Raw genomic sequence first — 72,089 nt, forward strand, 5'->3', positions numbered from 1 at the left:
GTGTCATGCAACAGCTCACACACAGTACCTGCAATTTCCCCATAAGGAGAAAGGTCAGCATCTGCCCGGTCTCCACCTCCTGCCTCCCACTCCTTAAATGAGTGGCTGAAGAGTTTACATCCAGCTGATTGTCTATTATTTGGCTTGAAGAACAAAACACAAACCAATCCACACCAGTGTTTACATGACCATCCTGGACATATGCAGTTCAATGATCGTATTCAGATGTGTCCAATGCTTCTTCGCCCAGCTGCAGACGTGAAATCAGCTGTGCTTTGAAACGTTGGGACCTGTCAGTGATGCTGTGTCTGACTGGCTCTCGCCTGGCACTGTGCTTCAGTGGCTGCTGAAAGTATCAGGATCTCTCTAGCAGTGTTGCCTTTTGGCAATATGGTATGAAACGTGATATGATTGATTGGATGTCTTTTCAGGGGATGGATTCCATATAGTTGAATGTGTTTTTGTTGCTTAGTTTCTTTTCACTTGCAAGCACATAGTTCTCTGTTCATTTCTAGCAGGTTCCCATGTTGTACTTATTAAGTGCTTTATATTTAGTTGGCCTTAGGCTATTGGATAATACAGTTTCTGCACACAATGCATGCCTAATTTCTCAACTGAAACCAAATATGCATCATCACATAGCTTTTCTTTTTTGTTTAATTTCTTTTGTGTCAATTTCTGCCTCTTCTGCTGTGAAATTTGAAACACTATCTATTGTTTAAGACATTCAATTCATTTCCTATAACTTTCAAAAAAAGATAGAAAATTGTGATCAGATACATTTCTATGAGCACTGCAAGACTGTGCATCCTGGGGTGAAAATAGAAATTGGAGAAGGTATCTCGAACATGAGTGTTTTGGCACCAGGATGATAGCATCTGGTGTGAGGCTTTTAGTTCCATCCTAACGCTCAGGCTAGAAGCTGTGAGCATTTTAAGTTTCTTCTTAGCAAGTTTTGCATTTTACAACATGTCTTAATAAGCCTACTCCCTCCCCCCATGGAGAAAAGTATAAACAGAGCTAGTACATGTCCAGGAATATACCCCATATCTTCTAAAAAAAGACCATTGACTTATTTGTGAAGAAAAATCAATCTTTCCATGTCAGCCAATTTTAACATTTTGTCCATCCAAACATTCACTTCTGGAGACAGCCTTGACTTCCATCCTCTTAATATCAATTGTTTAGCCACCGAGGCACCTCTAAATAGCCATTTTCGTTGTGAGGTGCTGAGATCATTCAGTAAACACCAAGAATGAATGTATCAAAATTGTAATCCAAGGTCTGTTCTAACGCATTGTTAAAAAGGATGCAAAGTCTTCTCCAGAAATCTCTCACTCTCACACACTCCTAGAGCATGTGTTCCACGGTGCCCACTCTGTGAACACAACCCCAACATTGACTCGTATCAGAGAGACCTCTCTTATGCAATCTCTCAGGCGTCCAATACTCCCTATTTAGGATCTTAATCTGGTGTGATCTTTCGGCCAGGTTTACAGTAGATAGGCAAACTTTCTTACAAACCATTTCTAATTTTTGCTGACCATTTACTTAACCTTTACATATCTAGTCCTCATCGCAGACTCATTGCTCTCTCAAGGTGACAGTGCCATAAAGTCACCCTGCTTCTTGTGCAAGTCTCCCCACAAAGATGGTTGTGTTGGCCTCACTGATTAATTTAAGTATCTGTAAATGCTGTACCCAAAGGCTCTCCCTACATAGAATTCCTTGTAATTCACCTTGTAAGTATTGAGTAGGATATGCATGCTGCCATATGTGGCCATGACTACTTCCTGTTTCTGAGACAGGGGCTGTAGTTGGCAGAACCAGATCTGACCTGTTTGTGAATGATATTTGTGATTCCAGGACTGAAGAAACTGTGGACTTTGAATGTGAGAGCCCCACAGTATCTGGTTGGCTAACACATCTTTGAACAGATACAGCTTTGTAATTGTGATCCTAGTTTCCTCTTAGTCCCCAAAGCTCCTATTTTCCCAATGGTATGCTTCCTTATCATGTCCATAACTCGTTCAGGCCTGGGGACAAGAACCAAAGCATAGAAGAAGATACCTGCCCAAAGAGTAATCCCAAGAAAGCTTAGTTTTTTTATTGTGCTCTTCCATGTACTGTTTGAATGGTGAAGCTCTTCCCAGTATCTGTAGACATCAGACTTCTACATCAAACAGAGGGACCCTTTGAACCAGTTTTCACTTGCCTAACTCAGTTGTCTAAGCAAAGTTGCAAGCTCTCAAGACTCCCATCCTCACGAGAAACGTTTGCTGTCTGGTCACTGCACCTTTATGATGTGTAATCATTGCATACTGTGTGGGCATGACATTTACAGAGCCACAAACCTACAGCTGCTAATAAAGATGAAGACCTTACAAAGAACAAGTAAAGAAAAGTAAAATAGTCAAAGTTAATGTTGGCCCTCTAAGGTGCCAATCACGTAAATTAACTGCCTCTTATGTGCATCTTCTGCCTCACTGGTACCGAAGGTCACCAAAGGTTTACTTCACAATTGCACCGTAGCTCTGGAAGTTCTGTGCCTCTTCAACACAACAGCATCACCAGTGGCCCCAGAGCAATCGTTCTTTATTGACGAACTTCCCGTTTGCTACAAGGGCCACTGCTGCACTACATAAGCATCAGGACTGTCACTGCTGACCTCTCGCCACGTGAGAACCCTACTGTTGTCTGTCATGGGTGGGAAACTGCCAATGAACTGCAGATTTCCCAGCTCTTGGATTGGCCTGGGAAAGCCCCCCAAGTGATTTCAAAATGAAGCTATGTAGGCCCACCTAGTGATCTTTCCAAAAAGCATTGCTGAACTGGATGACTTGCCTGCCAATTGGACCCAAGTTTGCCTATGATTTTCTGTATTCAAAGTGCCATACTTTCATACCATATATTCATGCTCAAATCTTAAGTATTGAACTTGACTCCTTGAACACTGCTACCTCTAATGGGCCTAGGAAAGCTTAAATTATCCTATATGTCAAGGATTAGGAAGGAGTCCCGCCCCTCACCCTGAGCACAGATGTGGATACATTTGCATTAACGCTTGGACGACTAGGTTCCAACACATTTCTGCTTCAGCAAATTGTTTTTGTGACTTACTTCACCATCTATACAAGAAACCACTAGTCCCAACAAATATGGAAAAGTTCTCAATCTGACAAACCTAAAAAATGTGCATTGAGGATTTGAAAGTTGAGAAAAGATTATTGTCAGCAGGATACACATGCTGAATGATTTTGGCAACAGAAATGTATCCAAGGTTACAAATGAAGGTTGATATTAAAGGACATGCACTCACTCTCATGTCATGACACATTCACACTAACACCCAGGCTGTGCAAGACAGAAGGTTGGAAAGATAATACTGAAAGGAGATGTGGAGTAAGCACATGGAAAGTCCTTCTGGTAACATGCACTTTCAGCAAACATCTCAACCGTAAATGCTGCTATGGTTACACATATAGGACATGTTGTGACAGGGTCAGTGTGCTGTCACCATAAATGGCATTATCTAAGGAATCAAAGACAAAACCATGAGAATGAGAATACATCCTGTGATGTCAGCAATGCTCACGGACCCTGCCAATCAAACAGGAACCCCACAAAGCTACAATAGCAGGTGCGGGTAACCTATAATATATACACATTGTCAACTAAGAGTAGGTCACAGTGCATTTATAAAACAGCAAGATTGCAAACAAAACAACAAACAACACGTAATAATCAACAGAGAAGAAGGGAGAACAATAAGTGAAGACCAGGATCAAACTATTACAGAGAGAGGGAGTCAAGGAACTGGCTCAGAGAAAGCATACGAGCAACAGCGTCCAAACTCCCAATCAGTAATTATAATGAAACTAAATATAGAAGTAGGAAGACCATCAAAATAAGAATGAGAAAGGAGAAAGGTACTCTACAAAAATCAGCAAAGTCAAATAGCAATAGAACAGAGTCAAACAGTACTACTGCTCCAAGGGACGCACTGGAAAAACGCAGACTCAAAAACAGAGGAACGGTTCACAGGGCCTCTAGGAATCCAGCAAAAGCAATTGAAATTCAGGAACTGTTGGAAAAGCTACTAGAAAAAAGCTGCCAGCCACAAACAAACAATGTACCATGAATGGCACGCTATGGACTGAAGTAACTGAGGCTTTTAAAGCTGAGTATTGTGATGAAATGTGTGTAGCTCCCAGACACAGGGCTTCTATTCTACCCATCCTTTGCCTGCAAGGGTATAGATAAAACACTGCTTGGGAAATCTAAAATGAAATACCCTGGAAAATAACCCTAAACAATTAATTAATGTAAAAGATTTGTCAAAAGGAATTGGCTGCCCTGAAAAGTGATAACAGGTCTCTCGTTAATCAAGGTGTCACTGTAAAATTAAAAGCTGTTTTAGAAATAAGTGGACAAGCTCTGCCTCTAGTAAATTTCATAATGGTAAAAATCATGAGTCATTTGAGGATAATGTTTTATTAAATGTTTCGGTATATTCAAATCCCTCGATGGATATTGAAGAGTGTGACAATTTACAGCTAGAGTCATAAATTACTTAAATATTGATTGCTGAGTTAAAAAAAGCAAGTCCTGGGGGGCGCTGTTGCGCTGAATGGAGATGGCAGCCTGAGTGCCGAGCTCTGGACTGAGATAATCCTCCTGATGAAAATAACCTTTTCTGCGCAGTGAATCCTCCTCCCCTCACTGTGGCCTTTGAAGGGACCCCCACGCTGTATTTCTGCTGATTTGAAAACCTAGAGATCCTGTGGCTGCGGAGATACGTCCACATCAAGGAGTAGCGTTGAACGCGCCTGACTCGCCCCAAGTGGCGGCTCCAGTTACTGCGGCCCGTCTGGCTGCTGTATTTTGCGGCGCTGTGGGCCTGCGAGGGGGAGGGGCTTCTCTGCCCTGTTCGCGTGCTCGGCAGCCATCTCATGGCCGGGCCCGCTCCATGGCCCCCTGAGCAGAGCTGGATTGGGGGCTGTGGGTTGCTGTGGGGATCGGCCCAGCGCTTCCTGGGGCCCCTTGCCGACCCAGAGCATGGCCCTGCCCATTGCAGGTTCCCCGCCTGGTGGAAGCTTCGAGGGACCGGTGTGCAGCGGGCGGATTGTTGCACCACTGCTGGCTGCGCTGGGGCCCGGTCTCCGAACTGTCTGACGCCTGCTGCCTGCGGCGTTACTCTTCGAGGGACAGAAGAACAGAAGACCTGGTAGGCGACCTGGTGAGATAACGGACCCTGACGGGGTGCGCCTACACCGTGGCGCCATCTACGCACCCCCTTGATTCCTCTCATGCGAAGGGATGTTGTTCTGCAAAATAGCTACTAAACAAAGCTGAAGACACCTTTTACTCCAGCACGCTACAGGGGGTGGCTCCTGCGCCTGTCGGGCCGTCCTTTCACTGAAACTAGAGGGATCTCCCCCCCTGACATCCACAGGTGCTAGTGGCCAGTCCCCCTGAGTGGCAAAATGCTGATCTCTCACCATAAGCTATGCACCCCTACCCTGGTACTCAGCAGGTGGCAGCTGCGGAGGTGCCCCATATGATGGTGCTGACCTACTAGACCTAGCATTTGCTCTGCGCGCGTTGACCCCAGGGGCCACTGCCGTAGACATATAACTCTGCTGCCAAATTCTCTCTGGGTGACCCTCCGCTACCACTACCGCAGGCATCGATTGATAGAACTTGGAGCACCAGCAACTGGAACGTGTTCACAGATAGGCAGGACAGCAACATCATCTCTGCGGGGACACATCTACGAGCCTCAAACAGCCCCGAGAACATAACTTTTTCAGGGAGAATCCAGCAAGGCTCAGAAGGAAATCCGAGCAATCTGTTCTCAGAAGGCCTGCGGCTCTCTTCACCCTACTGGCCTCTGACACCTCTGGCCACCCACGCTTGCCCATATCCCCAGAACCCCCCTGGCAGACACCATGACCAAGGGAGCTGGCGCGGGGAAAAAGCAGAGTTCTTTAAATATCTTTGCAAAAGCGCCGGCTAGAACAGCAGCCAAAATGCTAGAGGACACACCCGCCACATCAACCACACTGGCCCCTGATGATTCACAGAAGTTGCTGGAGTATATTCACGAGGGGTTCACTTCTCTGCCCACCAAACTTGATCACATGAATGGCACCATCTCATCCATGAAAGCACACATCGAGAAGACTGATAGCTGGGTGGCCAAGATTGAAATGAGGGTGGGCGCCGCTGAGGATGATCTGGGCTCTCTGCAGGCTAGGGTCTCCTCACTCTCAAGTCGAGTGCTAGCAGTAGAAAAGAAGAATGGCGATCTTGAATCTCATTCAAGACGTAATAACCTGCGTGTAGTCGGAGTGCCCAAAGACGTTATCAAGGAACCCAAAGAAGACTATGTGGAGCGCATTCTTCTAACACTTCTGGAGTCACCGAAATTGACCCCACAATTTGCAGTGGAAAGGGCTCATCTATCCCTAACCCAAAACCCAAACCTGGTGCTCCTCCACGTCCCATCATAGCCAGAATCTTAAACTTCCGGGATCGTGATGCTCTCCTGAGGGCGGCCAGAGTCAAGGGGAACTGCTCCTTGGAGCAGCAAGGATCCATCTTTACCCGGATTTCTCCGTGGCGGTGCAGCAGGAGTGTAAAACCTTTTTGGTGGTCAAAAAGAGACTTTGAGACTTATGAGTCAAATACTCCATGCTATTCCCTGCTAAGCTGTGAATTGAACACTCCAATCAGACATTCTTCTTTACAATCCCAGAAGAGACTTCAAAATTAATTGATGAACATTTCCCTGGTTGATTTCCCCACCGGTGCTGCGGTATCGACTGTTGCCCCATTTTTTGTTAATTAAGCTTTTGCCTGGTAATAGGCCCATATACGGCCCAGCACATAAGTTGTTGTTGCGTTCCACAGGCACGCATTAATAGCTGGTCTTGCTTCTATTGTGTTGCTGTTCCTTAATCCATGTGTTCCTTCCTGGTCACACTGGTTAACTTCATTTAACACTGAGAACACCCTTATACATCTCCCAGTCCGGAGCATTACCGCCAGGCCAGCTAACAGGCCCCCAGGCGTTGATGCCATGGATTTGGTTGTTGTTATGGTTGTATTGGGTTATTATTCCTCTAGTTGGGGGAGGGATGTGGGTCAGGGGGGGAATTGGGAGTTATGTTAAAAATGACTTGACGACCGTAAGTGATGCCACGCATGTTACAAGATTAGATCACGGTAATACTGGGGAGGTGATGGGTCCTCTTCAGCTGGGACGGAATTGTCCACCACCCTACCGTGAATTAGAATATGTCCAACATCTCCACACAAATGGCGGATAGCGATCTAACGCTCATGAGCTGGAATGTACAGGGTCTAGGCAAACATAAAAAGATGCAACAGATTCAACTACATCCTGAACGCCATGGCGTCAAAATCCTGTGCTTGCAGGAGGCCCACGCCCGATCTGAACAATGTGAAAAGTTTGCTAAACAGTGGGGACCCCAGAGGTACTATACCAATTATTCCATGCAGAGCCGAGGTGTGATGAATCTGATACACAGAAGCCTTAAATTCATGTGCACTCACACACGGGTGGACCCACAGGGGAGATATGTGTTGATCCTAGGTACCCTTTAAAATAATGAGGTGGCCGTCCTAAACATCTACGGTCCGAATATTGAAGACCCTGACTTCTACTTGCACCTGGCCTTCTTGCTGGAAAGTTTTCCCCTGGTCCCGATCCTACGGGGAGGTGATTTCAATACGATATTAGATATCAACCTAGATAGATCAGGCTCCAGAGCCTGTCGGCTCTCTAGGAAAGCCCATTCTATCCTCACAACGCTCCCTCGCTTATCGATTGTGGATGCTTGGCAGTTCATGTACCCTGATTCACTAACATACTCCTATTACTCCTCAGTGCATGATTCGCATTCCAGGATTGACAGGTGGCTCATATCGGATATATTGGTTAGGCACCTATCCCATCTGTCGATTCTCCCTAGAACTCTCTCTGACCACTCACCAGTGCTCATCTCCCTCAGCTGGTATCAGGACTATGACAGAGCTAAACAATGGAAAATGAGACCTCATTCCCTACTTGATACAGTCTTTAGCTCTGAACTTGAGTCATCCATCAAGGATTTTTTTGAATTTAATACTGATTCTGTCTCGTCACAAGCTACCCTCTGGGAATCCATTAAGGCATACATTAGGGGCATCGCCATCTCCAAGGGAGGCGGTATCCTGAAAGGAATCCGCTCGGATATCGCGAGAAGCAAATCAACCCTAGCTATCCTTGAGGCCCAATATGCTCTAGACCAATCCCTCGAGACCTTAGCGTTTCTGGGTTCAGAACTGGACATATTCCGTAGTCTGGCTGAACGGGAGTTTACATTTCTAGATAGTCCCCATCTGATGAGGAAATATGGTGAAGGAGAAAGACCGGGCCGAATGTTAGCCAGGCTAATACGCCATGAGTTCGGAGCTCTCAACATACCAGCAATAGAGAGGCCCGATGGAACACTAGCCACATCACCACAAGACATCAACTCGGAGTTCCTAACATTCTATAGCTCGCTATATTCGAAAGCGGATAGTGTCCAGATATAGACTTCTACTTAGAAAGCCTCCCTCTCACTATCCTTTCCACTGAAACTAGTATCTCTCTGGAAAGGCCGTTCACCCCCGAAGAGTTTACAGAGGACATTGAGTCGCTGGCAGCTGGCAAGGCCCCGGGCCCAGATGGCCTCCCTATTGAATTATATAAACAATTTAAATCACTTCTGGTCCCACATCTAATGGCCCTATGGGTGGAGGCATGTGAAAAGGGCATACTCCCTTCCTCCCTCTGGGAGGCGATGATAACAGTGCTACTTAAACCTGGCAAACCCCCTGTTAGGGAGAATTCTCTGTATAGGCTAATTTTCCAAACCTAGTGAGTCCCCCAGCAGCTTTGCTGGATTTTTGGGGTTTATTTTTTTCTCCTGCTAAGAGTGAGACTCTTTTTCTCCCACTCTTACGCATGATTTGAGAATGTCCTTTGACTTTGTAATGTGTTTTATGGGCTATGGGTTCTTTTACTCCATAGGGCTTCATGTGTTTTTGGGATGTGTGTTACACAGCACCCTCAGTGCAGTAACACAGGGGTGTCATAGAGACCCCAGACATAGACTCCATACCCTGGGACTGACTACTGTCTCCCAGGGCATGTAAAGTCACCATTGACTTTACTAGTCTTAAATTGTGAACAGAACCAGTACAAACCATCATATTGTGGAAGTACTGGTAGGGGTAATTAGATTGCCCCTGGGTCTGTTTTTCGAGGGGGCACTGTGCAGTCCCCCCTCGTCGAGTTTCTGGCTGGTGCCAGTGGTTACCACGCAAAATATTCCACCGGAATATTTCCTATGGGATTTTCCCATTCATTTTAAACGCACCACTTTTTTGGTGCAATGTTAAAGTTACCGCCGGGTTATTTATTTAATATTTATTCCCCGGTTGGATCTTTTTGCCAGGACTCGGTTTTAAAATGGCGTTTGTGTTCGCCTCTGTAACTCCAACCCAAGTCGAGCCCTTTGTTCCACTCTGTCTGGGTCTACAGGATGTGTGGGAGGGGGGAATAGGCACCCTGGACTGAGTTGCCTCGGCAACTCAAGTCGCACTCTTGTGTGATTGGCCCAGTGGTGAGCCACCCGGCTCACCACATAGCATGTTTGAGTGACAGCTAGGACTGATGAATGGGGGTTTTCTGCATAAAAGCAGGGCTTTGGGGACTGGAACTTCAGAAGTCGCCACAGGACCTAAAGAATCCGAAGAGGGAGAAGCTGAGCCGACCTGCAACGACGACACCACCGGTGGAGCCCTGCTGAACCGACTCAGATCTTCATCTCGGAGAGTATTCTTCCTTTGAACTGGTGGGGTTAACAAGTTTGTCCCCTCTTTTCACCTTCCTGGATCGTCTCGTGGTCGAATCGCCCGTGCCAAGCACCCCGGCGGCCGGATAGCCACGCTTCACCACTACCGCGAATAAAAGGGTAGTACCTTTTAACGAGAAACTCTGCAGCTGGTTTCTTCCCTGGCAGTGCAACAACCTCCAGCTTTCCTCCACATCAAGATCTTCTCTTCCGCTGGACGAAGCACCAACTTGCACCCGCTACCAGGAACAACTGCCCCCGTTGGAGCTTTCTCACCATTTCAGGCACTGTGTCCCGCCTGGTCTCCCTTGCAACAGACTGTTCAAGGTGTCCCATAAATCCTTGACTCTCTATCCTGGGGTGACCTGGGATCTGTTAACTAACTTTTCTGAACTGATACAACTCCTTTTGAACTATCTGCAAAGACTTTTAAAGTGTACTTCAACTATGTGATCTTGGGCACATTCCGCCTTGCTATCTCCAAGAGTGGGCCTGGCCTATGAACTTTCTTGCTCTACAGTAGACTCGGCCTTTCTTGACTTGCGGTGATTCTTTTAAAAGTGTTGGTATTGTGTGCTTTCCTAATTCTGCCTTTTCCCTTCCTTTTTAAATAATTATTGGAGTGCCATCTTGGTTAAGCGCTCACCTCTGTATTTGATAGTAAGTGGTGTTCTTTTCCTAAGACTTGTCGAATAATTAATCGGGGAGGTGTATATATTTCTAATGACTGTGTTTGAACTTGCTTGACATATTAGTGCCATTGTATTTTTACAAGTGTGTTTTAAAATAAATATTAATATACTTTTATACCAAAGCTCTGGTCAGTGTTTGCTTGTGCTACTGTATTTTTGTACCTAATGTGTATACTCTATATACTGCCTAACTCTTCTTGAGAGAAGTCTGACAGCTCAGCCACAGCTACCAGGTAAATCTGGGTGGTACAGACTGCTACCAATTGGGTTTACTCCCAACACCTGTAGTCTTAAACTTTTTGCAGTGGTCCCTAAGGAAACTGCACAGGTTTCTGCCTAACACTGGTGTACAGCGGTGCGATTTGTATTGAGTATACATTTTAGTGTGCTTATAGATACCTTAGTGCAACTAACCACAAAGCTTAGCACTAAAAAGTTAATTTTCTAACCTGTCAACTATGGAAAGGTATAGCCAAGAGTCCCTTGCTACAAAAACTGCTGATTGTTTAAGTTCTCTGTAAGCATAGGAATCTCCTGACTAAAGGCAAGAGAATGGAGCTAATACAAAGATTGTTAGCAAACCAAAGTCCGGGTGATGGTTCAGAGGAACCCACTCTCCCAGAGAATGTAGATAACAGTAATGATATTGATATTGAGCAAAGTATTGATAATTCTGAGGAAGAGTCAGAAGAGGAGGGTGAGGCTGCTGTGACTATCCCCCCTAGGCCTCTGTCTGCTCTACCAACTGTACCTGCTGGACCTTTATCAGGTCCCACACTTAGTCCTCAATGTCTTGAACTAGAGAAAATGAAACTTGAATTGGAGTTCAAAAGACTTAATGCTCAAGCAGAACAAAGACACCAAGAACTGAATGAAGAACTAAGGCTCAGAGAAATGGAGCTAGAGTTGAAGAAATTGTCTATTGAAAATGCTTCTCTCTCCGGATCCTCTAGGAGTTCCAGTCCCAAAAGACCCCGGATGCCTAAAGAGATTGTGGGTATGTGTGAGCCTAAGTTGGATGTGTTGGATTGGTTGGCTATGTTTGAGTATAATCATGGGCTCCAGGACATCTCAGGGAATGAGTTACTTCCCTGGTTGTTCTCTAGGCCCTCCCTGTTGCATCTGATGTGGTAATGGAGTTGGGGGAGGTGGATAAGAAGCATTATGAATGTGTGAAGCTAGCTTTGATAGCTAGATTTGGGAAGACCCCTTCCCAGTACTTTAAGAGGTTTAGGACCCTCAAAAAGCATGATGGTACCCCTTGGGCTACCTGGGTGAGTGAAAGTTTGAAGAACTTAGAGGGATGGATTGAGGGTTACAAGGTGAACACTTATGAGGAAATGAAGAATCTTGTGATTTTGGAGTCAATTTATGATGCCTGCTCTCCGGAGCTCAGACAGCACTTGGCTGATTCAAAGGAATTAGATTCCAGAAAACTAGCTAAGGCTGTTGACTTGTGGGTTGCCAACAGGGCTACTCACAAGGACTCTGGGGCGACTCAGAAAAAGGATGAGGGGAAACAGCCTAAAAAGGACTCCAAAGAGAATTCTAATAATTCCAATCCCAAAGAGGGCCCCAAACAAAACAATAAGGGTAAGCCACAAGGGAAACCAAATCAGGCTAGTGTACCTTCTAGTGCCAAACCAGAAGGAGGTCAGAGCAAGCCACCATTCCAAAAAGCATTTGGTAAATGCTATGTTTGTAGCTCGCCTGACCATTTGAAAAGGGATCCCAAATGTAAAGGTAAACCTTCAGGGGTCCACACTGTCTCCTTAGCCTTCGCTCCAGAGGAGGAAGTACAGATGGCCAGTGGAAACTTTCTACTACTGGCTGATGATCCCATTGGAGTCTCAGCCAGTGTTTCTTTAGCGTCTCTGGGGTTGTGGGAACAACAGAACTTAGATGTATATAATTCTATCCCATTTAATACTAAAGCGTATTATAAGGACAGTGCCCAGGTGAATGGTCAGGAGACTCCTGCCATTAGGGACACTGGGGCCAGCATAACTGTGGTGGATAAAACATTTTTTCAGGAAGAGGATGTTGCTAAGGCACCCAAACGCCTCACCAAGTTAGCTGGAGGGCCTGTGCAGATGCTTCCCCAATTACCAGTTCTCATCCAGTGTAATGACATGACTGTGAAAATACCTGTCAGCATACAAAGTGAGGTACCAGGAAGGGTTCTGTTGGGAAATGACCTGAAGACTCTTGGAGTAGTGAAACATACCCCCAGACCTCCTATTAAAAGGTTACAGGAGCTCACCAGACCTGCTAGGGAGAGAACCATGAGAGGTACTCCCAAGGAGATGATGAAGAAGGATATCACTCCTACTCCACTGGAGTTACAACTTGCTATCTCTGAACAACAAAAAGCAAAAGGGAAACCCAAGACTTCTAGGAAACAGCCATCAGCAAGCACTCCAGTGCTTCCAACAAGGATGTCCCCTATGTTGTCCAAAGTTACACCTGTAACTCCACCTCCACCTGAGGCTGAGAGGGAGGTACAACCCTGTGTGGTTGAGCTAGACTCTGAAGATGAGCTAGTGGAAGGCCAAGAACTCATTGGAGATCTGGATCCTGTTGACCATCCTGAGCTGCAGTCTTTACTGGCAGAAGGTGGACCCAACAGGGCAGACTTCAGTAAGGGACAGAGAGAATGTCCAACTCTGGAAGGTCTTCTCCAACAGGCAGCTTCTCAGGCTGATGGGCAAGAGCCTGTGAAGTATAGGTTGCACTGGGAAGATGGCCTCTTCTACAGTGAACCAACTGAGTCTGCACCTGGAGACTATGAGCGGCTTGTAGTACCTCAAGAAAACAGACAACTGTTCTAGCAACTAGCCCATGAGATCCCTTTGGCTGGTCACTTGAGTTTCAAGAAGACCAAAGAAAGGCTCTCACTCTACCTTTATTGGCCAAAGATGGGGGCTGAGGTAGATAAGTTTTGCAAGAGCTGCCACACCTGCCAAACTTCTGGTAAGGTTGGTTCCAAGAATGTGGCACCTTTAGTGCCTCTCCCAGTAGTGGGAGTCCCATTTGATAGGGATGGGATTGACATTGTTGGTCCCCTTGATCCTCCAACCTCCTCAGGCAATAGCTTTAACCTTGTTGTAGTAGACAATGCTACTAGATACCCTGAGGCAATTCCTATGAGGACTGTTACAGCTCAGGCTGTGGCTAAGGCCCTCCTTGGTATTTTTACCAGGGTTGGGTTTCCTAAGGAAGTAATCTCTGACAGGGGGTCACATTTTATGTTCCACTACATAAAGGCCATGTGGAAAACCTGTAGAGTTACTTTCAAGTTCTCAACCACATACCACCCTCAGACAAATGGATTGGTAGAAAGGTTCAACAGAACCATGAAGAGCATGATAGGTGCTTTGGAAGATCCCCTTAAAAGAAAGCGGGACCTTCTACTGCCATGCCTTCTCTTTGCTTATAGAGAAGTCCCTGTAACGCTCACCTGACTCCCACGGAGGCGCTGGTCTAGCCTGGGTTGCTGTGGCCTCTTCGAGCGTGATGCGCAGAACTCGGAACACCGACTGAACAGGACCCTTAAATCTTGCTTGTCTGGCCCGTAGGAATATCCTTCTGCAGATGAGAAAGGGGATTAACAGTCTGCAGAATAGTGTGCTTGCTCCCCCCTTCCCTCCCTCGTTCTTCTCTAACTTCCTCCGAAATCCCCGGTTGAAGCTCACCTTATGGTTTGAAAGGATGAATTCTCCATCCTGCTTCTGGTGCAAGGGCGCGTGTTTGTCCAGTTACTTCACTGGTTTTCAGAATGGCGCTGGCAAAATCCACTTGAATTTTCCGAGCGGAATGCCGTAAGTATGAAGATTACAAAAGTTCAAGTGTTGAGCCTCCTTTTCTGTTGCCTTCCTAACCTGTGATCTGTCCTTTATTTCAGGTGCAGAATGAAGGCGATGCGTTGAGGGATTGACTTGCCGATGGTAAACTCAGGTGAGTTAGCGATGGGGGCGATCCCTCTTAATGTCTTTATATTCCTCCAGTAATGTCTTTTGTCCTTTCCCCATAGGGGCCGGGGTGCGGTACCTGCCAACGTAGTGGCGCCGACCCGAAATGAGGAATGATCCACCTACAGAAGACCGGTAAGTGTTATGGTGGAAAATTAGGCTTTCCTCATATGTTCCTTCTGCTCACCTTTTGTCTCTTCTTCTCTCCCCTAGGCGCAGAGATGTGGCGACCTGTGCAGACAGTCGCGGTGGAGCCAGAAGAACTCCCGAGGACAGGTGAGTGAAGCGCGGCGCTGCAGCGAGCAACGCAGTGCTTTTAAATGAAAGTCTTTTCTCAGGAACGCTGGCGTGAAGGTTCCGGATGCAGGTAAGAAGTTTGATAAAATTCTTGGTTTTCACCTTTCTCTTCTCTTCTTTCCTTAAAGGTTTTCCAGGATCGAGGCGGGCGTGGCTGGAGACCAGATGCAGGAGCAGACACGGTGAGCGGTCAGCTGCTTGGATGCAGAACAACGCGAAGCGTGAGCTACTGTCTGGGCGTGGCTTAAATAGCCCCCAAAGTAGTTCCATGTAAGTATCCTTCCCCAGCCACGCCCGAGTGGCAAAATAGTCCCAATGAAAAAATAGTCCCTTTCAGGTCTCATGGAGGCCTGAATCTTGCAGCATGGTCTGCATCAGGTAAGTGCACAAAACACCTTCCTTTATAAGCCTGGCGCCTATGGCGCCAGGACTGATATCCAACATGAGCCTGGCGCCAAAGGCGCCAGGACAGAGTCCAAAGAGCCCCTATAAGGGGCCGCTGTGCTTTTACCCGGGGGCATGATGCCTGCTCCCGGGGGTGCTGGGCCTGGCCTGGTGCTTCGGGGATAGGCATCATGACAGTCCCTCAGGAGGGAGTAGGTTATTCTCCCTTTGAACCTCTTTATGGCCATCCAGTGAGAGGTCCATTGGCCCTGATTATGGAGGGGTTGGAGAGTGCTCCTTCCCCCAAGCCAGTCAGAGTGACTGACTATGTGATAGGTCTCCGGAGGAGAATGTCACACATGATGGCAGAAGCTAGTGATAACCTGAAAGCTGGACAAGCTTTGGTCACGCATTGGCATGATCAAAAGCCTAACATGGTTGAGTTCACTCAAGACCAGCTAGTTCTAGTTATGATCCCAACAAGGCAGAGGGCATTGCAGATAGATGGATGGGACCCTTCAAGGTTGTGGGTAAACTTGGAGAGGTGAACTATCTGGTGGACTTGGGCAATCCCAAGGAGGCTCCCAGAGTCTTCCACACCAACAGACTAAAGGCGTATGTCTCCAGACCTGAAGTAGGAGCCTTGCTTCTAGCTTCAAGAGAAGATCAAGAAGAGAGTGAAACTCTCCCTGATCTCCTCAGAGGCTTACCCTTGGATGAAAAGATTGAAGGAGTAAATCTCTCTTCAAATCTGACACCTGAGCAACAAGAGGAGTGCAAATCTATGTTAAATCAGTTTGCCTCCCTGTTCTCACTTTCACCAGGCTTGACCCTTTGGGGACAGCATGATATACTCACTGGTGACTGTCTGCCAGTCAAAAGCAGAGGATACAGAATGTCAGAAAATGTGAGATCCCACATCAAAAGGGAGGTCAGCAAGATGCTTGACCTCGGGGTTATAGAGCCCTCTACTAGTCCATGGTCTAGCCCAGTTGTGTTTGTACCAAAGGCAGGAGCCAAAGAATTGAGATACTGTGTGGATTATAGAGCTCTTAATGCAGTCACCAAGACTGATGCCAACCCTTTGCCTAGAACAGATGAGTTGGTGGATAGTCTTGGTGCAGCCAAGTTCCTCAGCACATTTGATCTAACGTCAGGCTATTGGTAAATAGCCCTGACAGACCATGCCAAGGAGAAAACTGCATTTTCTACCCCAGTTGGCTTATACCAATTTAAGGTTATGCCTTTTGGACTGAAAAATGCAACTGCAACATTCCAAAGGATGGTAAATCAGGTTCTGGCTGGGATGGAGGACTTCTGCATGGCATACTTGGATGACATTGCAGTGTTCAGCCACTCCTGGGAAGAGCATGTTAACCACCTAGGGCATGTTTTGCAGGCTCTTGGGAAGGCCAACCTGACCATAAAGGCAAGCAAATGCCAGATTGGACAGAGTAAGGTGGTCTACCTTGGGCATGAGGTAGGAGGTGGAGAAATAAGGCCTTTGCTCAGTAAGATTGAAGCTGTGCAAAATTGGACAACACCTACTACTCAAACCCAGCTGAGAGCCTTCCTAGGCCTCACTGGGTATTACAGGAATTTCATTGAGAACTATGGGACCATAGCTTCTCCACAGAATGTAATCTCCTCTCCAAAATTCCCTAAGAAGGTCAGATGGAATGAGGAGTGCAATCAGGCCTTTGAAAACCTGAAGAAAGCTCTTTGCCAAGCACCAGTACTGAGAGCTCCTGACTACCACCAAATTTTCATTGTGCAGACAGATGCCTCTAATGTAGGTATAGGTGCAGTCCTTAGCCAACTGGATGAGAAAGGTAGGGAGCACCCCATTTGCTTTATCAGCAGAAAGATGAAGGATCCTGAGACAAGGTGGGCAACAATTGAAAGAGAATGTTTTGCCATTGTCTGGGCACTGAAGAAGTTTAGGCCATACTCATTCAGACTGACCACCGACCCTTGGGATGGTTGATGCAAATGAAGGGGGAAACCCCAAAACTATTGAGATGGTCAATCTGCCTTCAAGGGTTTGATTTCACCATTGAGCACAGGTCAGGGTGTCACCACCAAAATGCTGATGGTCTCTCTAGGATGTATGTCATCGACTAGAGGTATGAGATTCATCCAGGAGTGGATTAAATTCTCCTGTTCCTTAGTCTGGGGGGGCTAGTGTTAGGGAGAATTCTCAGTATAGGCTAATTTCCCAAACCTAGTGAGTCCCCCAGCTGCTTTGCTGGATTTTTGGGGTTTATTTTTTTTCTCCTGCTAAGATTGAGACTCTTTTTCTCCCACTCTTAGGCATGATTTGAGAATGTCCTTTGACTTTGTAATGTGTTTTATGGGCTATGGGGTCTTTTACTCCATAGGGCTTCATGTGTTTTTGGAATGTGTGTTAGACAGCACCCTCAGTGCAGTAACACAGGGGTGTCATAGTGACCCCCAAACATAGACTCCATACCCTGGGACTGACTACTGTCTCCCAGGGCATGTAAAGTCACCATTGACTTTACTAGTCTTAAATAGTGAACAGAACCAGTACAAACCATCATATTGTGGAAGTACTGGAAGGGGTAATTAGATTGCCCCTGGGTCTGTTTTTCGAGGGGGCACTGTGCAGTCCCCCCTCGTCGAGTTTCTGGCTGGTGGCAGTGATTACCACGCGAAATATTCCACCAGAATATTTCCTATGGGATTTTCCCATTCCTTTTAAACGCACCACTTTTTGGTGCAATGCTAAAGATACCGCTGGGTTATTTATTTAATATTTATTCCCCGGTTGGGTCTTTTTGCCAGGACTCGGTTTTAAAATGGCGTTTGTGTTCGCCTCTGTAACTCCAACCCAATTCGAGCCCTTTGTTCCACTCTGTCTGGGTCTACAGGATGTGTGGGAGGGGGGACTAGGCACCCTGGACTGAGTTGCCTCGGCAACTCAAGTCGCACTCTTGTGTGATTGGCCCAGTGGTGAGCCGCCCAGCTCACGACTTAGCATGTTTGAGTGACAGCTAGGACTGATGAATGGTGGTTTTCTGCATAAAAGCAGGGCTTTGGGGACTGGAAATTCAGAAGTCGCCACAGGACCTAAAGAATCCGAAGAGGGAGAAGCTGAGCCGACCTGCAACGACGTCATCACCGGTGGAGCCCTGCTGAACCGACTCACCACTTCCCGAAGACAGAGAAGATCTTCACCCTGGAGAGTCTTCTTCCTTTGAACTGGTCGGGTTAACCAGTTCGCCCTCTTTTTGCCTTCCTGGATCGTCTCATGGTCGAATCGCCCGTGCCAAGCACCCCGGCGGCCGGATAGCCACGCTTCACCACTACCGCAAATAAAAGGGTAGTACCTTTTAACCGAGAAACTCCGCGGCTGATTTCTTCCCTGGCAGTGCAACGACCTCCAGCTTTACTCCACATCGAGATCTTCTCTTCCCCTGGACGAAGCACTGACTTGCACCCGCTGCCAGGAAAACCTGCCCCCGCTGGAGCTTTCCCACCATTTCAGGTACTGAACAGTATATTGCGTGGTCTCCCTTGCAACAGACTGTTCAAGTTGTTCCGTAAATCCTTGACTCTCTATCCTGGGGTGACCTGGGACCTGTTAACTAACTTTTCTGAACTGATCCAACTCCTTTTGAACTATCTGCAAAGACTTTTAAAGTGTACTTCAACGGTGTGATCTTGGGCACATTCCGCCTTGCTCTCTCCAAGAGTGGGCCTGGCCTATGAACTTTCTTGCTCTACAATAAACTCTGCCTTTCTTGACTTGCTGTGGTTCTTTTAAAAGTGTTGATATTGTGTGCTAATTCTGCCTTTTCCATCCCTTTTTAAATAATTATTGGAGTGCCATCTTGGTTAAGCGCTCACCTCTGTATTTGATAATAAGTGATGTTCTTTTCCTAAGACTTGTCGAATAATTTATCGGGGAGGTGTATATATTTCTAATGACTGTGTTTGAACTTGCTTGACATATTAGTGCCAGTGTATTTTTACAAGTGTGTTTTTAAATAAATAATTATATACTTTTATACCAAAGCTCTGGTCAGTGTTTGCTTGTGCTACTGTATTTTTGTACCTAATGTGTATACTCTATATACTGCCTAAATCTTCTTGAGAGAAGTCTGACTGCTCAGCCACAGCTACCAGGTAAATCTGGGTGGTACAGACTGCTACCAATCTGGTGTACTGCCAACACCTGTAGTCTTAAACTTTTTGCAGTGGTCCCTAAGGAAACTGCACAGGTTTCTGCCTAACAACCTCCACCCAATGCAACTCGTACTGACCCCTTTCACAAATTAATTGCGATGTTAAAATCTATGCCAAATTATTAGCCATGCGACTAGCTTCATTCCTGCCCCACATTATTCACCCAGATCAAGCAGGATTTGTTCTGGGCCGTTCCACCTCCATTAACCTGCAACGTTTATTTAATGTGATCAGTAGGATCAGCCGAAGGTACAGGCAGTAGCGGCCTCCTTAGATATGCAGAAAGCATTCGACTCAGTATTGTGGGAATACCTATGGCGAGTCCTGGAGAAATGCAAATTCGGACCCAACTTTCGGTCCATGGTTAAGCTGCTTTATGCAAGCCCATCGGCTAGATTCCACACTGAGGACAGGTGCTCTTCCCCTTTCCAGATAGCCAGGGGAACGCGGCAGGATTGCCCCTTCTCCCCGCTAATATTCGCTATAGCCATGGAACCTTTTGCTGACATGATCCGTCAATCACAAGCTCACAGAGGCTTGCGAACTGCGGGCCAATCCGATATCGTCTCTCTATATGCTGACGATGCCCTGCTTTATATTCGGTCCCCAGATACTAACCTTGCCCCAATCCTGGAAGATGTGGTCCATTTTGGATGCATATCCGGACTGAAGGTGAACTGCTCTAAATCGGTCCTTTTTCCGCTCACCGATTGCATGCAGCCCCCCTCTGACCTTATGGGGTTCACGTGGTCCCAGTCCAGGTTCACTTATCTTGGAGTGGTGGTTTCCCGTGGCGTTGAGTTGTTGCGAGAGGACAACTACCTGAATTACCTTACCACCGCACCACTAAAACTGCGAGCTGGGCCAGACTCCCTCTCTCTCCTTAGCAGGCCGAATAGGAATACTTAAAATGGTGGTACTGCCCCAACTCCTTTATCGATTCATCAACCTACCCCTTTGGCCAGGAGAGGAATTCTTCCGAGCTCTACTCCATACAACCATCACTTTTTTTTGGAACTCCGGTGCAGCCCGGCTTAAACTAGCAACACTGACCGCCCCTATGGAGCACAGTGGATTCAGCACCCCGGACTTCCCTAAGTACTGGTCGGTAGCACAATCCCAATTTGCTTCCAACTGGTTTAACACCACAGACCCTTCCACACATGTTCGGTTGGAGAAGCTGACAGTCAGTGATCGAGACATTTGTTCCCTCATTCTCAAACCCGTCCCAGCTAACACTGGTTCAGCAGATCCGGTTGCTGATACATCCCTGGCCCTTGCTAAAATCTGCAAATTATTAGACATACCCTACCCCTTCCATGGGACCTCCCACTCTGGAACTTCCTCCCAGAGGTTCTGCGTGTCCCACAGTCCACTGTTTCCCTATGGGCCAACGCGGGCTTCACGGTACTCCGAGAAGTCTTCGCACAGGGTAACTTTCTTGAATGGTCAGATCTCCCACTCTCCCTTAGACGGAGACCGTCAGCATGGCTGCAATATTCTCTCTCTGGAAAAACCTCAAAACTAAATACCCCAACTTCCCTACAATACCACCTGATGAGCCCGTAATTGCAGAACTCTGCTCCTTCGACTCAGCTAAATTGAAAATATCTAGGCTTTACAACCTGTTACAAACCAGACCAGCCCCATCATTTACTACACTAAAACGCAGAAGATCTTGGGGTAGAGATCACTGATGAGCGCTGGTCCCATATGTGTGCACGCACCCATAATGTATTCTTTAACTCTAGATTTAAATTAATACAATTCAACGTATTGAACAGATACCAACACACCCCGACCAGACGGCACCATATGTCAGAGAGCTCTCCTCCAGCTGCCCTAGATGTGGCTCCGATCAGGCTACTTATATCCACATGATTTGGTCCTGCCCGCGACTGGCACAATTGTGAACTGAAATGTGTTCCACATTGTCTACTATACTGGACCACACTATAGACCCATCCCCATTACGATGCCTCTTCCACGACCTTCCCCAACTGAGTCGCAATTCAAGGAGGCTAGCTGGCCTCTGCATGCTGCTGGCTGTGCGTTGCATATTAATGAACTGGCTTCGGCCTAGAGCTCCCACGTATACGCAGTGCTCGGAGCAGTCACTTTGGCATCAGATACTAAAGAGATGGGGTACGTTGCAGCATCCACATTCAAGGCCAAGGGACATCTGGCAAAGATTCCGCAGTTATATGTCTGCCATGAACTCGGGCTTGGACGCTGAGTCCTCCAACTCCGCCCTTCCCTCTCCTGCTACCACCCCATGAGCAGAAACTCTTTCATCCTCTATCTGCTTCATTACCTGGACCCTGACCCATTTGTGTGTATAAAAGGACTACTATGTACCAGTATTAATTTTCATTGTATAAGATTGTACTCTGCTATCATGTTGTGTGCATCTCTTACTGTTCTGGTGTTGTCAAGTCTAATAAATAAAGGTTTTTAAAAACAAAAATCAAGTCCTAAACATGAAATCATTAAAACGTCATAGGATCTGATAGGTAGGGCCTGGGTGAGGGTTGAAGCATCATTTAAAGAAGTAAACTCAGAAGATCAGGCATATTTGGGGGGTTCATGCCCTGTATGCAGAGTTGATAATGATGATAAAATAGCCTAAAAAAAAACTGCTCAAGGCCAGTGGACACCTCTGTTTGTTTGTTTGTTTGTTTGTTTGTTTGTGTGTTTATTTATTTGGTAATGCGCGCCAAACCCTTGGGTAGCCTGGAGCAACAGTGTACAGGAAAACATAAGCTTGTTACAGTATTTGGCATAGGTATATAAGACACATAGACAAAAAAGAGTAAATATATAGAGGAATATATACAAACATATGTACAAAATCAGGGTATATCTAGGATGTCCGAGGTACTCTAGCGAGACTATCTAAACAGACGTCTATATTATTAGGTTCATAGGTCAGACTATGAATCTGGTGTCATATAAAGGCTGGGTAGGATGCATGCTCGGCTGTTTTGAGGAGTGGAGAGGCCCAGGTAAACAGAAGATACGGTATGGGCTAAGGTGGGAGTATGCTCGGTGTTGGTCAAGCTATGTGTCATTGGCATGCAGCCATTTGATTATCTTGAGTCTGAATTTTGGGTACGGTTGTTCATTTCCGAGGTCAAGCGGTAACTTGTTCCAGCAGTGAGCAGCTTTGACCGGAAAACTAGTTCCTCCCGCAATCGAACGTTTGAACCTAGGAGTCTCTAATTTAAAGGTGTTGGCAGATCTCTTGGGTCGCAAGGAAGTTTTTCTAGTGATTTTTTCCATAAGTTATGGGGGGCTAGGCTGTTTAGACATTTAGAGGTGAGGGAGGGTGTTTTGAGTAGGATTCTATCCGTTGTTTTTAGCCAGTTAACCTCTTTCCTGTATTTGGTGATGTGCTCTTTGTAGGGGAAGTTTAATGCTGCTCTCAGGGCGTTATTCTGCAGTCTTTGAAGTTTGTCTGTGACGTTTTTATTGGCTCCAGAGTACATGGCATTGCAGTAGTCTAACCTGGACATGATCAGAGCATTAGCGAGGGTGATGCAACTGGCACTGGATAGGTACGGTCTGGATGCGCGGATAAGTTTGCAGGTGAAAGTGGTGGAAGAGGCAAGGGAGTTGACTTGCTTCTTGAGCGTGAAGGAGGAGTCCAGATAGAATCCAAGGGTTTTAACCACAGACATCACCTTGATAGGGTTGTTATCAATGCTGAAGGATGTGTAGTTGGGGCTTAATTTTTGGATGTTGGCTACCGAGCCTAGGATTAGTATCTCTGTTTTGTCATCATTCAGGCAGAGGCCATGTGAGGCCATCCATGCCTGAATGAGGGTGTATATCTTGTTCACCAAGGCTGAGTCTGCATCGTAGTTGCCCGAAAGGGGTATTAGGATCTGAGTGTCATCTGCGTAGTTTGTGTAGGTGACACCCAGTCTGTCCAACATGTCAAACAAAGGCTTGGTGAAGATGTTGTACATGGTAGGGGAGACACAGGATCCTTGTGGGACACCACAGGTTATTTTGATAGGGTCAGCAGAATCAGAAGTGGAGAAGACTCGCATGGTGCGGTTAGCTAAGAAGGATTGGACCCAGGCTATGGCATCTCCTGTGAATTTGGCGGCAGATTTGAGATGGTTGCATAAGACTGCATGGTCCACTAGGTCAAAAGCTGCCGACAAGTCCAGTAGGAGGAGCAAAGCTGTTTTTCCATTGTCCTTTAGTTCCTCAATTTGTGTCTTGAGGTCTAACAGAGCCGTTTTCGTGCCGTGGAGTGGACGGAAGCCAGATTGTCGTGAGCCAATCAAGTGGTTAGCTTCCAGGTAATCTTGGATTTGTATGTAGGCAGCTCTGTCTAGGATTTTAAGTAGAAATGGCACAGTGGTGATTGGTCTATAGTTGTTAGGCATGATAGGGTCCAGGGTTTGTATTTTTTAGTAGGGGGAGGACCCATGATTATTTGAGGTTGGTGGGTACCGTGTTAGATTTAAAGGAGGAGTTTATGAGCTTGGAGATGAAGGAAGCCAGGTCCCTAGCTGCGTCCTTTATTAATTGTGCTGGACAGGAATCGCCCTTGCAGTTTGAGGGTTTGAGGGAGAGTATTATTTTTTCTGTGTAAATTGTGGAGATAGTCTTGAATCTAACCGGTGCGGTGGTCTTATTCTCCTGAGATTGGGGTATTTGTTGGTCCAATGGTGACAGTGTGGCCTTTTATTTTAGCAATTTTGCATTGGAGCGAGGAGAATTTGTTAAAGAGGGTGTTTTGTATGTTTGTGCACCAGGCTTTGTTTTTGGGGACGTTGTCTATTGCTTGAATGGGGGATTCCAGTTTGTGGAGGATGGCAAAAAGCTCTTTGGTATTAGAGTTAGCTTTTGCGATCCTGTCGTTAAAGGTGTTCTTCTTGGTTTTGATTATTTATTTTTTGTAGGATTTCGCAAATTCAGTTAGGTTGTTTTTGTTGTATTCAGTGGGTGAGTGGCGCCAGATGGATTGTAGCTTTCTTTTCTGTAATCTTAGAGATTTGAGGTGGGGCGTAAACCAGGCATTTAGGTGGGCTTCCTGTTTAGATTTTCATAGTTTAGTTCGAGCAACTACATCTAGTGCTTTAATCATAGCATCGTTGAACGTCTCAACTAGGGTGTCAGGGTTGTTACTTTCCAGTCCAGATATGGCCGGAAGGAGGAGGGGGATAATATTATCAGCAGTTATATCCTTCTTACTTCTGGTCGGGGGAGGAGGAACCATGTTGTTGATTTTAGGGCTAAGGAGATCTAGCGTGGCTGAGAAGGTTATTAGATAATGATCGGTCCAGGTTTGTGGAACAATATTGGCGATACTGATGTTACAGTTCAGTTCGGTGACCCAGTCAATGGTCCTTCCTTTGATGTGGGTAGCGGAGAGGACTTTTTGGACAAGGCCGTGGTCCTTGAGCAGGGATGCAACTGACTCAGCATGTTTATTGTCAGGTGCAAAGACGAAAGTTAACAATCATAAAATCTAAGAATCACCATTTTGTGACCGGGAATAATTATTAGAATCAGTCTTTGCTCCAGCAAGTAAAGTCCAATCAACGAATCAAGTAGAAAACAAATAAAATGCCTATAGGGGCGGGAGATTGTATGTAAGCTCTGTCAGAATATAAGGTTGTGTTTGAGAGATTACATGAGAAAGTTGATTTTTTTACACTGGATGATGGTCTGATCTCTATTTGCAAGAATCCCTGATTTGCTTCTATCAACCAAGTCGAGTTTTGGGATAGGCAGAGTGTATACAAAGTGTTCCTCCATATCCATTTGAAGTAAGCATGTCATGTATTACTGAAATCCACTGACCTGTTACTACTTTATTTTATACGTTTTATGTATCTTTTATTTCTTATTTTGCGCCACATGCCCATGGGCCTCAGGGTGCACGAAAAACAGGAGAATGGAAAAAAAGAAGAAACATGATCAGGTAATCAGGAGAAAGACATGAATCTAACGGAACTGATAGGTTTTGACTGTATTCTTGAAGCATGTCAGGGAGTCAATAGTTCTTATTTATTGTGAGTGGTAGATCATTCCACTCTAGGGGTGCCCTGGCAGTAAAGGTACAGCCATCACATTTAGACTGTTTGAAGCAGGGCTGTTTGAATTTGTAATGGTCCCTTGAACGAAGAGTGCGACCCTGATGATCCAGGAGCAACTGTTTTGTTAGGTAGGGAGGAGCAATAGTGGACTAACATTTGTATACCAGGGTCAGAATCTTATGGGAGATCCTATGAGCCAGAGGTAGCCAATGCAGCACCCTCCTGGAGTCAGATACAGGATTGTCTGCGGAGGACAAAGACAGCACAAACTGCACTGTTCTGAACAACTTAAATCACCTGAAGATGACCCTAAGTCATCCCAGACAAAAGGCTGTTGCAATAGTCAAGCCTTGAATTTAGTAGTGCTGAGGCAAGGATGGATCTATTCGAGATGGAAATATACTGCCTGATTTGATTTAAGACTTTGACCACAAACCCGCATAATGCTTGAGTTGGGCTATATGGATTTTCATATTGAGCTCTGCATCTAGATAAACACTAAGGGGATATGTATTAGCACCCTGTATATGCGGTTGTGATAGAGACTATGTAAATAGTCACGAACAAGGGGTCTGTTGAGAGAAGGCTGGAAATTGGCAAGCAACATGTGTAGGGGGGGATCATGTAAAGAAGGAACATTCTGAGTTACAGGATGTGGTTGATGATGCAAAGGTTGGCTCGTCATGGCTTGCTAAAACATTGAATGGTGTCCTGCATGATAGGGGATAACTCTCAACATGTCAATGAAGTATCCTGGTGTGGAATACTAGGGGATAGAGTCACCTATTCCATTTGGGTGAAGTTGATTTGACAGGAGCAGATATATTTTTTGCTTCAGGAGCCCTGGCTCCTTAATAAACTGCTCTTGGATGTTAATAGGTTATTTTTAAATCAGGCCTGCTTTAAGGGCAAGGGACGTCCCTCTGCCGGGCTACTGATAGAAATTAGAAATGTCTTATGTCTGGAGGCAATAGAAATTGGAAATCCAAACCCTTTTTTTTGCAAGCGGTCCTAGTCACTTAGGACAGTAAAATATATGGGAGGAAAGCACCCACGTTGGTGGTTAATTTATATTGAAACCCAGTTGCTATATCCTCTGGGTAATGAGAGATGCCTTGATCATGATTTTGGAGCATACCACATTCAAATTTAGAGGATTGGATGTGTCAATTGGGGGCAACTTTAATTGTTGTTGTTTTATGGATGAGGAGACTATGACCATGCCTGGGACATTTAAGAAGTCATCTATGTTTAGAGGTGAAGCTTGTTATCTCTACCTGGAAGATAGAGATTTACAGAAAATGAATGGGGCTATAGAGGGAGACATCCACCATAACCCGACCTGGAGGAGTGGCCCCTATTTCTTGTTTTTTTATTATATTTTTGACTCGAATTCCATTGCAGCGAATGGTATATCGCTTATGGTTAAGGAAGTGGATGTTCGTGATCATGCATGTTTATGGCTGAAATTTAGGATTAATTGTGGAGATTTTGTGAAAGAAAACTTTCTGATTGCTGTGCAATGCAATCAAGCTGACAATTGCTTAATTTGGAAGGGGTTTCTTGGGTTTATAGAGGCCACAATGGAGAATTGGTTATCTATCCTTGCAATATTCAAAGAAGTTGAAGGAGCGGTATAACGTTTCGGCTCAGCCTAAAAGGAAAGAGGCCATACACACTCGTGCTTTTGATATTGAACTTAAAAATAACAAGAAGATTTTGAGAAGAAGGCTGAGAGTTTTGCAGTGCCCTTCGAATATTGTTGAATTGAGAAATGGTTTAGAAAAAATAGACAGTGTCACCCCCAACCGCTAACTTTACTTTAACTTTTTTTTATCTTTACTGTAATGTAATGTAATGTTTAATGCACACCCGGTACCCGAGGGCTTACGGGCGCACGTGTAACAAGACAGAATCAACAACAGGTAATACAGTCCAGCTAGTACACTTGGCTTAGATGCTTAGATGGGGGTTTCCAATTTAGTAAAATAAATGTGTTTGACATTTTTTCTTGAATAAAGCTGTAGAGTTTTCTGCTCTTATATCCAGAGGTAACTTTTTCCAAGCTAAAGGCGCAGCTTTGCTGAAGGCTCTGTTAAGAGTTTTGCTGGTATTGCCTCTCGCGTTCTTAATAGATGGGAATTGTTGGATCTTAGAGTCCTCTGGTACCTCATCCATTAAGTATGTTGACATGTGCACCCGAAAGCATTTATGCGTGATTAAAAGTGATCTAAACTGTATTCTTGCATTTATTGGGGGCCAGTGTAAGCTTTGTCTTGCTCCAGACACATGGGGCCTCATCACGGGTTGGACGGTAACGTCGATGCTATTAGCTCTGGCGCTAATAGCCCTACCGCCAAACCCCCTGTGCTATTAGCTCCGGATCACGGGTTTGGCGGAGCGGTTATTGCCCATTCCCCATTGGGTCCATTTGGGAATTCCTCATTCCCCATTGGGCCCAATCGGCAAATTTGCAGTGGATTTCTCCCCAGCTCAGAGCTGGGGGGAAATCCGCCAAGGTCATGATCTTGCAGACCCTTAAATGTGGCAGTAATAGTGCTACCGCCGCATTTAAGGCTTACCGCCAGACTCGTGATGAGGCCCATGGTCTCTCCACTTCAGACCCTTCACTGCTCTTAAAGCATTATTCTGGATTACCTGTAAGCGATTGAGCTCTGATTGTGGGGTATCATTAAGTAAGCTACAACAGTAGTCGATCTTTGATCCTATTATATTTCGAGCTATTGTCTCTTTGTGGTTTTCTGAGATTAGTGGACAGAGGTTGGCTAGTAGTTTTAGGTAGTAGGTGGTGGTAGCAACCAAACTACTCACTTGTTAAGAGCTGATCTAATGTGATGCCCAGAATTTCTATTTTCTTTAGTACTTCAATTTTGCAATCTGCAATGTTAAAACTCTTGTACAAGGGTCCCAGCTTGGCCAATTTCTTATTTGTTCCTATCACCAACTAAGTTCAATCCCATCTTGGGAAAGGACTTGGTTGGATTTTTTACTCCAAGGTTTATACAGATATTGATACTGATTTGGAGTATGATTCACCTAATACTAACTTGTCATGGACCTTTTCATTTGATCTCCATGAATTCCATAGGATTGTAAAGGGCAGTATGGCATCTAGAGCCCCAGGGCCTGATGGGCTATCAAATATGACACTACAATGTTCTTCCATGATGTGGGCAGACAGTTTATTGGTTTTATTTAACAATATTTTATGGGCAAAGAGGATTCCTCAGTCATGGAAAACTTCCATTATAATAATTATCTATGAAAAAGGGGGTTGCTCTAACCCTGCAAGTTATAGGTCCGTAGTGCTTCTAGGTGTCCCGGGGAAAATCACTTGCACTCTTGTGGTATCAGGACTTTGAAAATGGGCTTAAAATACCAATGTTCTAGATTATTGGCAATCAAGCTTTGTCCGAGGAGTGGGATCCAATCTAAATGGGTTTTTAATCAAAGTCATTCAAGCTAAATTTTAGGATTTTAAGCAATGTGTATATATTTCTTTTATTGATTTTACTATGGCTTTTGACTCTGTTAGTCATTTTCTGTGTTGGGAAAAATTAATAAATCAGGGCAGTCCACCTTACTTACTCAACATTTTACATGATAACCTTTCCGGAACCTTTCTGAAAGTTAGGCTGAATGCAGAGGGACTTTTGTATAGTTCTATCAAAACAAGTAAGGGCATAAAACAAGGCTGTGTTTTAGCAATATTGCTTTTAATATTTTCATTGCAGATCTGGATCAAACTCTGGGTGGTGCCCCATCTTTTCCTCCTAATATTGGTCTTTCATCTATAAATAGACTTTTATATGTGGATGATTAGGTCCTGTGTGATCAAACTCAAATTGGCCTTCACCATCAAATCGCTGCCCTTTTACAGTACACTTTAGTTAACAGGTTGTTAATTAATGTGAAGAAGTCTAAGGTGATGATTGTAAGGAAAAAAGATAATTCATTTTAACTGTGTTCTTTTAGATGAAGCACTGGCTATGGTTTCTTATTTTGTATATTTGGGTTCTAATATTTATGAAACAGACAGATCGATGCTTTACTATTTACAATTTAGGAACACATTAGGAACCCTGATTTCTCAAGCACACACAATGGGCAATTTTTGACCCTTCCGGTTTTGCAATTTTTACAATGAATGTTATGCCAATAATGACATATGGGGCGGATACCATGCTGACATAGACAGATGCAATTTGGGATATCTTGGAGGGTTTCTTTTGGAAGCAGGTTTTAGATTTGACCCTCTGTACCTCTCATGCTTTATTCCATTTGGAGTTGGGGCTCCCATCCATGCAGTCCCAGGTCACATGGAAAGATTTGTCATTTTATCTGAATATGTTAATGGCAGGCAACAGTCTTTGTTGGGGTACTTCCATCAAATGTTGGGGGAAAAGAGGAACCTTGACTAAGCGAATGGGTGGAGTCGTGTAAGATTCTATTGATTGAATTTGATGTAACAGAGCTGCTTCTAAAAGAATGTCCCCAGCAGGTGAAGAAACAGCTCAAGGAAGTTGATTGGATTTATACCATTGAGATATCTAAAAACCATGCACACCAACATTACTTAAATTAGACAGGAAAGCTGTGAATGTGGTCCCAAAGTATATGGTATTGCTCCCAGATAGGAAATGGAGTACAGTTTTTCAGAATTAGATCAAACTTGCTTAATATTAATGAATTACTGGGGGCCAGGCAGAATATTGACAGAGAAAATAGAACTTGCAGATTCGGCAAAGGTGCACAAATTGAATCTCTTCAGCATTTGGGCATGGAATGTGAGGAATTGAAGGATCTAAGGAAATTATATTTTAGAAGATTTGTATTAGATGTGTGTACATTGAAGATAGAATCAAGTTGGAGCCTAATATTGGAGGGATCCAATGTGAGTGTTACACTGAATCTTGTGAGATTTTTTAAATCAGTTTTAAATATGTTACAAGATTGAATTGTGTGCTCTTTTATAGATTGAGGGTATTTTATTAACTGTGTTTCACCTTTAAGTGTTCTAATTTTATTGCAAGTTTACTGTATGTGTTAAATTATTTTTTGCTAACTGTGGAAGGTTCGATTGAGTCAAACACAATAACATCTTACAAAAGAAGTGAAATCAAAAACGTGAACATAGAGCTCCCAGAGCACCCTAAGGGCTTGATTTACAAAAGTCCCATTCAAAAACGCTTTGTAAACCAGGCCTTAAATCACACATTTTGGTAGCATAATCCAACACTGCAAAGTCCCCAAAGGATGCCTCCAAGGGGTGTGAATATGAGTAGGGAGTATATTGGAGCGGCGCTATTGTCAGTACAGAAAATACTGAGATAAAATGTCATGAGCACAGATGACACACAATACAGTGTTATCTCCTTCTGTTCACTAACATTGATAGCTCTATACTGTGTGTACCCACACAAGTGCTTGAGTGCATATGAAGAAGTGGTCAGCATACAGGTGGCCTAGAGTGTGTGATGTGGCTTGTCTACACCGATCCTGCAGTGGTCCGGCTCATCAGAGGACTTGCTCCTACAGCCATTCCTGTGGGCGAGAGGAAGAGAGGGGATATCACAACTAAGTAACACCAAATGGGAACACCCAATGCATATCTGCAGCGGTGAGCGTGTATGCATGCCTTTTAAAACCTGTGAGACCTTCACTATCTGCAATGTTTTTGAAGTATGTGAATGCCTCACTAACCAACCATTGTAGCTAAGACAGATTTTGCAGATACCTTCCGCAACCCTTTTCCCCATTTCTGCCTATTGTGTCATTTCACCTATTTCTTTCACTAACACTATTATTTGTGCACCTGTGCATTAACAATGGGCATTGACAAAGCATCATGGAACAGACTAGCAGTTCATCTTTCAACGTTCATTTCCGGTGAACTCTTGTTCCATCGAACACTAAATTCCAACTCAGAGATGACACGTTCGTAAAGAGTTACATGCCATCATTGCCAACTTTTTCTTTTACCATGAGACTGGATCCCACTGGCCTTTTGCTTATTCTATGACTAAAGATACCATTTCAACAAACCTTGTACCATGTCCCCTATTTTTCATGACTCTTACTGTGCAGGTAGAATTACGGGGACTGCTTCTTCACACATATTTGTCATGACTATACTTTCCACATAGAATTTAGGTGGCAGCATTTTCACTCTTAAAATTACCCAAAATCATCTAACGCTGCCCATTATTCAGTCCCATTACAAGTCCACAGGCCAGAAACAGCACACACAGGCTCCTCTTCAAGACCCACTAAAGCATATAAATTGACCTAAAAGAACCAGTCTGTGTTGAACTCTAAATAATGAGTACTCTAGACATAGACTACTCTAGACCTAGACTACGCCATCTTAAACAGTGGTGAGCGTTCATGGGAGTTGTAGTGCAAAATATCGGGAGATATCTGGGGTCACAGACTGTAACTGAGAGTGGCATTTTTACATATTTCTCTTTTTCATTAAACGAGCCTGCCGTCTTTCAGACATGTTGTGCCACTATTTCGGCACAGTTTTATTCTGATGCACAATGGCCACAGCCTCCAAAGCTACATATCATTTCACCACCACGTGGATCCCTTTTATTCACCTGGGGTCAAACCACCTGCACTTGCTTGCCATACGCAGCAAGAAGCATCATTTGCGCCTCCAAAGAAATAATATATGCATTTCAACTGAAACTGTCTCTAATTCTAACTTACTTTTGACAGAATTAATTTAAGAGTGAATTCCTGGATCTTTGAGAGGTAACCCGCACCTGTGTGTACCCCAGCTTTGCTTCTTCCCCATGACGGTTGAGAAAACTTTGCATCAGCCTAAACCTGAACCTACAAAGTGAGAATGGCATTCAGCCTGCTGAAGGGGCTCACATATTTGTTATATTTCATCAATACTGCAGGGCAAAATTAATATAATCAATTTAATCAAAAATCAAATTCATAGCACATGTATAAAAATGCACACACATTTCACGAATTTTTTTACATAGTATATATTTGTCGCTGCCCCATTCGACAACTCGTAGGACCTCTTTAATATGGCCAATTGCCCTGCACCAAATGTCTTGTGAAAGTACTTCAAACATTATCTGTCAAATAGTTGACAGCATTAAAGAAAGATGTCGTATTCCCACTTCCTGGAAAGGCTCATTGTTGTCTCTATTTGTTGAAGAAGGGTGACTGGCATGATCCTTGAAATTATAGGCTTATAGCCCTGAAGAATGTGCTGCTCAGCCCATTACAAACCAGTTTACCTAGAGGCTTAGCCACACCACACAACAATTTGGCACTAAATACATTGAAAAAGTGAGCCTTTTAAAAAGGTAATCCTCAATTATTTAAATGTATATTGATTTCACTCCTGCATTTGATGGTGTGCTACGTGATCTCCTGTGGTAAAAACTCCAAAAGTGGAATTTGAGAGCTGACTTGCTGAACTTGCTAAATCAATTGCACACTTATAAGATTGAATGTGACTGGACATTACTCAGATAGAGTTGCTTCTGTACCTGGATGTGAAACAGTGGTGAGTTCTGGCACCACTGCCTTTTAACCTGTACATTGCTGACTTTCGACATAAAATGGGACATCACCATATACATTGGCCGGCACACACTCATAGGGCTGTCTAGACTGCGTACTGTGTTGCATCATTACGTTGTTCCTAATGGATTATAGGTCAACCTCGGCAAATCGAAAATAATGTGTTTTGGGAAACCACAATGTAAGGTTCCTGCACAGCCATCCTCACAGTAACTGCAAAGGTAAATAACACAAGGACACGGGACTCAGAGAACATGTCTGCTTTATTTAAATCACAAACTGGAACTGCCCATTTCCCTTTGTCCCCCTCCCTAACCCAACGTCACTTCCTTCCTTTTAGGGCCGCAACGGCAGACCTCCCACCAAATGATGTGGAGGGGCTAGACTGCTGGTCAAGCTGTTACGGCACATCCTGACACACATGAAAGCAATATTCACTGAAGACTAGGAAGTACTCGAGATAGATAACTATGCCTATTTAGACTATTTAATTAGCGATACAGCTAAAGAATGTGAGCACTTTAAGAACAAATCTATCAGAGCAATGACATTGATGCTTTGTGCAAGAAACTTGGTCCAGAAGACTGCTGGCTACAGCATGAAAGGTATGCTATTTTCCTACACACAAAGCGTTGCACCAGCAATATAACACAGACTTGAGGCTGTTAGGTGTATCGACCCACGTTCAAGTTATTATGCTGCAACATTTGGTGCTGTGGGCTTAGAAAATCCAAGATGGCCGAAAAGCCCACATTGGCGCCAGAATCCAGGAAAACCATGCGTTTTTGCGCACACCAAAATGGTTGCCTGACCTGCCACCCACCACTGCGAGCGTGATGGGCCAGAAACGCCATGAGTGGAATGTGGTGCCAAAGGAAAAACAGCAGTGCCTGTTAGCTCAAAAAGTGCTTTGAAATCATCTTTGTTTCTCTGAATGAAAGCTCAAAATGCCTATTTCAAACATCGCAAGACATTCAAAAATCTTACTGGACACCAGCAGACATCTGACAGAATGAAGTCTTGTGTGCATACAAAATCTCGAAAGATAAAGAGCCTAAAATAATGTTCATAACAAAATTGGCTGAGCTGTGGGTGGCAGCAGCTTAACTGAAATTGGACTTAAAGCCACGAAATTCGAAATGTTTAAAATAAATGAGTGATTTACTTTGGAGTGTCACATAGGTTGCAACTGTTTAAATGTCTATCTTAGTTTTGAACTTAGAATCAGCATTCTAGCTGTATGTGTAAAAATGGTAAGTTTGATTTGAATGAAGAAAAACTGGAACAAAAGTTACATTTGGCTGAAGCCTGGCTTAAAGAGATTGAATTTTGCCCGGCAACTACCCCCAACAGGAGTTGAAACTTGCCCAGCAACTGCATTCTGCTGCCCCCACCAAAAGGAGATTACACCTCTCTGATTGAATTAGGGACGGGTGCTTGAGACTGCAGGAAACAGAACAATGAACTTTCCTTGGCTCAGGCGAATGCTAAATCAGGGGGTCGTAAATGGCTTCCTCTTGGAAGGAAATGGGAGGGGCACTGCCTCTGTGAGCCAGCTGAGCTTGGAGGCGGGGCCGAACTAGGAATTCCCCATGTGCTTTGGGACCTAAACAACACCCATCTGGGCCAGAGCATAATTTTTGAAAGATGGATAATTCATAGTACATAATTGTCAAAATTATATCAATAATATCATGATTCCTGTGATTTTTCTGTGCACATTTTAAGAGGTGTTAGGTCTCTGTGGTATGTACTGGGGGGTAGTAGCGGAAAATAGGGTATTACTCCAAATGTATGTATATTAAAAATCTGACACTTCATTATCTGATGCCCATATTCCTTGCACACATTTGTGTAAATTCTGGAAATGTTTAGAGGTTGTGTTCTGGATGAAAAGGGCAGAATTATGTCAGAAGTGGACACAACATCTTACAAAGACAGGGATCGGATGGTTTGGCGCTACAGAAAATATGTTAACTGGACATATAATATTAGAGAAATTGTACATAGATAAATATGCATTTGGATCAAAAATAGATTTGTGTGCAAAGTGACAAGGGGAGTGTTCTTTCTGTATGCCATAAAAATGAGGCCTGATGACTCACAACTCAGTTCTCCAGTGAGAGCACAGAAAATCCTTTAACCTATCAGGATCCTCAGAGGGTTGGGCATGGAAAGTCAGCCTTCCCACCCACTTTCAAAAAACATAAAAAGAGCCACTGAGACCCAAGGAGACAGTCACTTTCCACTTTCTTGCAAAGCACTTTGACCAGACAATATCCAGAAGGACCATAGACTCCAGATAGACTCCAGAACTTGAAGCAGAGAGGCCTGAACCAAAAGCTGAATCCTTCTCAGCAGGCCTCAGAATCCAGCCACCTAACCAATCTTCAACAGCCGGGCTGTGCTGTTTGCTTCTGGCTAGCACTTTTGCCGGAACCAGAGACCCAGACCAGACCGCGGTGCCAGTGCCAGAACCCAGAAAGCAGAGCTGTATCCAGACCGCCATGCAGTGCCAAGAACTTTTGCCAAAACCAGAGACCAGACCGCTGTGCAGTGCCAGAACTTTTGCCAGAACCAGAGATCCAGACCAGCAGAGCAGAGAGAACCGCAGCTAAACCTGTTGACCAGATCTGTGACGAGGCCCATTCCTTCCAAAATTAGGAGTGAGTATCCAGCCAGAGCTGTGCAAACCAATCTCTTAGTTTAAAATAATCTAATTCAAACCATTTCCACCTATTTAGAACTACACAACTCTTTTGAACCGTGCGTGCTAGGAACGAGATTTAACTTTCATTTTAAAGCTAAGATCCTCAGCTTTCCAACAAGCCTAAAACTTTCTACTCCTTAGAGTTATTCCGTAATCGCGCTCGACGCACTCGGAAAAAGTGCTGCAAATTACAATTTGAATCAAATTTCTCCACCTGTCAAAATCGCTGTCTTTTGCTTGCAACTGCTGAAATCCGTTTTCAACCTGATAATCCCTCATGAATCACTGATAGTGTTGACCTGAACCAATCTTAAGTAGCTATCACCCACCCTGAATCTCCTATAGGGAATTAAAATCATTTTTACCGTATTTTCACTTCTTTGCAAATCACATTTAAAGTATTTTGCCTGTGTTTAAAATCATCCCTGTTGCTCTAAGCTTGCTAAGGGGGAACTGAATTGGTATTGCATTTGATTGTATTCCTGAAAATTGTGTGCTCCCCTTCCATCTCCTTATATTGCATAGGGGGGGGAGTGAATTATCGAAAGAAAAAGTGATCATATTATCTCTTGTGGAAACCTTCTCAGTTTATTTCTGTGCTGCATTCTTTTCCATCATTTCATTTCCTTGAAACCATAAAACCATTCTCAGCTACTTTATCCTCTCTATACCAACTTCTAAGTAATTAAAAAAATGTGCTGGTGTAATATTATCCATTGTTGATCACTGTCATATTCATAAGTGTGCTATCAAATATTAATTTATTTATAAAAGTGTGATATATATTTTGTTTAATTTTTCAATAAATCTTTTAATTTGCAAAACAAACCTAATTCTTGGCTCAGTGAGGTCAGGGGGATTCAAAGAGAGGGGTGTTATACAAGGGTTTATCATCCAGATCTATGAACTTGTCATAAAAATATATCATTAAGGGCTTCCCTAGGGCATCCCAGACTCAGCATTGACTTAGTTGGAGTGCTGAATTGAAGTCATTTAACAGAGTGGGGGCTTCAGCAGGGACGTCTGGATTAGATCTACCACTTGTGCAGCTTAATACAGTGTGCTAACTGACAGGATACACCACGCTGTGTTACACTGCAAAATCACCCCTCAAAAGAAGGACACTCTAAGGAGACGGTCTGTTTTGCAAAATAAAATACAAACTTCTGTAAATCAGGAAGGAAATCAATTTCCAGAATGACGACATTGGTAGATATGAAGATAGCTAGAGAGCACCTCTTACATAAACTGTTTGTGAGAGGTGAATGGTCTGAACAGGACCAGAATGTGTGGCGCAGGCGATCACACAACAGGTCAATACGACTGGGTTAGACAGCTGGAAAGATCAGGGTCCCTTACACGTGGCCCTGAGCGAACTATACATGGCCCCTAAGGCCAAAGATGAGCACAACAAGATTGTTAGGATAGCGGCATATTTGTATTTATATATGGGAGCCCTACAGGGCAAATGTGCTGAAGACCAAGATCTGGCAAATAGGCAACAGATGGCATTACCTGACCTGGTCTCTTCTGAGCAGAGGCTGCACAGGAGCCAGGAGTCAGAAAATGATAGTAGGCAGTATATCATTAAAATAAAAGAGGATATGGGTATCCTGCAACAGGAAAAGTCTGACCAGGATACCAGATTTCTGGCCTTACAGAAGGAGTATCAAGAAGGTTTGGATGCCCTACTGCAGAGCCAGAAAAAGCTGGAGCAACAACTGGACTTCAATAGGGTATGCGCAGAGAAAGTAGTCACCCTGCAAAGCCACCTAGATAGGGAAAAGTCAGAGAGCAACAAACTGATTCTGAAAGACCTGGATACCCAGACAGAATTTGAGGAAGAGCGCCAGAAAGCTGGTGCCCTTAAAAGGCAGAGGGACGACCTGGCGGCACGGATGCAGGCTCTTAGTCAGGAAAGGGCACCTTAGGCCAGGAAGTCTGCCAATTAAAAGGAAAAATTGAAGAAAATCACTTGGCCCTCCAGGGACTGGGTGACCTCCAAAAAGAGCATCAGAACTTGTTAGAGCACACCAGGAGAGTGGAAGATGCTCTGGCAAGAAAGGAACAGGCCAGTAGGGATGGGACTCAGGAGGTAACCCTCCTGCAGCAAACTCTGGCCCAGTATTCCAGGACCAACCAGGAGGCACAGAGAGAAAATGAGGCTCTCTGTCAGCACAATGATAGGCTCCAACAACAGGTAGCCATGCAGGAGAGACTGATAGAGTCTAGTAAGGCCTTGACTGAGGAACTGAAAGCACAGGCTCTTGCATTGCAACAGGGAGCAGGGGCTGATAGAGATGAGGTTCGCTGGGAAAGGGAAACACCTGAGCATAACCTCAGGAGCCCTAGTACCAGTGGCCTTCATCTCTCCCAGTCTCTGGACTCTGCCAACCCCATGTCCCCTGGCGCACAGGGCTACAGGGATGGCAGATTACGATCAAGCCAAAAGTATGGGGCCCATAGGCCAGTACCGCCCAGGAATGGATGGGCGGGCATCCGGGTATGGGCACCTAATAGCAGTGCAATTTAGTGGGGAACCCCAGGAGAGTAGGCCCACTAAGGGCATCCTGAAAACCTCTGCCCAGTTAGGTCAGTGGGAGGGGGGGTACCCATCAAATCCTGACAGCAAGGAGGGATCTGAAGACTCCTCTGAGCGTCACAGGACACAGGAGACCAGGTCCCCACATTCTGCCAGCCATTCCCAGGCTCGCAGAATCCGCGAAAACCTGGAAGATCAGACAGGCACCCCTGGGAGCAGTGCTTCTGAGTCAGAGGATGAATGGACCAGGATTACCCGAACCAAAAAGGCAAATAAGGCAAAAAAGGGCCTTGCTTAAGGACCCCTTAAAACAGATTAAGGCAATAAGGAGTGTCATCACCCCTTATCACAAGAATGCCAAGTATTCTGTTTGGGAACACTTGGAGCTTTACGAGCAAATGATGGAGACTTTCCATTTGAAGGACAGCAGTAGCTGCATTCAGTATGTAAAATGGACATTCTCCCCAGAATACTCCAGTTTCTTTGCAGGGCTGGTGGACCAAAACCATTCAAGATGGTCCACATATAGGGCGGCCATCTTGAAACATTTTTCTGTTCACAGAAATCCCCAAGAGGCTCGCAAGGCAGCCTACAATTTGCAATGTGGGGAGGATCAGGCCCCACAAGACTTAGTGTAGGGATTTAAGCATGCCTTTGTGCAGACTACGAGAAGGGTGTGCACGGACAGCAAAGAGTTTGTAAATACGTTTTTCCATGCCTTACCCAAATACATAATGACCCAGCTAGTGAGAGATTCTCATGAGAAAAGGTCACTAGACTGGGTCATTGAACAGGCTACCTGGATCTATGAGGTGCAGAAGCCCATAGAAAATAAAAATAACGCCCAGAAAAGCCCCAAACTGACCAGCACCCCTGCTGCTGCCAAGGTGGCAGAGGTAAAGGTTGCCCCCATTTTAGATTTGGAGATGGGGGGGCCTAAAAACCTGCCTGCACCGAATAATTCTCAGCACAGAAGGCCCTCGGGCCAGTCACAGACAGGGAGTCAAGGAGGTAGTCCCACAAATGGGGTCCCTCGCTCCCCTGACTATGTAAGTCCCTGCTACAAGGGAAAACCGATCCATCCTGGGGTATGTGTGGACTCCTCCAGCCCAAGGAGGGGGGATCCAACCAGGCACCCAACCCAGGGAACTTCCCTCCTAACTTCCCACAGGAGGGCAGAAATTCACCAAACCCTGGGCAGAACTTTTTCCCCAGGTATCCACCCAACTTCCAGCCCCAAAATCATCCATCCTTCTTTCCCCAATTCCCTGAGCCCAGACAACCTAATCGGGGAGAGGGGAGGCGAAGGGTGGAGGGGAACCCGAATCTTCCCAACCCGGGGTATTACCAGAGAAGGGATAGATACCCTTCCCGGGATCAGACCAGGGGAGAAAATAGAACCCTGTATCAGCCTGAGCGGGTTTCACAATTAGAACGCCAGGTCCAAAGTATGGCACGGGATCTGGGTCACATGCTGAGGGCACAACAGAACCCTCAGATGAGCACGCCAGCGCAGAATGCCCCAAACTCTGGACCTGGTGTTCCAGAACAATGATGGGCGCAGCACCCTGATAACCCACCGGTTGCCAGGGAGGAGGCACAAGGGGAAGGGGGGTAAAGCTTTAGAGGAAGCTTCCTTCCCCACTTGTAAACAGCCCCTGGAAACCCAGGAACCGGAAACAAAATCTCCTACCCCTGAAAGTCTGCCACCCAAAGAGCGGAGAGGAGGTAGGAGAAACAAAGGACCCAAACAGACCCAGTTTGTGGAGGAGGAACAGATCTTCCAATTTAAGGGAGAGGGATCCTTAGAGGATCCTGGGAAAAGGATCTTCTCTGTCAGAGATGGGGGAACTCCTCCCAAAGAAAGATGGGTCCCAAGGGATTCACATCCCGACTGGGTAGATGTGGGGACTGAGCTAGCGCCGCCCATCATCTCATCCCAGAACCAACAGCATTAAAATCCCCTGGTTCAAACCCATCCTGGTGACTGCCTACAAAAGGAGGGTGGCCCAGAACCGGAACCAGGGGAACCCACAATGGCTCTGATTTCCAGTTGCCAACTTTTTCTTGCAGATTCCATGACTCTGACAGAATTCTGCCCAAATCTCTTCTCTTGCAATGTCCAAAACTAAAAAATTAGCCCACCAGATGTCCAAAAATGTGCATTATCTGTGCCCCCTTGAGGAGAAGGAGGGAAGATACTATGCTCCGGTACAAGTGCAGGGGCAGGGTAAAATTTTGGCACTGGTGAACACTGGATCACAAGCTACTCTTTTGTCCAAAGGGGCCTTTGATGAACTAAATGCAGGAAGGGGGGAGAATTACTGTATTCCTCTCACCTCTCTTCCTGGACAATTTCAGAACTTTGACGGGAAGGAAATTCCCATCGAGGGGACTACAGATTTGGACATTAAATTTGGGCGACACATGGTGAAACACCCGGTCATAGTAGTGACTCCCGAGGGCACCCCTTGTTTACTAGAGAATGACCTCCTGAGAAGGTTGTCACCCCTAATAGATTGCGTAAATAAGGTCCTCTGGACCCAGACTAGCCGGCCAATAAAACTAAAAAAGAGTGTCAACCATGTTAGTTTAAACGGCACATGCCACATGGTTGAACAAAAATCTGACCAAGTAGAATTTCACTTCCAGAACAACCAAATTCTAGATGTGACAGTAATAGCAGTAGGACACCAGACTGGTGATGGGGGGTCCTCTTTATTTCTGAAAATCAACCTTCCTTCCAGTTTAAGGTGGTATTCCACACTGGAAGGAAACACTCTGAAATTCTTTACTAATCCACAATCAGACATTCCCGCTCCAATAGTCCAGAAAGATGTGAAATCAGCTAAGAGCCTGGCTGATATTCAGCCTATTGGAGAGAAGTTGTTCATCCCTGTTCAGTTAAATGATGGGAAGGACTCGCCTGAGTGTGTGTGAACAATGGCAAGAGCTTCCTCAGCGAAGCCATGTTCCACCAACTCCCAAAAGATCCAGCCATTCCCACATTCAAACTGATAGACAAACGGGAAATGGATCTGGAAACACCCAATTCCAAACATCTCCTGCCAAGCAGGTGTATGCTGAAAATCTCCATTGGCGACAAGAGCATAGTCCATAATTGTTCGGTCGTGCTAGACGTCACTGCCGCCTTTTACTTAGGCAGTGACTTACTCAATCGCTTTGCCATTAGTTTGGACCTACCAAACTTCAAAGTTTGGTCCCGATTAGCGGATAATCCCATTGGCTTTGATGATCCAGAAAAAGCATTTAGGTCAGCTCAATTGCTACCTTATGCAGTTGAAATTCAGAATAAAGAGGAAGTCATCATCCCAGAAAGGACCCGACAATTCTCCCTGGAAGTGAAAGTTAAAAGAGGACAGAAATTGAAAAACCCTTATGCTTATATTCATCTAAATGCTTTTCTCCAACAGCAAGGGTTGGGGGTAAACCCAACACCATTAGTCAAAATAGAACATGACACCATTCCAATAGAGGTGGATAACAGCGACTTAAAGAGTATTACTCTAGCCGCAGACACCATTATTGGAATGGCGGTTGATGACTGACATTTCTCCATTGATTTACGAAATGAACTGTTATGACCAATCCCCAAGGACTGTTTTGACAGTGACAGTGATGACAACACAACACCAGACAGGATCTTTACCTGGCATGGGGGGAACTTCCTGGTGTACTCTTCCTGCCCTTATGGTAAGGAAGATGTGACTTGTGACTTCAGAAGGGATGAGGTGATTTTCCAGGTCCATGAGGGCTGCCTTTCCCACCTGAAGCCTCCAGTCCAAATCAGCATTCTGACCAGGGACTTCTCCACCCGGCTGGAGGAGGCCGCTAAGATAGCAAAACCAGAAGTCTTCCCAGGCTTCAGGCAGATGGTTGAAGAGAGAGTCAACCTAGCTGATGCCTGTGTGACTCTGGTACAGAAGCAAAAGTTGAAACAAGTTTTCTTGGATTTTCAAGATCTCTTTGCGGTGGACTCATATGACTGTGGTCCCACCGACATCCACACAACAACAATTCCCATGGACCCTGGCATGACTCCAGTGTTTGTGAAGCAATATCGCTTGCCTCTCGCATCCATGGAGCCCCTTACTGAAATAATTAAGAACCTTGAGTTCTGGGGAATAATCCGTCCAGTACACAGCACCTTCAATAATCCGGTGCTGGGAATATTGAAGCCAAACGGCCAGTGGACACTCTGCGCCAACCTTAGGGAGCTCAAAAAATGGGTCCATACTTCCCGATGGCCTCTTCCCTACATTGACCAAGGGCTGGCCCAGATCCAGGGGTCACAGGTATTCACTGCAATAGACCTGACCAATGGATACTGGACTGTGCCTGTCAGTAGGGCTCTGATTTCCAGTTGCCAACTTTTTCTTGCAGATTCCATGACTCTGACAGAATTCTGCCCAAATCTCTTCTCTTGCAATGTCCAAAACTATAAAATTAGCCCACCAGATATCCAAAAATGTGCATTATCTGTGCCCCCTTGAGGAGAAGGAGGGAAGATACTATGCTCCGATACAAGTGCAGGGGCAGGGTAAAATTTTGGCACTGGTGAACACTGGATCACAAGCTACTCTTTTGTCCAAAGGGGCCTTTGATGAACTAAATGCAGGAAGGGGGGAGAATTACTGTATTCCTCTCACCTCTCTTCCTGGACAATTTCAGAACTTTGACGGGAAGGAAATTCCCATCGAGGGGACTACAGATTTGGACATTAAATTTGGGGGACACATGGTGAAACACCCGGTCATAGTAGTGACTCCCGAGGGCACCCCTTGTTTACTAGAGAATGACCTCCTGAGAAGGTTGTCACCCCTAATAGATTGCGTAAATAAGGTCCTCTGGACCCAGACTAGCCGGCCAATAAAACTAAAAAAGAGTGTCAACCATGTTAGTTTAAACGGCACATGCCACATGGTTGAACAAAAATCTGACCAAGTAGAATTTCACTTCCAGAACAACCAAATTCCAGATGTGACAGTAATAGCAGTAGGACACCAGACTGGTGATGGGGGGTCCTCTTTATTTCTGAAAATCAACCTTCCTTCCAGTTTAAGGTGGTATTCCACACTGGAAGGAAACACTCTGAAATTCTTTACTAATCCACAATCAGACATTCCCGCTCCAATAGTCCAGAAAGATGTGAAATCAGCTCAGAGCCTGGCTGATATTCAGCCTATTGGAGAGAAGTTGTTCATCCCTGTTCAGTTAAATGATGGGAAGGACTCGCCTGAGTGTGTGTGAACAATGGCAAGAGCTTCCTCAGCGAAGCCATGTTCCACCAACTCCCAAAAGATCCAGCCATTCCCACATTCAAACTGATAGACAAACGGGAAATGGATCTGGAAACACCCAATTCCAAACATCTCCTGCCAAGCAGGTGTATGCTGAAAATCTCCATTGGCGACAAGAGCATAGTCCATAATTGTTCGGTCGTGCTAGACGTCACTGCCGCCTTTTACTTAGGCAGTGACTTACTCAATCGCTTTGCCATTAGTTTGGACCTACCAAACTTCAAAGTTTGGTCCCGATTAGCGGATAATCCCATTGGCTTTGATGATCCAGAAAAAGCATTTAGGTCAGCTCAATTGCTACCTTATGCAGTTGAAATTCAGAATAAAGAGGAAGTCATCATCCCAGAAAGGACCCGACAATTCTCCCTGGAAGTGAAAGTTAAAAGAGGACAGAAATTGAAAAACCCTGATGCTTATATTCATCTAAATGCTTTTCTCCAACAGCAAGGGTTGGGGGTAAACCCAACACCATTAGTCAAAATAGAACATGACACCATTCCAATAGAGGTGGATAACAGCGACTTAAAGAGTATTACTCTAGCCGCAGACACCATTATTGGAATGGCGGTTGATGACTGACATTTCTCCATTGATTTACGAAATGAACTGTTATGACCAATCCCCAAGGACTGTTTTGACAGTGACAGTGATGACAACACAACACCAGACAGGATCTTTACCTGGCATGGGGGGAACTTCCTGGTGTACTCTTCCTGCCCTTATGGTAAGGAAGATGTGACTTGTGACTTCAGAAGGGATGAGGTGATTTTCCAGGTCCATGAGGGCTGCCTTTCCCACCTGAAGCCTCCAGTCCAAATCAGCATTCTGACCAGGGACTTCTCCACCCGGCTGGAGGAGGCCGCTAAGATAGCAAAACCAGAAGTCTTCCCAGGCTTCAGGCAGATGGTTGAAGAGAGAGTCAACCTAGCTGATGCCTGTGTGACTCTGGTACAGAAGCAAAAGTTGAAACAAGTTTTCTTGGATTTTCAAGATCTCTTTGCGGTGGACTCATATGACTGTGGTCCCACCGACATCCACACAACAACAATTCCCATGGACCCTGGCATGACTCCAGTGTTTGTGAAGCAATATCGCTTGCCTCTCGCATCCATGGAGCCCCTTACTGAAATAATTAAGAACCTTGAGTTCTGGGGAATAATCCGTCCAGTACACAGCACCTTCAATAATCCGGTGCTGGGAATATTGAAGCCAAACGGCCAGTGGACACTCTGCGCCAACCTTAGGGAGCTCAAAAAATGGGTCCATACTTCCCGATGGCCTCTTCCCTACATTGACCAAGGGCTGGCCCAGATCCAGGGGTCACAGGTATTCACTGCAATAGACCTGACCAATGGATACTGGACTGTGCCTGTCAGTAGGGAGGACCAATACAAGCTGGCTATTACCTTTGGGGCCAGCAGTACACATGGACCCGCACTCCCTTCGGATACCTCAACTCCAGCAATGAATTCAACATTTTCCTACATAAGGCCATGCCCGACCTTGGTGCAAGGGGTAACCTGGCTTATGTAGATGATGTCCTCATCAAAAGTTCATCTGTGGAGGAGCACATAGCAGAGATCCGTTATGTTCTGACACAGTTGAAGGCTGCCGGAGCAAAACTTTCCTTTCAGAAAGCACAGTGGTGTAGAACCCGTGTTAATTTCTTGGGGCTTGAGATTACTCCTCAGGGTCTCTGTCCCCAGGAAAAGAAAGTGGAAGCACTCCAGAAATTGAAAGACCCCACAACTCTGCGGGAACGAAGGAGCCTCCTTGGACTGACTAATTACAGCAGAAAGTTCATTGACGGCTACGCAGAGATTGCCAGACCCCTGATTCATCTCTTGAAGTGGGAGGCTCAAGTGGGAATGGGGTCCAGCACAATCCGAGGAAGTAAGACAGCTCAAAAGAAGCCTCTCACAAGCGCCTTGCCTAGCTTACCCTGTCAGAAACAAGGCGTTTTTCTTGGAGACAGGGTTCTCTAATATATGCTTGACTGCAGTATTATATCAAAAGCATGACAAGGTCAATGAAGTAATCTCCTATGCGAGCAAAACTTTATCCTCTGTGGACGAAAAATTCAACGATTGTGAGAAGGCACTCCTGGCAACGGTGTGGGCATTGAAGAATTACTACCTGTTTATCCAGGGGGAACACATCATAGTGGAGACTCCACACCAGCCTCTGCAATATCTCCAAAGTGACAGAATCCGGGCCAGAAATGTGAGTAATTCCCGAATTACTTCCTGGATTCTGTCAATGCAAGGCTTTCCCGTGGAGGTCAGATATGGCCAAAACAAGAAGAGTCCCCTTGCGCAAGGTCTGGCTGACTTGCATGATTGTGCCAGAGAAATCTGTCTCGAGGACGAAAGTCTAAAGATCAAGGACAACATGGAGGCATACCTTAATCCCCCACACAAAGTCTTTGAAGAAGACAAGTGTGAGGGAATGCCCACTGTATAAGTGGATGGATGATCTTACCATGTTGACAACAATGGGGAAAAAGAACTGGTGGCCGGCGTAGGAAATGCATGGGTGAATGAGTCCCCAGAACCATCCGCTGGGTACAAAATTGGTCCCCGAAGTAGTCAGGTGGCAGAGTTGATGGCTGTGCATCAGGCCATCCTCACTGCTGTCCAACATCAACTCCATGAACTGGTCATAATCACAGATTCAGATTATGTGCGGAAGGGGTTCGTGGAGCACCTGGTTAATTGGAAAACCAGAGGCATGTTATATGCTAATAACAAACCCTTGAAACATGGGAAGTTAATTCAAAACATTGATGATCTGTTCACCGTGAATGGGATGACCATCTACTGGAAGAAGATCAAGGGTCATTCCAAAGTAGAGGGACCAGACAAAACTGGAAATTACTTAGCTGTTCAGCTGGCCAAAACCGGGACCATCCAAGGGGATCTAATAGAGATTGAATCCCTTTTGGGGGAAATCCAGGTCACTGCTATCACTAGGTCCCAGACAAATGCTCACAATGATCTTTCAACTGCACAATGAAGTAAGGAGACCCCAGATGCTGATTTGTTTAGGGCTCAGAAGGGGGATCCAATAATTGGTAAGTTTTACCAACACATTGAGGACCCTGAGAACTTTCCCCTGACGGATACCGATTACATTGGGAAAGAGGACCTTAGAGTGTTGATGAAATGTCCAAAAATGTTCCGAATCCAAGACGGTTTGTTGGTAAGGAAATCCCAAGCTGGCCATGATCAGTGGGTGGTTCCTACCTCATTCCGAAGCCTGATGTTAAGTCACGCCCATGATGCGGTCACCGCCGGTCATAAGGGGTTTCACACAACACTTGAGATCTTAAGAGAGGTTGCAAACTGGCCACACATGGGGCTGGACCTCGACCTATACTTGAAGGGGTGTCTTGAGTGTGCACAATTTCAGCCAACATCCCTCACACACCATGCGCCTCTCCAAAAGAGGGGGATGACACTGCCATGGTCAGATTTGCAAGTCAACTTCATAGGCCCCGTGATTCACTCGTCTAGGGGAAATAAGTACATGTTGATGGTGACATGCTTATTTACTAAATGGGTGGAGTGTCTCCCAGCCCCAAACTGCAAGGCAGAAACAACAGCTGCCCTGATGATCAACCACATCTTTTCCCGTTTTGGTCTACCCCAAAGGAATGAGTCAGACAGAGGTAGCCATTTTACCAGCGAAGTAATGACTAAGATGTGGGAGATACTGGGGGTTAAAAGGAAGCTACACATTGCTTACCGGCCAGCCTCTTCTGGTGCAGTAGAACGTTATAACCAAACCATTGTGAGCATCTTAAAAAAGTTTGTGGCAGATTCTGGGCCAAGTTGGGATATCCGATTACCTCTTGTCATAATGGCCATCAGATCTACCCCTTCATCTGCAACTAAAATGTCACTGTTTGAGCTGATGACTGGACGCAGGATGGTGCTTCCCCAGCATTTGCTCTACAGGACCCAAGAGCAAACCTTGACCAATGCCTCCACAACGCATGAGAATGTAAAAAATTTAAGGAAACACCTCCAACATTCTTTTGCCTATGCTCAGCGAAACCTAGAAAGATCAGCCGATAGCATGAAGACTCACTATGATTTGAAGACTACTTGGAAAGAATACAATGTAGGGGGCCGGGTTTATCTATACAATTTCCAAAGGAACCAGGCCAAACAGCGGAAATTTCAGCCTACATGGAAGGGACCTTTTGAAATTGTAGACAAGATCTCCCCAGTCGCCTACAAGATCCGCATCCCCAAAGGCAGTTTGGCGGAAGGGGAAGACACGTGGGTCCATATAAATCAGCTAAAGTGTGGCCATCCCAGGCACACTCTGCAGCAACTGGAGGAGTCTTCTGCATTCCCAGAGGGGGCCGCTCCAGAGTAATACAGGTCCAACCCTAAAATATTCCACATATAGTCTATAAAATTCTTTGATTCTTGATGTATAAAATCTATATTTTCGCCCCACCATTAATAGTGGTGGGGAAATTTCTACGAATATGTTTCTGCCGCTTTTGCTTTGTCATCCTAGGAGAGATGAAACCATGGAGACTAACTAAGGAGGACGACCCAGGGACCGGGGGCAAAGATCCGAGGGGCCCGGGTTACCTCCCAATACTCCCATTAGGACCGGCAAGGAGAACTGATCGATCCACCCTGATGGAGGAAAAGATGCTGAACTTTGCCATATGTGGAACCAGAAGAAGATGATGCGGACATCCCAGCATATGGATCAAAACATCCTTTGCACCCAACTCCCCCTTGACTCGAAATCAAAGTGCAGTCGGGCGGGGGGGGCTTGTTAGGTGTATCGACCCATGTTCAAGTTATTATGCTGCAACATTTGGTGCTGTGGCTTAGAAAAGCCAAGATGGCCGAAAAGCCCACATTGGCGCCAGAATCCAGGAAAACTGTGCAGTTTTTGCACACACCAAAATGGTCGCCTGACCTGCCACCCACCAGTGCAAGCGTGATGGGCCAGAAGCGCCATGAGTGAAACGTGGTGCCAAAGGAAAGACAGCAGTGCCTGTTAGCTCAAAAAGCGCTTTGAAATCACCTTTGTTTCTCTGAATGAAAGCTCAAAATGCCTATTTCAAACATCGCAAGACATTCAAAAATCTTACTGAACACCAGCAGACATCTGGCAGAATGAAGTCTTGTGTGCATACAAAATCTGGAAAGATGAAGAGCCTAAAATATTGTTCATAACAAAACTGGCTGAGCTGTGGATGTCAGCAGCTTAAGTGAAATTGGACTAAAAGCCACTAAAATCGAAATGTTTAAAATAAATGAGTGATTTACTTTGGAGTGTGACATAGGTTGCAACTGTTTAAATAATGTCATAGTTTTGAACTTAGAATCAGCATTCTAGCTGTATGTGTAAAAATTGTAAGTTTGATTTGAATTAAGAAAAACTGGAACAAAAGTGACATTTGGCTGAAGCCTGGCTTAAAGAGATTGAATTTTGCCCGGCAACTACCCCCAACAGGAGTTGAAACTTGCCCAGCAACTGAATTCACACGCCTGGCTGCATTCTGCTGCCCCCACCAAAAGGAGATTACACCTTCCTGATTGAATTAGGGGAGGGTACCTGAGACTGCAGGAAACAGAACAATTAACTTTCCTTGGCTCAGGCGAATGCTAAATTAGGGGGTCGTAAATGGCTTCCTCTTGGAAGGAAATGGGAGGGGCACTGCCTCTGTGAGCCAGCAGAGCTTGGAGGCGGGGACGAACAAGGAATTCCCCATGTGCTTTGGGACTTAACCACACCCATCTGGGCCAGAGCATAATTTTAGAAAGATGGATAATTCATAGTACATAATTGTCAAAATTATATCAATAATATCATGATTCCTGTGATTTTTCTGTGCACATTTTAAGAGGTGTTAGGACTCTGTGGTATGTTCTGGGGGTAGTAGCGGAAAATAGGTTATGACTCCAAATGTATGTATGTTAAAAATCTGACACTTCATCATCTGATGCCCATATTCCTTGCGCACATTTGTGTAAATTCTGGAAAAGTTTAGAGGTTGTGTTCTGGATGAAAAGGGCAGAATTCTGTCAGAAGTGGACACAACATCTTATAAAGACAGGGATTGGATGGTTTGGCGCTACAGAACATATGTTAACTGGACATATAATATTAGAGAAATTGAACATAGATGAATATGCATTTGCATCAAAAATAGATTTGTGTGCAAAGTGACAAGGGGAGTATTCTTTCTGTATGCCATAAAAATGAGGCCTGATGACTCACAACTCAGTTCTCCAGTGAGAGCACAGAAAATCCTTTAAGCTATTAGGATCCTCAGAGGGTTAGGCATAGAAAGTAAGCCTTCCCACCCACTTTCAAAAGACATAAAAAGAGCCACTTAGACCCAAGGAGACAGTCACTTTCCACTTTCTTGCGAAGCACTTTGCCAGACCAGACAATATTCAGAAGGACCATAGACTCCAGATAGACTCCAGAACTTGAAGCAGAGAGGCCTGAACCAAAAGCTGAATCCTTCTCAGCAGGCCTCAGAATCCAGCCACCTAACCAAACTATTCAACAGCCGGGCTGTGCTGTTTGCTTCTGGCTAGAACTTTTGCCGGAACCAGAGAGCCAGACCAGACCACGGTGCCAGTGTCAGAACCCAGAAAGCAGAGCTGTATCCAGACCGCCGTTCTGTGCCAATAACTTTTGCCAAGACCAGAGACCAGACCAGACCGCTGTGCAGTGCCAGAACTTTTGCCAGAACCAGAGATCCAGACCAGCAGAGCAGAGAGAACCGCAGCTAAACCTGTTGACCAGATCTGTGACGAGGCCCATTCCTTCCAAAATTAGGAGTGAGTATCCAGCCAGAGCTGTGCAAACCAATCTCTTAGTTTAAAATAATCTAATTCAAACCATTTCCACCTAATTAGACCTGCATAGAAATCGTGTGTCCATTCTATGATTTCAAACCTGTGAAAGTGTCATTTGCCATTTGAATCTTACTTTATTTCTGAAAATCTACCTCCACCAACTCGTCCATATCTTTTGAACGGCGTGTGCTAGGAACGAGAATTAACTTTCATTTTATAGCTAAGATTCTCAGCTTTCCAACAATCCTAAAACTTTATACTCCTTATAGTTTTTCCGTAATCGCGCTCGACGCACTCGGAAAAAGTACCGCAAATTGTAATTTGAATCAAATTTCTCCACCTGCCAAAATCGCAGTCTTTTGCTTGCAACTGCTGAAATCCGTTTTCAACCTGATAATCCCTCGTGAATCACTGATAGTGTTGACCTGAACCAATCTTAAGTAGTTATCACCTACCCTGAATCTCCTATCGGGAATGAAAATCATTTTTAGCGTATTTTCACTTCTTTGCAAATCACATTTAAAGTATTTTGCCTGTGTTTAAAATCATCCCTGTTGCTCTAAGCTTGCTAGGGGGGAACTGAATTGGTATTGCATTTGATTGTATTCCTGAAAATTGTGTGCTCCCCTTCCATCTCCTTATATTGCATAGGGGGGGAGTGAATTGTCAAAAGAAAAAGGGATCATATTATCTTGTGTGGAAACCATCTCAGTTTATTTCTGTGCTGCATTCTTTTCCATCATTTCATTTCCTTGAAACCATAAAAGCAATCTCAGCTACTTTATCCTCTGTATACCAACTCCTAAGTAATTAAAAAAATGTGCTAGTGTAATATTATCCATTGTTGATCACTGTCATATTCATAAGTGTGCTATCAAATATTAATTTATTTATAAAAGTGTGATATATATAAATAAATTAGTGGAGAAAATATGGCTAGTGTTATGTCTATTACATGGTGTGCTGATGCAGGTGATTAGATTAGAACCGGGGCTTATGTCCTTAGAGGCTTGTTTATTGATGAGAAGGGCTCAATTGTATCTAAATGTCTGTTCCTCCCCTACCTGTCCACTAATGAGCATTATGGGAGAAGTACTGAAAGGGAAAAAGAACTGTTCTAAAAGCTGACTGGGAACTAGATTCATCATATGCTCAAGGCTCAGCTTGCGCTTAAAGCTAAATTGGAGGATTGGCATAGAAACTACAAACGTTTGTCAAAGTTGATGTCCTTGGCTGATTTTGCACCTATTATATGCTGTAACCACCAATCCCAGCAATAAATACCAGGGCCAGGTCACTGACCAGACCCTGCAACTCAGTTTCTCCACCCAACTCCAGTTTTCACGCCTTCCAACCTCTACTTGGGCAGCTGCAGGAAGACAGCATTGAGTTTGCTGCTGGTCACGTGACCAGGCCATCCACTGAGATGTACTGCCCATCTCCAGTTTTCACCCACCACCTATTCAATCTGTCCTCTTTAGGCGTCCTCCTCGCTGGCGTCCTCAGCCATGGTCGGGTGAAGACAATGCCCTCACCTCTTTGTGACTGTTTGGGCCTGATGGGGCCAAGGGCCTGCCCTGCTAAACTTCATTTCACCTACAAACTAATCGCTACTACTGCAAAAGACATCCAATGTGTTTTCTCCCTCCACAGCCCATCCCCGCTCTCACTAGGGTTCAAATGGCCAAGTGCCCTGGGCCGTCCCGGCAAACAACACTAGCAAACCTCATCAATTTTGCCCTTGCCCCCACCCAACACCCACGGACCACATGCACAAGCCGTCTCATGTTGATCAATGCTTGCTCAGCAGTCAACCATGGCCCAGAGAGCTCTGACCTAAACTTGAAAAACAACCTTGATGCCCTACTGAAACATGGTTTACCCCATCCAGCCCACATGTGTTCGATATTCTCCTACCCCAAGTCTACTGCATCCAACATACCAACTGGCCAGGAAGGGCAGGAGGTGGAGTGTCAATCATCCACAGGAGCAATTGGAGATTGCCCCATCATCCCCTCTTCCAGAGCAAGTTAATTTGTATCACTTGTCTGCCAGTTTCCCCTATCGGGCAAGGAATCCATCACCTCCCACCTCAGTCACAGAGCACCTTACAGGAGTGACTTCTTCATTGCAGACATCTCCAACTTACTCTCCTCTGCCAAATGAGCACATTCAAGTAATGTCTTTCTTGGTGATTTTAGCATCCCAGAGTCACAGGCTGACAACCGCACTCAAAGCACACTTTCACACTGACCGATTCCATGGACCTTAACCAAATTGTGCTCTCCCTAACGCAAACAAAGGCAACACCCTAGCCTTAGTATTCAAATCCTCCCCCTGCATCACCTGTGGAGACTCTTTCCCACTTTACTGGTCTGACAACGTTCAGGCTAAATGCAAACTTTGCAGACTTCGCCACCACAACAAATTCTTCAGGCCTCTGGGAATTATTCAGCAGCTTTGCTATGAAATTGATGGACACTCATGTCCCCCTAAAATCCAGCTAGCCAAAGACCAAACCATATACCCCATGGTAGACACCTAATATAGCTTCCAACAAATTCTCAATCAGAGCCCTAAAGAAATGGTGCCACAAAAAACCCAACTCTGGAGACCTCATCAACCTCAAAACTCTCCTGGCAAACCATGGGATTCTGATTACTGAGGCAAAACCTGTTCACTACTCCACCACCATTGTGTGAGCATCCAACAGGAGCAAAGCCCTCTTTGAAGTAGTAAAGCATTGTAGCAAACCCTTACTCAACCCTGAGGTCCCAGCAACTCAGGAAAGATGCAATGGAATGAACACATTTTGAATTGAAAAAATAGACTAAAGCCGAGAGAACATCGAATAAACCCCTGACAGCACTAGCATCCCGTGCACCCGAGAACACACACTGCCCCTCTGGACTGAATTATCTCCTCTCTTTTCCCCAGATCTCCTAAAAATGATTGCCTCCCTCAAATATACTTCTTACTCTGATGATATAATTGTGGCCTCCATCATTAAACAGTTGACGGTCCCGGCGCTCAATGTGTTCCTCAGCATCATCAATGCCTCCCTCGCAGACACCCTCAAAACTAGTCTCATACAACCTGTTTTGAAAAAAACAACTCCTAAATCACTATTAACCAGGGTTCTGCTCCAAGTGTAACATCAGGTGATGGATGATGCCCTTCAAATCATAGATAAGGGCAACTCATGCCTCCTCATCCTCCTTGACCTCTTGGCTGCATTTGACACCATCGAGCACCGCATCCTTCTCTCCCTTCTTGATGACAGGATGAGATTCTCTGGCACTGTCCTGAATTGGTTTGCCTCCTACCTCTCAGGCAGACACCAGGCTGTTCAAATGAACAAGTTGCAATCTAACTGACTCCAGGTCTGCTGTGGAGTGCCCCAAGGCTCCACCATCTCACCAATCCATGTTAACCTTTATATGGAGTCTTTGGGTACTCTCTTCAAAGATCCCAATATAGCCACCCACAAATACGCAGATGATACAGTCACCACCCAGCTGCAGTTCTTCTTATTATAGGAGCATGGAAATGTGACCGAATAACCCCCATCCTACGTGAACTACATTAACTCCAAGCTTGGATGCTGTTCAAGACTGCATGTATCACCTACAAAGCAGTCACGAGTAGGCCAGCAGTGTACCTGGCAGTTAACCTCCACATATCTGGGGGTGCATGCTCCTCGCGAAGCAAATTGACCAATCGGCTTGAATCACAATTCGTCCACAAAAACAGGACCCACAAACACTCCTTCTCTTGTCATGCACCCACCCTTTAGAAATCGATCACAATGTCAGCTCGGAATGCCCCCACAATTCTCTATTTTCACATATCTCTCAAAAAATGTCTCTTTCAACGACACCTGGTGAAGGACTAATGCAATGTATGCATATCCTGATGCACAGACCTCACAGTACTGCACTACTGGTAAATGATGGTAGCACAAATGCTGGCTACGCACACCCCGCACAGTACTCTGCTGCTCTCAAGCTAGGTCCACACTTAAAACACTAAAAACAAAAAATTATAATACATACTAAAGTACACTTCTGGCAGGTATAGAAGAACCTTTATGTTACTCATAATCAACCAAAATTCTATCTTGTCTGTTCTGTGTTCTTGCTTGGGTCTTCCCTCTCAAAGTTAAATGGGTAGGTTAAGCCGTAATGTGCAACAGGAAACAATACAGCATTTATTAACTAAATCACAAACCTTCAAAATGAACATCAAGGGAAATCTGTTCATAACGTCGACACTAATAAGTCTAGGAATTTCTGTTTAAGATGCTTAGCAGATGTTGTGTACGGCTCATAATTTAAGGAAACCGAACATAACAGCAGGCAACCAACTATCTCTATGTCTCACCGAACATTATTGATAAGGGAAGATATAATGCATCTAATTATGTTTTCTCTGGCTATACTGGTTTTACATCAAGGAAGGACAAACATGTAAGCAATGATTGTAACGCTTAATTTTGTATTGAATTAATCTGTATTGTAAATGTGTTTTTGATGGATTTTACATTAATTTATATATATATATGAAATTTGTATATTAGGGATATAAGTGTAAAGTGTAATTTAAACTGTGTCACACATTAAATTATATATTTTTTAAAGTACTTTAAACCAAAACGTGTTGATGGCATTGAGTAGCGGAGCCTTATCCTCAGACTTATGAACCTGATTCAAAGACTGGTGACTCAGGCAAAATACACAAGATGTGTAAAAGTCTGGAGTTACATTTTTTTGATTAGTACTGTCTTAATACAGCCACCAAAGATGTAATTTGTTTTAAAGTCTGTACTATTCATGTGACTGCCACAAGTTAAAGTTAACTAAACAACAGCATTGGATGTCAAGGGGCTACGAATGGGGCGGGGCAGTGGCACTTTGATTCATCAACAGACTATTTGAAGTTCTCCAGTCTTATTGTACAGGTGGTACAGTAGGCACAACTCTTTCGGCTACCAAACTGTGAGGCAAATTCCTGACACACGCACACATTACCTTAAAACCTACATTGAATTCAGTACAAGTTTTTGTTCCATTTGTCAATGGGCAAATAAAAGCAATGAAATTACATAAAAAGGGTTATTCAGAAAGCCGTTGAAAGAGTTGGATTCAAATGAAGCTTCCATGTCTGCTTCATGTTTCAGAGGTGACGATCAAAACCACTTCACAACAAACAGCTTTAAAGCAAATTGAAGCATATATAGGCATTACACGTCATCATAAGTTACCATGTCCTTTGCTCAGCCAAAATCTTGCACATGGGCAGCACAGGTTCTGTCTTGAACCACACTGCAGATATAGTCCAGCAGTAACAACTGGGTTACTGTAGTTCAATCAGTGATGGGTTGAGGAGTTGATATTTCCGGGATAGTTTCCAGCACTACATGCATACCACAATATATGTCATCAATGCAGGGACAGATCCCAATGACCAGCCTCTATTCAGGAGTTCCCAGCTCTATGTGCTTTCACAGAGTGAACAAGATGGTACATACAACAAAATTTCAGTGGCACATCAATACATATGCACAACACAGCTTTTTGATAAAATAAATATTATAGGTAACTTACTCAAACAAATGCCATGCTGTTTGATATAGCAGGAGCATTATACAAATCTGCTTACCTTTTTTAGCCTTGAATGCAAAGCAGAGGGCTTGGCATTTGTGAGTCCAATAATGTATTGCGTAGTGAGGATGCTGCAGTCCGTACCTGTGAGGGCTATTGAGGACTGCAAGTCTATCTGCTGTGTCTATTCGGTGTGCTGAGGAGGAGGAGCTTGCCCTGCATGGCTCTCTCTACATAATCTCCTTGCGGCCGCAGAGTGAGGATGCTGAGTGTGCTGCTGTCAGTGCGGTCACCGCTGCATGGCGGATCAACCTCATCAAAACATTCATCAAAATAAAGGTAAACGCCGAAAGTTGAATCGTATCACGAAGCACTGAATTTTAGAACGTATCTGTTACTAAAGGGAGGGGAGAGAAAACTAACTTTACGGTGGCTTCCTTACAGTGTTCAAAAGCAGAGTTTTGTCATCTTTCTAACTCCCCCACCCCCTACCTACTTCAGTGAAGATTCTTTCCGGGCGGGGACTGCAGGCTGTCTGCCTTTGACCCGCGCAGCAAGCCTCTTTGGAAAATGCAGTTGTAATCAACTCTGGAAAAGAACCAAGAAGTATTAGAAGTCTACCGGGGACTGCAGGCTACTCGCCTTTGGCCCTTACAGAATGTCTGCTCCTTCTGTATTCTCCTGACAACTAATCTGAGAAGGAGTGAAAGAACCTCTGCCTTAAACCGGCTTACGCTGGGTTACAGGTGGTCCAGAAACATCAAAGCACCAAATATGGCTAAATTGTATAACCTTCAGAGTGTAACTGCAGGAGTGGATACTAGAGCACCTGAACCAGATGACCCGATTGGCTGGGATAAAAATCCCATATGAGTTGAAAGATCTATGTTCAGATCTTATCCATCTGGGGCCGAAGATTCTATTACAAACAAAGTATCTTCCCTAATGATTGCCAGCAAGCAATGGGATCAGGCTTAGGTCCCACGCCCAATCTCAAACCAAAGGAATTGGTGGCCTATTAGAGACATCCTAACATCAAACCGGGAGTACAGACTCACGGCCACTACTATGAAGAATACAATCCTGAATTACTTCCCATTGGGAGCGAAGTCCCAGGAGAACGAAACATCTGAAGACCAGTCACAGACGGACCCTGATTTAATCAATACACAGGATCAGCTGAAAGAAATTGAACGAGATAACATTGAGCTAACAGACGATGAAAGGGTCAATGTTGACAACCCACCAACCTTGGATTCATCCTTTGCACTTAACGCTATATAGGCGATATTGGAGGTCTCCAGATGGTCTATGCATAGAGATACTAAAGCAATAACAGAGGATGGCAGGTCCAAAGGGAGTCATGCCCAGGATCTTGGTCCTTCAACAATAGTCATGCATAACTTTGTTTTGAGCTCGCTGGTAAAGGTTTTTGAGAACTTAAAAACAGAAGTTCATCAACACTCTGGATCTCTTCTGGAGATTATAAAGGACCTGGAATCAATGAAGCCTCACTTGTGGCATTGAAGTCAGCAGTGAATGATACAGTAGGAGACAAACTGTCAGAATGTCGCTGACTATCCAAGACTCAAGCCCAGAAAATGGACTGATTGATTGAACAATTGGGGGGAGTGAAAGAGGAACTCATTATTCAAAATCCATCCTTAGGGGAAGGATAAAACAGAATAGCGCAAAGTCGATGCCCAAGATGCACACAAGCTTTCCCTAGCTTCCTTTGAAAATATGTATGGATGAGTGTCAACATTGGAGGAATTCATTTGGTTGGCGCAATTGGCAGAGCAAGAGGAATTTGTCAAGCCTTCCATAGTTGAGGCAGGGGATAATCCAATAACAACATCTAAGGATCTGGTTGAAAAACAAGGGAAAAAAAAATGTGAAGACGAAAAAGCTATGGGAAAAGCTTAGTAACGTTCAAAAGGAGACTGTAATCTAATAATTGGCCTGAAACAAAAGAAGAAAAATTGCAGCACTAAAATGAATCGCTTCATTCGAAATATGAAAGGGGTCTTGATGGAGGAACATCATAATAATAAGAAGAAGGGAATAAACTCAGAGGTGGGGAAAAGAAATTAAAAAATGGCCAAGTAAAAGATCTGATTAAAGTGTCACCTACAAGTGAGCCAGAAATAATAAAGATCACAATGGGGATTCAAACGGAGCCAAATAAACCACCCCTAAAGATTGCCCGGATTTTCTTAAAAGCTAAGCAAAAAGAAGGTATGAAAAGCATGAGTGGAATGTGTGCAATAGGATGTCAAAATGGTCTCATCCCCGAGGATGAATGGAAGGTACAACCCGGAATGGCACCGAGCCATAGCTCAGCTAAAGACAGACAATTCCCTGATAAGAAGGTGTCAAATGGGGACGATCAAAGGACTCATAAAAATCAAGTGGGCTTTATCCCACGGACAAGATCGAATGACATACAACCTCACAAAAAAGAAGCAAAGCCCATGTCAAAACTGCAAAGGGATGATAGGGTCTCGGCCCCCTCTCCTGAACCACAGAAGCTGAATAGATCGACCCTCCCACCTTGGTTAGCACGGGTGCCTGAACTGAGTAACACAGGAAGCCACGTGGCAGCCAATGGGGGGAAGACGGAGTTAGGTAAAGGGGGTAGAATGACAAAGGAAAGGAGGGGAAAACATAACATGCAAATGTGACAATAGCTACCTCCCACTCAACACTCATAGACCTAATCCTAGCTCCTAAAAACTGACCGAACCTGACCTGACCTCCTACACAAAACCTGAACCTATTGTAAAGCAATCAGATGTATTCTCATACTCTTAGCATTCCCTTAAGTGTGGCCACAAGACACTACTTAAAGCACACTAAACATGGTGTTAGAAACTCGTACATAACATGATATGAAAGCAAACAGATTTTGTGGCACACAAGCATGATGGCACAAACTGGGTTGAAAACATTGGACTCATGGCCCACTAGGCACAGTGAAGCGACAAACACAATATGGCACACTGAATACAAAACACATATTTTTTCCAAGGAGAGGCACCGTGGAATTACTTTCAAAATACTTTAAACTAGAATAGGATTCATGACCCTTCCTGAAACACTCCTGGTTTTTAAAGCAGTGCCTGAAAAGTAAACTAGCATAGTTCTTGCCCACATATAAGTTCAACCGTGTGTTTCCTCACACGCGCAACCATATCAAACTGCATCAATGGTGAATGCACTTATCTGACGATCCGGGCGCCTCACAAGGACACCCGGACCCTGAAGACTGAAGCCCCAAACAAACGCCCAAGCCGCTCGTGCATATAATCAGTAATTATCTGCACTGAGGCACAGGCAGTTGAGGACTTTAAACAGTTCTTAACTGCCAGCTGTAGAGCCGTGCGAAACCATAGAACTACACCATTCCCAAAGCATGCTGGGAAGTGTAGTTTTTTTTACCATGGCAGCTTCATTTCTTGAATACAAAGCACAATTGTTTTGCCCCAAACTGTATTCCTGACAGCCCAGGAGGAAGTCCAAGGACTGAAATTGTTTCTATCAAGAGAAACTGGGGAGAACAAAATAAAATCTCCACTAAATCATACGAGAATACTTTCGGAGATGAAACTCATTTCTATTCTAAAATACTTGTCAACCTCTGACGTAGATCGTGTAAGCTTTCCGCACTCTTAAAAAAGTTTGAGTCTGGAAACAATTTCAGGTGCAAAAGTGTATTGGGCAAAGAGGGTTTTTTTGATATCAAGAGAACTGCCAGATCTAATGGAATGAATCCCTTTGAATCCACCAAATTAAAGAAACAAGAATCAAAAAACAGTCTACAACCTAGATTCTGATGGCATCCTCGAATATCTGGGATATGGTACCAGAAATCGTATCCCAAATTCTTCTTAAACTTGGTATTTCAGAGCAGAAACTTTAGTCAGTAATTTCATCAGAACTTTATCCTGGAATACGTGGGTCACAATTCGTTTACCAATGATGTCACAAAATGTTTATTTTTGAAAGTTTTGACCTTATACTATTCCAGGAAACCTGGTAAAAATCATCTTTTGTCTTGAATGGGTTTTTCTACATACCATCAACTGGCTATTGGAACAGGTTTAGGTCATCCTGCAGGTAACTTATGCATAGCGTGTAGAAATGAGGTGTTGTGTAGCTCCATACTGCTCACAAGAGACATTCCAGATAATATGATTGTAAGAGTTGAAAGGAGGGGTAACGTTTGTAACCAGAATTGGATCATATCAAACATATATTGGAATCACGCAATAGCACCACTAATAGATTTTCTTCATAGTTTATCAGATCTACTTATTCTATACACTTCTCAATTTCCACTAGATGAAATCCTAGTAATGGGAGATTTTAATTCTCAATGTATCAATGCAGAGCAAAGTAAACCGAAGACCGGAAATGGGCACACTTGTTGTAACTTTATGAAAGAAAGGGATTTGTGTATGCTAAATGGGAACATGAAGAGACATATCCCCCCTGCCCGACATGGAAGAGAGGTTTGCCCCTTCGAACAATTGATTATATCTTTGCTTCTAAAGGGATTTTCAATAGCTGTGCAAACCTAAATGTCATTAATGGAAGTCTTAATGATCACGCTATGTTAGAAGCAACATATAACTTTAATCAGGAACCCTTAAAACCCTGTCATATCCAGGAGTTATCAGTAAATAGCGCGGGGAACAGGTTGGTAAGATTTAAAAGACGGGGTGGTACTCTTAATGATAATTTGGAGAGAATCACAAAAGATATGACAGATCAAGAATTGTCAACAAAATACTCAACAATTTAAAGAAGGAGCCAGGCAAATAAATAATTCATACAGAAACTGGATGAGATCTGACAGATTTTTGAGCCTACAAAAAGGGCGAGGAAATGTGGAAGGCCATTTGTTTAAAAAATGTGCCCAATTTCTGCTCCATGATAAACTCAAGGGAAAAGCCATCCAATTCCACAAAAGATGTGAGTATTCAGGAGGTAGTTTTGGTCTACCATTTCTTAAAGGTCTATGGACCTTTTGAGACTTTACAACCCAAAATCATAATAAACTCTTACTGGACCCTTACTTGCTCATTAGAGATATCAGGTTTAATTAAAAAATCCTCAGCGTCCCGAGCCTCAGGCCCAAATGGACTTACCAACACAATTTTGAAAAAGAACTCAGGAGTTATGGAGAAGCTCTATAATCACCCCATTTATAAGAGAGGGGACTGACTAGCAGAGTCCAACTACCGTTCAATTTATCTCTTTGATGCGGACGGAAAGATCTTTGCAGGCCTAGTTCTCAGGGATTTGGAAAACTAGGCAAAAACCAAGGGGATTATATCAAAACATCAGACGGGATTCAGGAGAGGATTATATACCTCGTTAAATGGTCTTGTCCTCATTTCTGTCAATTCAGGTTCCTTCGTAAAGGTAGGTATACCTCTTTTCGAAGCCTGGGTGGACTTATCCCAGGCCTTCGATGCAATCAATAGAGATCCTCTCTGGGGCAAATTAAAGAGTTGGGGCTTGCCCGATAATTTGTTAGCCATCCTAATAGAATTGCACCATAACTCATAACTACATGTAAGAATTATGAGATCAGAGGATCTATCTAAAGCGACTGACACCGAAAGAGGAGTCCGACAAGGATGCCTGGTTCCACCATTTCTTTTTAATCTGTATCTTTTGGACCTGTTTCAATGGCTCCAGGACTTAACACTGACAAGTCCAAAAATTGGTACGATGAGGATACACTGGTTGTCATATGCCGACACAATTGCTATTCTAGATTATACACAAATTGGCTTACAACACATCCTTAATGCCTTATTCCAATATGCAAAGTGCAACGATCTAATAAACCCAGATACATCTAAAATAGTAAATTTTAAACGTCCTCAGAAGACGACAAAATCGTTCACTTGGCGCATTGACAACCAAGCTGTCTCCATTGTAAATGAGGTTACTTATCTGGGTTCACAGATTAGAGCTTTCCATACTAAAACTGATCGACTTTCAACTTTAGATGTAAAGATTTTAATCCAGGGTTCACAAATGATGAAAATCCGCACAAAATTCTGCACATTTTCAATTCTCTCATTAGTAAAATTGTATAGTGGAAAAATATTTCCAAGCCTCCTTTTTGCCCTAGAGAGTAATTTGCAAAGTTTTGATATTGATTGGGACAAAACTGAGATGAAAATATGGAAAAGAAGTTTGGGTCTCCCAAATTGTGTGCCAATAGGTACGAACTTGGTCTGACTTCCCTCCTGGCCTGGCTTGAATGGGAATGGATCTTGTTATATAGATTGATCCTTTATCCCCCTCCTTTGTCCCCCTATGAAGATGTGGCTATACAATTGCAGTGGAGAGATAACAGATTTTTGAATAACCTAAGGGATAAAGGTAACGAGATACTAATACAGTCAAACAGTAAGATAGCAATTTCGATCCAAAATTCACTGAAGACAAAAGAATCTATGAAAAGAAGGGATTGGATGAGGAGGATAGAGAAGATGAGATCAGTAAAACTATCTTCCTCTTTCACCCCATATGACAAAACTAGATCCTTCTTGCCTTGCTATTTAAAGAAATCCCTGGATCCAAGAACCAGAGCTGATTTCCATCGATTCAGATTAAGCCCCTGATTCATGGGATTATTTGAGTGTAAAATGCTGATTCGCGTGCCATTCTGCCTGAAAATCCCTGTTTGAGTTATGGGGATTTTCGGGCAGAATGGCGTGAAATCTGCGTTTTCCACATAAATAATGACATCAATCCATCCAACATCTGCTATCAACATGCCCGGGGACTTGGCAATTAAGGCAATTTATATTGCAAAGATTTGTTCACAATGTAGGGTTCCTAGACTCACTTACCTTTTGGGAAAGATTGGCTACGGGAAAACGGTTTCTGACAACTGATTGATTGATTGATTGATATTTTATTTCTATCGCGCTCGTACACAAGTGTTTCAGAGCGTGACAAGGCAAGGGAGGGGAACATGGGAGAACAAAACAGCGATCTTACTAGGCCCAGTGACATTGAGAACGCGCAAGTGCATGGGAGAGGGGGAGGGGAAAAGTGCATAGAAGGGGGAGAGGTGGAAAGTGTGAAGCAGAGGAGAAACCGATAAATAACAATAAATAAATAATAAAGGCAAGAAACAGTGGTAATGCAGCCAGCAATTTGCAAGTGCTAGGTTTAAAGCAGCAGACAGGGTAGGTCTGATAAGTGCAGGAAGAAAAAAGGGGGGGCTGTATGGGTACAGATACAGACCCCAGTGCAAGGGGTGGCCCGGAGGCAGTGCGGGAGGGTGGCAGGATGAGAAGGTACTTGGGCCCAAAAGACAGAGGGTGGCCAGGTGCAAGGTGCCAAGAGAGAACAGATCAGTAGGGGAGAGGGGGAGCGAAGGCAGAAGAAAAGAGGAAGGTCTTGAGGTGCTTCCGGAACCGGAGATGGTTCTCCTCAAGTTTTAGAGTGGCAGGGAGGCTATTCCAGAGGCAGGCCCCAGCTGAAGAAAGAGATCTACCAGCAACTCGTTTCTTAGTGGTGAAGGTTCTGAGTGAACTAAATCTCATCGGATGTTTCAAAACTGTATAGAGAAAACAACGAATGAACATTTTACCTCTCTCATTCCATGTTTTGTACAGTTGCTGGTATGTTGTGTTAATGATTAATTTCTTATAGAGTCATCTCTATTTCGTGGTATAGTTTCACTTTTTCTTCTGTGTTTTTTTACTTGATTTTTTTCCACTTCTCGAATGGAAATTTATAATTTTAAGGTTGTATGATTTGCTCTCTGCTTGTTTTTTTTATCAATTCTTTTTTTTCTTCTCTTAATTTTTTATTTTTAATAATTTTGGTATCTTTCGTTCAAAACATGAATGTGTAAAAAGTCAAGATTTTTTGGTGTGACTATAACACAATAACATTTATTTTAAAAAAAGAATACAAGAAACAATGATGTAGAAGGCAATACACATGTTTCAGAAGCTGCGGAGTAATTCCCATCTACTCGGACACAAACAAATCAGCCAGGCAGTATTAACAAAATCAGTCCTAATCAGAGTTAACAGAGCCTTGCATATCAGAGAAACAATGCCATATGTTACTTCTCTTTAGGCATTGTTTCCTTCCTGTACATAACAAAACTATTAGCCATCTTTTTAGATGCATTCGTATAGATGGGCAGATAGAAAAATGAGCTAAGCGTTTGACTCTGATATGCGTGAGCGCAGCCTGCAATGGCAGGTCCGAATCCCGGCAGGTCGAACTCAAACTTACATCCTTCCTAGGTTGATAAATTGATTACCACTCTGAGAGAAAATAATGCCTTGTTTTATTTAAACGCGCTTAGACCTATAGGTGTGTAGAACTAGATAAGAGGCACATTATTGTTATACGTAATACAAGACCATTAAGAGAGAATGTGATAAGCGAGCCAACTCCCTACTTGTATTTATTGTTTTCAGAAACATATGCCTAATTAAAAGCTAACTGTGCCTCTCCATATGCTAGCTCTAGTTGAAAACCACAGATCCCATGCAAGAGATTAAGCCATAACCACAATGTCTCCCACTGTACTGTCCCGTAGTGTAGGTTTTGAATGCCAAACCTGGCACACAGTATTGCGCGGTACTATGTTTAAGCTTGTATAAATTTCTGCTTGATTCCTAACAGAGCGTTGGTAGTGCAGAGGATCAGATCCTTGACTTTGAAAAAGGCACAGCCTTGTGAGCTGAGTTTCAAACTTTCCATCAGTGATCTGACAGCAGGATTGGTGCAATAGGAGTACTGTCAACTCCTCCCCTGGTTCACTTGGCATCAGAGGATTGGAGATTTACAGCCATGTTCTGTGTTTAGGGCCGAGGGGCAACAAGCTGCCTGAGGCCATCCTGAAAGACTATAGGACCAACAATCTCCCAATTTAAAAAGGAGCCCTAATTCCCTCACACAGTTAGTTTGTGTGCAGTGGTGCAGCACTGGCGGACATTTTCTGTGAACTTTGGGATACATGCATTGATTTTCTCGAGAAAACAATCCCCATGAAGATTCTATGCCTGCATGGCCTCGCCAGAGTTAAAATCTAAACATGTTCTTTTCCATGATTTCCCTTATGAAAAGTACAACAAAATATTATGCATGTTTTGCAATAAATATTTGATCAATTCGTTGCATGCTTGATAACATCTATTCCTAGAACTGTTGATATTCAGGTCAGGGTTGTGACATTGCAAATGGGGCAAGATGCCGTTGCACTGGAAACAAGGAGGAAGACCAAGGTGGCAATCATCTTGAAGAAAGTCATTGTAATAAAAGGAAGAGTGCCAAGGTGTAGGATGCTGAGTGCAAGGGATGGTGTTAGCAGTAAATAGTCTCTGAGCAGTAACTGCATACAGGAGCATTCAGCGGGATGCTGGGAGCATTGAGTGTCTGTCTGTGGGGCCTCAGAGCCTGTTCCTCTGTGAAACAAGCACCTTGGAGGATGGACAACTTTAAAAAGACGTCCTCGGAATGTGTTCTGTAAACCCTCAAGGTGAGCACTCATGGTTTGGGGACTGGTCGCGCTGCAAAACGACATATGCTGGTAAAAAAAGCTCAGCAGATTCGGAGCTTCCCCTCTGACATGTGTGTGCAACCTGCAGTTATAGGCTTGTATCTCAGCAGAACCAACTTAGCCTATCACCCTCATCCGTCTAATTCGAGTAACATGTATTAAAATAGCGCTTACAAGTGCAATGACTTTCATGTAGCATCACACAAAAGAATGGTATTGATTTTTTTTATTTGGTTTTTTAAATGTATTTCCTGCTTCATTAGGAGTTACATGAATACATTTATGAGACACCCCAAAGCCCATAAGAGAGGAGGCGATGGTGGAAGGAAGCAAAGGCGGCATTGTCCAGGGTGCAGAGAAAATCACTAGGACGAGCATTGAAAAGTGTGCAAGCTAACACGAAAGCCCATTGCAGTAAGGGGAAACAACACAATGTTCATGATTCGGTGGGCCTGATTTACAGAACAAATTGTGCAGGACAAAAGTAAATAGCGCCAATAAAGGGTATTATGTACTGCACAATACTTAAAACCAACAATTTACAGATCTGCCCCTGTGCTGGAATCCAGCACTGTGCGCCTCGTCTGCGCATCCTCCGTGAGACACACGTGTCTGGCCAGCGCAAATGACAAGAATGGGTGGAATATGCAAACCCCTCATTAAAACAGAGGAATGAGGGATAACATGAGCATGGCCAATTAAGTGCAAATAAGGCCGTATTCACGGAACAACCTCTGGACCCACGCCAAACAAAATGCTCCAAAAATCCACCGACACCCGTGATCAGGCACAATGTGAGACTGCGGCCATGCAATCGACCGAAACAGAACCCACTGTGCAAATGTAGCGAAAGACCTGCACCATGCCGGTCCCTTCACTTCTCACATACCTACTGCTACATGGAAGGAGGTGGCAAAGGAGAAGGAGGGCCAGAATCGACCATACATGCACAACACTATTTGGCATGCCCGATGAGAATGTTTATGGCACATACCACTCCCCCATGTAATCCTTGGTTTGGTCAGGAAGTGGAAGAATGACTTGGTCTCACGAACCATGTGCTCACAGCCAATACCACCCCTGGTGAAAGTCCTAACAGCACTACACTTCCTGGGGATCGGCACATTCCACAGACCACAGCCATAGTTGGTGGTATATCACAGCCCACACAATCACGCTGCCTCAAGCAGGTTCTAAGCTACATCATTGCACGTGTGCACAGCCACATTGACATAACGTGCAGGCCAGGAAAAGAGTGGGACAAGAATTCTATAGTGTTGCCCAGTTCCCATGGGTACTCGGGCAATAGATTGCACACATTTTGCACTACAGCCCCCACGAGCCACCGGACACATATACCGGAACCGTAATAATTGGCATTCGCTTAACGTACAGGTCACCTCTGACGCCAAGTGACACATGATGCATGTGAGCGGAAACTACCCTGGATGCACCCATGACAGCTACATACTATGCCATACCCCCATCCACCAGGCACTGGCATCTGGAACATGCAGAAAGAAGTGGCTCATTGGTGAGTATCACCCTGCACACACACACAAACACACGGATAGTGGGCCACATCAAATCCAAACCACCGTTCCACAACATCCCAAACCAAATAACTATTTTCCTTGTCATCCGCAGGGGACAGCGCATACCCGCTCTGACCCTTCCTGATGATGCCTATCCGAAATCCCTCCACACAAGCGGTTCCACTACAATACAGCACACATTGCAGCAAGAGGCATACTCGAACACAAACTTGGAGTGCTGAAATTACGCTTCCGCTGCCCCGATCATTCAGATGGAGTACTGTTGCATGCACAAGCTGTGTCATGTAATATCCTACCAGACCCAGTACAGAAGCAGCTCAAGAAGTTAGTGGGTATGGAAGCAAAACCATGGTAAGAAAAACAGCTGGCCATCGTGCATTATTGCAGATTACTGCAAGAGTAGAATCGAAAGAAAGATGATGCTAGGAAAGGAGAAGAAGCCAAATTAGTGCCAAATAAATTGTCAAAATACACAATAGAAGGGGCGATGTTGACTAGCGGAGAAGGGTCAGGTTCACAGCAACCAGCAGGCAAGCCACAGGTGAATAACCAAAGGCAGTTCGATCAAGGTAATAATAGATTCACACCACGGGGCAGGGGAGGCATCCGAGGCAGAGGCTTTCAGTGTAATCAGGGACATTTCTAGAATAATCCGAGTAGGTTTCAAAATATGCAGAATGATAGTCAAGTTATGCAGAATGACAGGACACATAGCACGTACGTGTGGAAGCCAAGGGTTTGTGCAGAATGGGCAGTTCTCAAGGGGGCAGATTGTTTACCCGCCTGCACACAGTCAACAAAGTGGAGAGGAGTTTGGCCAAAATCAGACAACACATCATCAAGTACCGAGAACGCAACCAGGTTTTCAAACACAGCAGACAGTAATGAATCCGCCGCAAGGGCAGTCACAGCATTCACCCATGCAGATACAGCAAGGCACAAGCAAGGCACAAGCACACGACAAATATTGACTCCTAGGATAAGGGGTGTCACTGTCGAGGGAGGGCATCCTTTCACAGGTACAGGGATAAGCATGTATCCACAATAGGGCAGCTCACTGGGAGACTTGATGTGTTCAGTGCTATCTGTGACTCCCAATCCTCAAGAAGAACCTAGGGTTGACGTCACTATAGGGGCAAATTTTCTTTTTTAGTAGACATGGGTGAAACAAGGTCATGTATACGAGGGGGGAAATTTACATTATCTGGGAATGCCATGAATGCTCAAGGTTTCACAGGAGCTACAAGTAGAGTTCCTTTCACTGAAAAGTTACCACTCTCCATAAGGGAATGTGACATGCCTGTACCAATTTTTGTATTTGAGACAGACATCCGTTAATATATTAGGTCGACATCTAATGACAAAGTTAAACATGACAATTTTGTTCATTGATGAAGTCAAAGTGTGTTGAACTCCAGGAATGCATTATTTAAATGTAAGTGAATTTATTATGGCATTTACAGGATAAATGGCCATACGGAGAGTACCATTAGAACCAGAGGTCTTTTACTACGGGGTACACATTTTGTTAACGTGGCTACCTTGTTGAGTGGGTAAAACTGTGAGAATATCTGATTAACTTTTATTTAGGCTAAGGATATCAATGGATGAAGAGGGGGGACCAGTCTTTCCCTTAGAATTGCAAGCAGCTATATTGTGATGAGAGTTTGCTATGCTTGATGGAGTTGATTATGTAAGCAGACGATGGTGCAATGTAATTATCATTGGGGAAGGTTATACATTGGCAGACGTCACTGACAAGGATATATTTAGAGACCATCCATCAGATGGTGAGGTAACATTTGAAATAAGTATCACTTATTGGGTGAGAGCAATAAAACGTGAAATTCCACAGAAAATTATGTTAACACTGAAGCATCCCAAATTTCTGATGGCAAGGGGAAGGTGCCAGTTTCATTATGGACAATAGGCCCCAATGACGTAGGCCTATTGAAAGGGGCTGGAGAAGTTAAAAGTAAACTGAAGCCAGAAGCAATTTTGCCCCGAACACAACAGTATCCCATGTCTCGAGAGGCATATGAAGGTATTTTTAAGACGATATCCGCCATGATGGAACAAGGAATCTTAGTGATGTCCGAGTCACCATGTAATACGCCAGAGTATCCTGGGAAAAAAGTAAAGGGGGGTTGTGGCGTTTAGTGACCTACGCGGAATTAATCAGATTGTAGATGCCAAATTTCCTCTAGTTTCTAAACCAGCAACAATCTTATGTAGTATCCCTGTTGAGGCATGATATTTCGCTGTGATTGACCTAAAAAATGTGTTTTTCTCAATCCCATTACATAGGGATTTTCAATATCTGACGTCATTTACGTTCAGACTAAGTTAAAAAGCACAAGATTACCCCAGGGGTACTGTGGATCTCCATCAATTTTCAATGGAGTCTTGTAGATGGAGTTAAGCAATATTGACCTACAAAGTGTTGTGTTGCAATACGCAGATGACATATTAGTCTGTAGCACCTCAGACGAAGAGTGTAGAAGGGATTCAGTTCAGCTAATGATTATTCTCCCAGAGAAAGGATATAAAGTAGACAAGGAGAAATTGCAGTATTGCCAAGAAGAAATGTTGCACATAGGTCAGTAAATCTCGAATGAAGGAAAGAAAAAGTTACTCCTAAGAGAGCTGAGGCAATTTGAAAACAGCAACGCCACACACGATAAAGCACATGCAAATATTTTTGGGACTATCTAATTATGTTAGAGCATGGGTCTTTGAATACAGTTCATATATAAGGCTCTTGTTGAAGGCTCTGAAAAAAACACAGGCAACTCAGGAACAAATTGTCTTGACTGAGGAAATGGAGAAAGGGTTTGATGAGTTGAAAAAAGCAATTTTCACAGCTCCAGTTTTGGGGATTCCAAATTATGCTGAGGAATTCTTCTTATTTTCACATACGAATGGCACAGTTATGACAGCAGTACTCACGCAGAGGACTACATTGGGATACAAGCCCCTAGCATATTACAGTGGTATTCTAGACCCAGTATTGAGAGGTCACTTTCCCTGCGAACAATCTTTGGCAGCTGCCGCATTCGCCATTGAGAAGGCTGCCAACATAGTAATGGGGTGTTCTATGATGTTATTTGTTGAACATGCTTTGTTTTCAATTTTGGAAAAACCTAAAGGTACGTTGACTTCTCAATAGGCTTCTGCCTACGAGGTAGTAATATCAAATCCAGTGATTAAAATAGTTTGATGCAGAATAGTGAACCCTGCCATGTTTATAGCATAACCACTGGCAGAAGACGAACACGTGCATGATTGCTCGAACTATGAGGAATTCTATGATGAGATCCTGAGGGTGAAAGAAAATACTTTGGTAGCAGGGTAAATTCTCTTTATTGATGGTTCTTCTAGAATCAATCGAAATGAAGGGCAGACAGGTGCGGCTGTGGTGAAACACAGGGCCAATGGGGAGTTTGAAGTATTAATAAGTGCATGACTTCTGTTTCACTTTTCACCACAGGCTGCAGAATTGGTGGTGCTGATTGTTGCACTCAAGAAAAATGCAGACCAGGAAATAACCATATACAGGGACTCCATCTACGTGACATCGACGGTACACGCAGGGTTAGTATGTTGGAAAAGGAGGGGCTACCTCCAAGCGGACGGCACTCCAGTGCAACATGCCGCCTTATTGGACAGACTCATTAGAGCACTACAATTCCCAGAAGCCATTGCAGTCGTTAAATGCACAGCTCACACCAAGAAAGCAGACTTTATCTAGCCCGGAAATCAAACCACAGACAAGGAAGCAAAACGTGTTGCATGTTCTGAAATAATAATGAATCTTGACACAACTGATGTGAATGAAAGCATGGTGGTGATGATGAGTGTGCCTGATAGTTTAAACAACTTGTCTGAAACTCAGTTACTGGAAATTCATGGGGAAGCGCCGCAGGATGAGAAAGACCTGCGGACGCAAATCGGTGATGCCTGTAGCCTTATTAAGGGTGGCGCTGAGACAGCTACACTATCCTCTGCATGTCACTGGAGAAAGCCTTGCAGCCTTGCAGCTGCTATTGCAGGGTACTGGTTTGTACCAAATTTGTTAGAACAAGTTGCATTTTATGTAGTGAACTGCATTGTATGTCAAAGGTTTACTGCTGGGCATACACTGTGTACAGTTAGAGGAGTAATCCCGAGACCTAATGGTCCTTTTCAGCATTTACACATCGACTAAGTCGATATGTTGCAGGTCTGTAATTGGTACAGATATATAATAGGGGTAGTATTGTAAGTGATTTCAATACGCAAAACACCCAAGTGAACGCCTAGCATATAGTGCACAACTTAAATCCTCATTTATTTTTGTCTATAAGTTCTTTATTCTGAACGATATACCACTCATTTCATGCCCTTCTTCTGGAACCCTCCCGGTCACACTGAACCAGGAAACAGGCTGGTTTGCAAAGGTAGATATTTATTTATGTATTTAAAATTAATCACAATATGTTCTAATAGGTACACAACAATCACCAATGGGGTGATGTAGCACTGAATAATCTCTTTAATACACAAGGAGTGGTAATGAGCAAAACAATTCAGCACTGAAATAATACTATTGTGTTGGTTCAGATATTCAGATCAGAAAGCACTGTCGTTAGAGGTTCCCCCTGCACACCCCTCAACCCCCCCACTAGACAATGTAAAGTGATAGGAGGAGAGAGCAGGTATTCAGGAATGGCAAATTTCAAACAAAATATCAATCCCACTTTCCCCCCAGAATTGACTGTCAAGATTTTAAAGTTATCCTAAGAATGTACTGGGTAAAAACACTAAATATGGTCAAAATTGCGGACATTGTTATAAATTCTTAGGGGAG

Source organism: Ambystoma mexicanum, chromosome 6q (genome assembly GCF_040938575.1).
Source record: "Ambystoma mexicanum isolate Mex_15411 chromosome 6q, UKY_AmexF1_1, whole genome shotgun sequence".
NCBI classification, from domain to species: Eukaryota; Metazoa; Chordata; class Amphibia; order Caudata; family Ambystomatidae; genus Ambystoma; species Ambystoma mexicanum.